General features: G+C 34.6%; 1 protein-coding gene across 3 annotated transcripts; it reads right to left on the reverse strand.

Moving 5' to 3' along the window:
- Nucleotides 1–3,180: 3,180 nt before the first annotated feature.
- Nucleotides 3,181–59,460, reverse strand: LOC148939683 (major facilitator superfamily domain-containing protein 6-B-like). Of its 3 annotated transcripts, none has more exons than XM_089106758.1 (9): nt 59,315–59,460; nt 50,917–51,104; nt 41,322–41,458; nt 35,668–35,789; nt 33,636–33,763; nt 29,488–29,602; nt 17,843–18,007; nt 14,473–14,568; nt 3,181–3,459 (listed from the first exon to the last, which is right to left on the reverse strand). In XM_089106758.1, coding segments are annotated over exons 1-9 (1,098 nt in total). In that variant the 5' UTR covers nt 59,460; the 3' UTR covers nt 3,181–3,457. The 3 variants fall into 3 exon arrangements, with proteins under 3 accessions (XP_088962884.1, XP_088962883.1, XP_088962885.1); XM_089106757.1 differs by having other exon boundaries at nt 3,184–3,459; nt 14,533–14,568; XM_089106759.1 differs by lacking the exon at nt 14,473–14,568 and having other exon boundaries at nt 3,185–3,459.
- Between the last annotated feature and the right edge of the window lie 12,629 nt (nt 59,461–72,089).

A 72,089-nucleotide genomic window follows, 5' to 3' on the forward strand; every position in this document is an offset into this window, starting at 1 on the left:
AATTGTAGGAAATATAATTATTCCCAATATCCATTAAATGTATTTTTCTTTTCATTTGTAGAAATAAAAACTATATTTTTTTCTAACATTCATTAAATCACTTTTTCGCAATTTCAAAAATAGTTGAAAATAAGATATTATTTTTCTACAATTAATTATGCCTCCTATCTTAACTTGCAGAAAAATTTGAAAAATATTTTTTAGCTGTAACGATAGCAAGGTCACAGTCATGATTTCTGTTCGGGGAGGGGGGGGGGGCTACAAAAACAAGTTGAAAACATATCCAAAATTTGTTTATGTGCATTTTCGTTACGTTTTTACGAGTCAGACAACATTTTCGGGGGTGAGAGGGGGTTCCAAACCCCTACCCCTCCTGGATACGGCTTTGAACGATAGGATAATAGATCATTAAAAAATCCAATTTCCGCTTTTCTAAGCAACGTTTCGATTTAGCACCTGAAAGCGATTTACACAAAATGGGCCAATCATATTTTGCAGGTCACCCAGTCAACACCAGGTTTCATGCCAGCATGACACCAGGTCAACATCAGATTAGGTTATCAGGTCAAAGAAAGGACAGCTAAGGGTTTATTACAGAATTTAATTATCATTAATTATTGTTATTACCATTTGCCTAAAGTGGTAGACAATAACAAATTTAACTAATGAAATGCTTTCATTATAATCAAGACAACTAAAATTTCAGTCCGTTCTTCATGGACTTAATATATTCTTCACTTCAAATATAATTCTTATTTATCGTTCATTTATAGACAAGCAATAGTGATTAATACATTTCCAAAGAGTATTGAATGAGGAATTGCATTGCATTTCTCTTTTTTTATTAAATTGTTGAGTTCAAATTAAATAAAAAAAAAAAAAAAAATTAAGTGTATGTTGTTAAAGCAACTTGTTTTATAAGCGTATGTTTCATTTCATTGTTTGTTGATGTTGGCTGATACAAGTTCATTATATTTGTGCTTTTATGATGATCGCCGATATAAGTTTATTATATTTGTGCTCTTTTTGTGTTCATGGCCGTATTTTTTGGCTTTAATACACTGATTTTTCTATCTATCTATATATTTGCTTATAGTTTTATGCTATTCGTCGTCTTGGAACGTTAATAACAATTAACTAACTTAAAATTAATTTACAGTCTAGAACAGAATTAATAATAGAAGTCTAGAACAGAACTCTATTAATATGAGTTCTACCAGACTGGTAGAACCTCTTGGAATTAGATTCTTTATGTTTTTTTTTCATTTACTTTTTTCAGAAATGAAATGATAGTGTTTATTTTATTTTGCTTAAAATATTTAAATTTAGTGTCGTACCTACAATATGTCGAACAATGAACCATTTCAAGTTAGTATTTACGAAATAATTGGATTGTGTTTTTATATTATAATTAATGTGTATTAGCCTTGGCTAGCCAGGAGGGGGACTGAACATTGGCTCCCCTTCTAGGAATATAATAAGACGTATAGAAACGGCAAGGTTCTACAATATTCGAGAAAAATATGGGGGTTCTAGCAAAACTACTCTGAAATTTTTGCCATCCCTTTCGGGAAAAGGGCGATTTATCCCCTCCTCCTGTAGAGCCAATCATCTGGGTGTCCTTTGTCATTACTGTATTTTAATCAAAGAAAAAGGCACGGTTTTATTCCAGTTTTTTCTTTTGAATTCAAGGAACGATTAGTTTTGACGAAACTAGAAAAAATATTTGATTTATTTAAACATACAGCACAAGCAGGTGTAAAAACAAATATTTCAAGTTATTCATAGAACAGAGGCCACTTTTGAATGTTGCTATCTAATAATTTCTGAATAAAAATAAGGTAAATTTTGGATATAATTTTGGATATTCAAAATTATGACATCGTCATAGATTTGGCCTGTCATCACCATAATGCCTAAACGTGCCTGACACTTTCATGCTTATCGAGAGAATGACCATAAACCGTTTGCTAAGCCGTTCTCAACGGGATGATCACCAGGGCAATTAATGAAACAAAGAAATAAATCTGGGAACGACAAACAGGTCTATGACCAGTATAAAAAAACAATAAAAAAAAATCGCCTGAATCCAACAAGGCGTCTCCAGCGTAAAAAAAAACGAGAGAAAAAAGAAACAACTAAAATCTAAATGAATATAAATAAAAAAATATAAAACTAAAACAACCTTACTAATTTATATATGCAATACTTACATATACAGATAGCTACTGATGGAAGTATCTGGCTAATTGTACTTCTGAATTGATTGTATATATATTAGTTAGGTTGTTTTATATCTATTTTTATTTATATTATTTTAGTTTTAGATTCTAGCTGCTTTTCACTTTTTTCCTTTTTCTCTCATTTTTTTAACGCTGAATACATCTTTTTGTATACGGGTGAAATATTCGTTTGATTGTTTCTCTTTTTTTCTTCATACTGGTCATAGAACCGTTTGTCGTTTTCAGAATTATTAGTCTTGCTACAGCTGACCAGTTCGGCTTTAGATCTATTATTTGGCAATTAATATTCAATCATATTTTGATCCCCTTGATCTATTGCTCTGATTGTCCTCTCTTTGAGAACAGCTTAGCAAGCAGTTTTCGAAAAATATCTCAAGAGTACGAAAAGTTTAGCAACGACCTTTTAGGTGTGGCAACTATGGTGCAGTCTGTGCGATGCGAGAAGCCACTTGGGTCATTCTTGGCTTTTTTTTGTCCTCAAAATTTTCTCCTCAACCTGGTTGCTTGGTTTAAGCGTTTAAAAATCATAAAATTTTAAAATTTAAAATTCAAAATTAAATTTTAAATTAAATAAAATTTTAAAATAAAATTTTAAATTTAAATTTAAAAATTTTAAATTTATTGTGCCACATAAAATTCTTTAGTTTTAAATTAAATGCACAAATTTCCTTGATTTATATGTTCAAAAATATTTGACTAAAACATTGATCTTGAACAAAAGTAATATTTATGATTTTTCTAAAAATGGAACCGGTTGTTTGGGCAGAATAAATTGACCCTTTTAATGTTGTATATACTTATACATTTAATAATATATATATATATATATATATATATATATATATATATATATATATATATAGTATATATATATATATATATATATGTATATATAAGGATTTATATAAATAAAACACAATAGAAAAACTTTAAAGATATTACAAGTAGACCATAGAAAACGACTATTGAAAGGCCTGTAGCTGGAGGAGGGAGTTTTTGGTTCTCGAATCCAAAAAAAAAGAACTTCCCTTCCCCTAAAAATTCATGAATAAACGCCAAACCGCAGACAATTATAAAATAAAAAAAATACACAATAAAATAAAGTTATGGAAGTCTAATAGGATTCAATAGCTCCAGAAGTAATATCAATCTTGAGCCAAGTCTCTCAGTTTAACTGCGTCTTGTGGTGTCTTGTACTGAACTTGTGAAAAGGCTTCTGAAATAAGATAAAATAATAATTAATTATGAGAAATTGCTCATTGAAGACTCATTTACAATGATATTTTATTAACACTGGGATTCAGTTAAAATACTAGTTCCTGGCAGTGTCGTTACTAGCCAAAATGTTTGGGGGAGGGGGGAGCTAGAGATTTTACCAACTGGCTGGTCATTTTTACCGACTGTTTTTTGTCAATAATTAGCATAATGTCCGTTTCATAAACAATATGTAAAATCACTGCACAAGTTGGTAAAACGCGACATTTACCAACCGAGATTTAGATTTTGGTACATATCATGTCACTATTTTGATGCTGTTTATTTAACCAAATGGAAAATCGTGGCACCATCCCTAAAATCATGGCAGGAGTCGGTAAAACATCTGCCATTACTAACCAAGTTCAAGATTTCTGTAGATTACATGTCAGTGTTTTTATTGAAATGAAATTTTTTTTTTAGCGGCGACAGAAAAATCGTGGCGCTTCGCGCCACGATTTTACCAACTTATTTTTTTTTACCGAGTGACCACCAGGGGGGCGTCCCCCCTCCCCCCTCATACGTGACGGCTCTGGTTCCTGGAATCGGATGGATACAAAGAAACTCACAATAAAGGCTGAGCTAGCATTCGGAACTGGATTTAGCTAAAGCACGGATTAAAGGATACTCTAATCATTAACGGCTTTAGCAACAATTTTGAGGATATATAAGATCAAAATAATGTTTTTTTCAGACAATAGACAATTTATTGTCTATCAGTATTATTATTCTGTTTAGTTTTTGTTTCGTTTGTTTTTGAAGCGGTAACAAAAGAAAAAGGTTTACGTTTAATTTTGCTATTTATTATTATTCTGTGGGCGTGTGGGACTCCACTTGTTTTGTTCTAAGAACTTGTTTCCTCTTTCCAATGTCTTCCTAGGGCTTTTATCATATATATCAATTATGCACATGTCAATTCCCCTAGGACAGATACGATTTTGTGGCTCGATTGCGTGATTGTTTTTGTGCTTGTGGCTCGATTGTGCGATGTTTGTGCTCGATTGTGCGATGTTTGTGCTCGATTGTCTGTTACTCTTGCAACAAACGAAAAACAGGTCATCCCCGAGTTGAGTAGGAAGAAGTCATAAAGAAAAATTTAAACAAATAGGAACTTTATCTTTTTTTTGGTTTGGTGGATTGATGATGGGAGGTACCAAATGGTTTTTATTTGATTTTTTGTCGTTTCTTTTTTTTTTTTTTGGCGTTTAATTGTCGTCACCTTTCCCAAATTAATTTATTTATAGACCTAGTGGGGTGATTATTTACCTAAACAAGCTTTGCTTCAGGTTTTGTTATGTTTATTATTAATGAATAAACCCTTTCTTTCTTGAAAGAAAAAAAAACAAAAAAAAAGAAGGGGCAAAAAAGGGAGGCCTTGGAAAGATTAGGCTGGAGGAGGAGCATATGCAGTTGTGTTGTCCTCTAGCGGCTCGGTCCTGCAGTGAGTTGTTAATAGCACCATATGTAAAACTAAAAGATATAAAACTAAAACAACCTTACTAATATATATACAATACTCGCATTTACAATTAGCTACTGATGAAAGTAGCTGGCTAATTGTATTTGAGAATTAACTTTTTTTTATTTTCTTTATATTCTATTTGTATTTATATTCTAAAAAGTATTAATTTTACATACAGGCCTACTAGCAAATTTTTATTTACCTTTATCGTATTCATTTTTTGTTTGTTTAGAAATAAATACTTCTCCGATGGAACAAAAAACAAAAAAATAAATGCCCTGCAATGGGGTAAGAAAAAGCAGCATTCTTAAGTTGAGCTATGAAACCGTTTTACAATATTTGTTGAATTTTTCAGAGGTAACTGAAAAACGAGTTTTCCCGTAAAACAGAGTAGACTGGAGAAGGAGGCTTCGCTATACTTATCATTTAATGGTTTCATGCTATGACAACTGTGTGCTGGTCTTAAGGTAATTTAAGTTACTCTGGGTAGGGTATCAGTTTTCGGCCACATTTGGACTGGGCACAAGTAAATTTTAAACACCAAAGGCATCTGTGTTTGTCTGAATATTAGCAGCAAAACTTCAGAGGGAATTAGAGGTTAAAATTTCTGAGCATTAGAAGTGACATTCATATGCTGAATTATAAGTCCGGCAGTTTAAAATTCTGCTGAAGCTTATTTCTACGCTTTAAAAAAGAATTTCAGCTGAACTTTTACTCTGGTATATTCCTGATTATAACTGCATAAAAGAGTAAGCACAAGCATGCTCTGTTTTATAGAAACATAGTTATAAATCATAATTTTAGAATTCTACTGAAGCTTAAGCCTATACTTTCAAAAGAATTAGCAGAACTTTTTACTATGGAAGAACCCTAATCGCATCTACACACAAGAGTAACCACAAACATGCTCGGATTTATATACTGACATATTTATAATTTTAAAATTCTATTGAAGCTTAATTCCCTGCTTTCAAAAAGAAGTTTAGTTGAACTTTTACTCTGGAATAGCTCTAATCACAGCTACACACAAGGGCAATCACAAGCATGTTTTTTTTAGTACAACAAAGGACACTTCAACGAATAAAAATGTATTTAATCATACTAGGAATGCTAATTTGGGGATAGAGAGAGGTGAAAAGAAATATGAAGTATATACATAGAAATAAAAACCAAAAATATGAAAGATCTGGATATAAACTAACCAACCATGACAAAAAAAAAACAAATCAATTAGAATGCTTGGGACTTAAATTGAAAAAAAATAAACCTCAGCAAATTGAAAAAAGGTATCCTCAGCAAAAGCAAAATAGAAAAAAAAATGTGAAAACCTAAAATCAATGAGGGCCTTAAACTAAACACATGAAAAGCCAAAAACTCAAAAGAACCGAAAATTTGAAAGGTACTACACATTAACAGAAGAACAAAGAGAAAATCTAATTATACAGTTCCGGTATTTTAGTGATTGAAGTTTTTGTTTTTTTCTCTTAAAGTCTAGATTATCTTTAAATTTTTCCCATTCTTTACTTTTTAATTGTTCTGAGGACACCTTGCTGTTTATATAGGCAATGCGTTCGTGAAATAATGATTTTATCTGAATGTACCTGGCCAATATTCCCGTCTAGCTATTTTTTTTATTCGCATTTCGTCAACGAAAATTACAGTAAAACAGCAAGACTAGAGGTTATGGAGACAAGAGGACAAGGGCATGAATGCCTCCCTCTTTGCACTGGAAAACAGAAGTTTGACATGATGTTCATTGTTCGACAGATGTTCGTTGCAAAACTATTTTTCTGCAAAAATATAATTCATGTTTTCGGAAATTCTCTGACAAGACGGCTGAAAACAAGTCACAAGCCGTCAAAACTCGTATTTGTGTAGCGTCAATAGATTTCAATTTATATTTTAAAATAAATTCCAATTTTAACGTCAATCATAGCTATTCATTTAGTCATCGCAACGGTACGAAATACCCGTTTTGAGGGTACGTTCGTTCCTGCTACCAACAGATATAATTTTAGGGTGTGGAGGAGTGCAAAAAAAATTTGTAGAGGATCTGGACGGCGGTGTTCAAAGGAAGTTTCCTTAAAGCCTGGCTCCCATGAAATCCCATAATGATTAAATTGTTCCTTAGAATTACGGAATTTCTTAGAATCAAATTAGAATTTCTTATAAATTAGAATTTCTTTAATTCTAAATTAGAATTAAATTAAAATTAAATTAGAATTTTTTAGAATTAAATTGTTTCTTAGAATTCTTAGAATTAGAATTGAACAATCCATACGTCAAAACACGTTTTTGGAATTTATAATCCTCCAGCCCTTGTTAAAGCCTTCTCTTTGCAAACAAGGATTTTCCAAGGAAATAGCTAGTGTCTACCTATTTTCCAAAATGTAGGTGGAATATATGGCGTAGAATACTTATTTTTCAAGTAAGTATACTAGTAATAAGTTAGATTAATTAAACACAAATTATATATATATTTCTTTTAATTCTTTTTTTTTGCGTTTTTCGTAGCAGGTATCACAACAGGGTAAGAGAAAGGTTACTGAAAATAATTTGCTTGCTTATTTGAGATAATGAATTCTGTCAATCTTAAATTTTCTTAGTTCTGACTGTGAACTTTATTCTAAACCATATATTCTACCTGTATTTTGGAATAAAGGTACAATATTCCACAACCCCTCTTATTCATTCTTTGTATTTGTCTAAATTTTGCCTCCCCCCTCTAATAAGATATATTGAAAATACTTTGTAATATTAGTGTCATTATGTATGTTAATAGCACGAATAGTATGGCGTACTTGTTTAAAATTCAAGTGTTATAAAGAGGTCCCTCGAAATGGGCTAAAATAATCCCTCTCCGATAAAATTAGAAGTGACCTAAAATTCACGGTTTTCTGATTATTGGGCCCCACCCCTTGAATACTGTATATATAGGCATCAGTCCTACAGTAGAAGAGATAGGGAGTTTCCTACACATAGACCTTGAATATTAATCATGAACTCTATCGAAAAGCTTGAATATTTCATAATCTCTTTAGTCTTATCTGTACATGGGCGCCCATATGGGGGGGCAGGGGGGGGGGCTCCCGCCCTCCCTGGCTGAATGATGCTGCCTTATTTTTATATTTTTGTTCTGAGATTTCTCTTATATAGAATTAAAAGTGCCAATTAGACGAGGTTTGCCTCCCCCTGGAATTCAGCTTATGGGCGCCCATGTATCTGTATGTTATTTAATGTATTTATTTAACTCAAAATTGCGAAATAATTACAGTAGTGCTCAGGATTGACTAACATAGCGAGTGTATTTAACTTGCAAGCTAAATGTAATAGGAGGGGGGATAGGGATTAAAACTAATGTTTTCGAAGAATACAGTGGAGTAAATGTCAATTTGCACAACACCATGGTCTAGAAACATTCAAAACTTCTAATAATTCCCAACAATCCTCAGGAGATGGTCGGGCAAAACCTTGATGTTGTTTTCCATGAATAAGTATAGAATAATCAGATTAGCTTGGAGTCGGTCGCTATCGAATTACTCTTTATGAAATCGCTAAGAATGAGATATGTCATGTTCTTTTTTTTGTGAAACTTGTATACTCATTTCTTTTAAATATTCATTACTGAAGAAAGACATAAAAAGGCAAAAAAATCTAGCACAAAAAAGTTTTGCAAGATCCGTTGAAAACACTTTGCTCCATTCCACCAAACACAAAATAACATGCCCCCCCCCCATGAGATGGCCCACAAGCAACTGACACTGATCAGTAAAAGTGCTTCATAATAATGATATTAGCTACTCGTTGCATAACTTAGCATGATTGGCTAGGTGTTACGGGCACTTACTAATTTGTATGAAGTAAGATCTACATTATTAAACCCAACTTTATTTTCAGGCCATTTTATTGAATATTTTAACTGCCTCTAATAGCTTAATATAACATTTCTAAAATGATAAAACATAATTAAAGTCAAGGAAACTAGATACTGCTGAAAAATTAAAGACCCCTAGAAATTTTACCAAAAACATTTCACCGACAGGACCAATCCTGCGTCAGAAGATAGAGGGTTAACAGATTTATTTAAAAAAATTTGTATAGATAATTTATTTAACAAAAATTAGCTAGACATATGGTATCAAGGCCCAATGGAGTGTTGTTGCAACTGTCATCCATGGGTCGCACGTTCAAATGCATATATCGCACGTTCAAATGCAAGTATATCTCACGGTAATAAAAGTGTATGCTCCCGTATCGCGTATGCTGCTTAATTATGATATCGTAAGTTATAATTTGTAAGGTCAACACGTAATTAGAGAACTTCTGAAATAAGTTCTATGTGTCATCAAAGTCTGTATCTAAATTTTTTTTTGTTATTATTTATAGTAAGATAAAATTTTATCTATATTACATAGATAATCACTATTTTACCTATATCTATATATATTTTCTATATTACATAATATATTTATCAATATTTTATCTATATTAGGACTGTGTGCTATTTACTGCAGTTAAATGAAAATCCATCGGTCAATTGCGTGAGCTTTTATTTCTTACTGTGAAGTTCATTTTTGGATATATAAAACTGCCTATTTTCTTGCTTACGTTCTATGGAATTATACATCTAAAATATAATCAACATCAAAATAAACAAATTTGAAAAAAATTGCAATTTGTGTCAGGATTTACTGTATTGTTTGCAAAAAGTTTACGATTTGTACATAAATTTTGCTTATGTTTTCGAGCAGACAGCATGAAGTTCTATCTAAAGTTGTCTCTCTCTATTTAAAAAAAAAGTTGTCTCTATTTTCTCTCTCTCTCTAAAGTTGTCTAAAGTTCTATTTCAAAGTTGTCTCTAAAAAGTTTGGCTTCGAAGCTAGGAAATTTTATTTAGATAGATATAGGAAATTCTCAAAGTCAAAACCTCAAAATAGAAAAATTAAGAGAAGGAATCTTATTTTTGGAAAACCCATGTCAGCTTCAGTTCTATGAAGATCAAGATCTGTCAATACGCTTTAGCAAGAAAATTTTACCGAAATTTTTTCTAAAAAAATTGTCTAAAAAAATTGCCTCTAGAATATCAAAATAAAGAAATTGTCAGGATAACTTGGAAATTATCTTTAGGAATGAAACAATTTTCTATATACGAACATTCATGTCATCTATGCGTATTTTTTTAGTATTGCTCGATAAAATACAAATGGGCACCATTGCCCAATACAATGGGCAATGGGCAAATTTCAGAATATAACCTCAAAAATCGGAGTTATGCATTCAAAATTGACTTTTCTAGAATTATTAAAAAAAGAGATATATAGAATATTGTTCTTCGGTTCTCAGAGAGATAATTTGATGCTCTGTAAGAGTACGTCGTAAAATTGTTCTGAAACAATTCAGAACAAAATAAGAAAAACTTGTCTTTTTTTCCTGGAACAATACTAGAATTTTTACAAACTTTCATTTAAACTTTTTCTGCCCGGTTTCACGATTTAAATACTTTCTAAGACCTCACTGGCTATACATGACGTATGAAGCTAAGAGAGGAAGGGAAATAATAAATGATAAATAAAACCAAAAAAGGGTGAGAAAACGAGGATTTTTGCTGGTTTTTCGTCTTCATATTTTACCACTGGCTGACATAATCCTCGTTTTCTCACCCTTTTTTGGTTTTATTTATCATTTATTATTTCCTTTCCTCTCTTAGCTTCATACGTTTCACGATTACCGGGTATTCTGTCCGGTTTCCATGCCCGAGAAAATTTCAAGATTGCATATCTTACCACTTCGGAGCTGCAGAGGTCTGATAACAAAAAGAAAGCTGCGAGAGCAGTACTGTCGCTCCGCGACAAAACTAAAGCAAAGTCGGTGCATAACTTTAACTACCTTGTCAGGGAAATTAAATTGTTCTGCCTAGAGAGATTGAGCAGATTTTTACCTAATTCAAGGAAAACTAAGCTACAAGCATCTTTTTTTTTAAATATAAACCATCAGATTTCACAGAAAAGAACAGGAAGATGAAATATATAAACGAAATAAGTACAAGCCGTCGGTTTTTACTGGAAAACCAGATGATGGAAGCTAACGTTTTGTAGTAGGAAAAAAGGGAAGAAAATGTGCATAAATGGATGCATCTTTTTGGTCTGGGTTAGTAAGCACAACTTTACAACAATTACGACTACATAAGCACTTTCACTAGAACAATCATCACACCATTAACATTAACGCTATGGAAGACAACTAAGGGCGAAAATTTCAGACAGAAGAAGTAAGGGACCTGAGCACAAATGCATTTCGATGGGGGCAGAAGAAAATTTATAAGAACAGCACAAAAGAGACTGATTACTCAGAAATGGTAAGGTATTTACGATAGGATGAGACTTCACTGAGAATGGGGGTGGGGCGGGACTCCTAAATACGTATCTGCAATAAAAGAAAAAATCTGACTCATTCACAATTTAAATAAGACAGATTTTTTTTTTAGGACAGACATTATTATGTATAAAACAAATCCGAAATATACTGCTTGAGAAAGGCAGTATTGACACTGTAAATCATGCTTATTTATTTTTATTCTAGGCTTCACAGCTCCATCATAAGTAATGATATGCCACAAGTCCTGGTAATTAGCTCACTTTTATTATGACCTCCCTTGAACGCCTTGAGAGAAGAATTTCGGGGATTACATCTACTGGGAGTCTATTCCACGCGGCGACAGATCGTTGCACGTAACGCAACTGCGGCGTCAAGTGACACACAGTTGACCTTGAACGATGAGGTCTGATAGGTACCTTTAAGGCCATACAACTGCTACTAATGCTCATCGTAGCAGGAATACAGTTACGTACACTCCTTCTCTCCCATGCATAGTTCAGAACTACACCATGTTCTCTCCCAAATGATATTCTGATTTCTTTTAAGCATCCCTAATGATCCTTTGAAGACACTTTCAAGGAAGGCTTGTTTTGTGTAGGGCCTCAGCAGGATTACCAAAAAACACAGCACGTGATGACTCATAATCCTTCATTGGTAAAATGTGACCATTTTAATCATTTAATCCTCATAGCACTGCGCGTTTCCGAACACCTTACCGTCTGCTTCACTCTCTACTCTCCCCAATTTGATTCTAACTTCTTTTAAACCCTTCCTTATGATCCCACACATCTCAAGGAAGTACTTCTTTGTACATAGCCTGAGCAGGTTTTCCAGAAAGCACAGCATTCATTTGTAAAACGCGACCTAGCCATCTTAATCATTTAATCCTCATAGCCCTGGGTGTTTCCAAACACCTTACCGTCTGCTTCACCCTCTGCTCTCCCCAATGAGATTCCAACTTCTTTTAAATCCTCCCTTATGATGCCTTCAAAAAACTCAAGGAAGTGCTTCTTTGTACATGGCCAGAGCTGGATTACCAAAAAAGCACAGCATTCATTTGTAAAATGTGACCTGACCATCTTAATCTTTTAATTCTCATAGACCTATGAGTTTCCGAACACCTTACCGTCTGCTTCATCCTGCTTACACAGGACGGTGCTTACCGTCCTTAACGTCTGAATCAAAGGGGTACCTAAACCATGCTTAGGAAGAATTTCGAAGCACCCGTCTCTCAGATTTATGGTTATTAATTTTCATTATTAGAGCTTTTAGTAACATAGTCTTAGTTCTAAGACTTGTCTTCTTATTCTCACGAACCTATTTAACACCTTTTCTATTCTACATCTAATCTTCATTGCAGTCACTCTCCTTTCTAATAACACAACCTAGTTAGATGAAGCAATTCACTTAGTTTCGGTACATAAAATCACCCCTAGACCCTTGTTTATTCTCAGTTTTAGCCTTTTAGTCTAATAAATACTAGTTTTAAATCCTTCTTTCACATCATTAACACTCAAAAGATCCCAAAATTTATTCATAATATCAACACTTCTTTCTTTGAATATGATATATATATATATATATATATATATATATATATATATATATATATATATATATATATATATATATATATATATATATATATATTATATATATATATATATAATGTATATACTTTGCTGCTTATACTTATGTCTTCGTACATTGAAACATATGTAACGAGGAAACTTTCACTTAGTTAACGCAAGACCTTTAGACTTAAACCGAACGAGTGGCCCTCTAAACTAAAGAATAATGGCCTATTCCACCGGTAGTGGTGCTCTCTCTCCTAAAAATGGCCTAGGCATAGGACATCGCAGGAGGTTACACCCTTAAGTAGCGGTATCTCCCTTTTTCTTTGATGGGTTAGGATATCTTTTGGATCAAGCTGCACCTCAGAGAGAAAAGTTCACTTAACTTAGGCATGAGATTAGGTCTTCAGCCAAATGGTAACTACTCAAGGGGTGAACGTTCTTGTACGTTTGAAGTAGCTCTTCCGATCGGCAACCACAAATTGCATCCCGTCTTGGAGGTTCTCTCTTACGTAAAAGCAGTAATATGAAGACCATGTTCTCCCAAAATCTTGAGAACTTACAGGTTTCTACACCCGTTTCTGATAGTTCTCATATAATTCGTCTGTTATCAAGTTTTCAAATGTGTATAAGTTTTTCAAATGTGTTTCTCTCTTGCCCCAAAATAAATTTCAGGGACAAAAATTGCATAGTGAAACGGTATTCATACAGTTATCAATTATATTGAGTATCATACGACCGAACGTTTCCTTGACCGTAAGGTGGCTGAGAAAATAGGAAGGAGATTCCAAGCTAATCTACAACCACTGTGGATCTCTTTATGCTGTACACACTACAGCTTCCATATTCTTTTCTGGAGAATCCAGCAGGGGCGGATCCAGGATTTTTTAGGGGGGGGGGCAAAAATGGGTTGATCCGATAAAAAATTTTAGGGGGGGGGGAATAGGTTGATCCGATAAACTTGCGTTAGGAGCAAGTTTAATTAACGCAAACTTGAGTTAATTAACTAAATTACACTACTTTAGACTACGCAAGGGGGGGGGGCGCAAGCCCAACTCGTTCCCCCTGGATCCGCCACTGGAATCCAGTCAGCCAAAATATCTTGAAACTTTTCCGGTACTCGGTAAAGTAGTCCTTTTTTAAGACTGGTTTCTCGAAAACAAGGGAAAACAATGGCCTATTCTTAAACAAGTACTACTTTCGAAATACAAAAACTATTCCCAACCTTGACATGAAATATGCATAAAACGGGGAAAAATTCGGGAGATTTCCAAATCCTGAATTGTAAAGCAACCATGAAATATATTTAAAAACAAATGAGATCTAGTCAAAATTTTTTCTACGAGGTCAACTAAGTGCGACAAGATATACATTTAAAAAAATTATGTGAGAACCTTATGCCCGACATTTACTAATTAAATCAAACAGAAGTAGAACAAGAAAAGGCTGGGAGCTCATCCGATATAGATGTACAAGAAAAAGAAGAAATTAAGCAAGTGTAATTAATGTTAAAGCTACCTACGAGGCATATACAATGCACAAAAAAACATTACGGGGGACTCACAAAATGTTTGATAAGCTGGGGCATCAACAGAACTGATCAACCCACTAATAACAGATTTACCTTCACTTGATAGGTCGTCAACGATCTCCATATCAGCTAGAGAAAAATATATTACTATATAAAAATAATTTCTTAGATCCCATTATCTGTCCATTTACAATTGAAAGAAAAATATATTAATGATGGATAATTTTTTTTAACTCATAAATAACATTTTTAATACAAAATCAACAATAAAAGTCCGTATATTTCAACTTTAAACCAGAAATATTCAGATTTTCATAACTAATTTAGCTTTTGATTTATTATTAAACATTCTTAACCGTTATTAATAGAATTTCGTTATTTTTTTAGGTCTTTTGGTTAAAAGTATAAAATATAATTATAATGATCCCTATATCACATAGAGAAAAATATATTAACACATATAAATAATAAAAAAGAGAAATCACTAAAGCAATTCTGTTTTGAAAAAAAAATAAGGAAATAGGCCTAAATATACAAAATATACATAAAATAAAATTGAAAACACGATTCCAAAGTTACACGGCGAAATTGGACGAATTCTAGCTTAAAGAAATAGTAAATCCCAGAAAATCATATTTACAAGCAATAACATTCGAATTAGTAATCGTGCATTGCTTCAGTACTTATGACAAGGCGAAATACTTATGATGGTGTTCTGCTTTAGGGTTATTAAAGCTATTCACCTTATTCACGTTATACAAATAAGAAAGAACCCTATTGCTGCTGTTAACCAATTAAGATAATCCACAGCATCAATTAAGACGATGCTTTACATTTACTTTTACGTCATCTGGAATTCCAAAGATAATATTAAAAGAGAAAAATTAAGAAGCCCCTTAGGGAATTATTTTATAAAAATGAACCAAAAGTAATATAGACATTTGCCCAAGGAAATTCTTTACACGAAAAATTATATACCTAGCAATGTTAATGGCACAATTTTAAAATATAATGTAATCCACTTATATAACACTACACAAAAAAAAAAGACAAAACACATATATTCTCAATTTAAAAAAAAAGTCTAAATGCTAAAAAAAATAAATCGAAATCAAATTTTCTGAATCAGTTTTATTACCCATGCATCACCACCAGGTCTCACCCCAAAAGTCAAACCTCCAGAGCCTTTCAAACCCAACAAATGTTGAAAATATTCACTGATGTAGTCAAACGAAAGGTTAGGAGGTTGAGCCCGCCCTCCCAAAAATTTCACAGCATGTTCTAGCCATCTCATCCTTTCTCTCAAAACAGCCATATAAAGCGATAATGAACCATATTTTTCGTTCAGCTCACTGTCTGAGATATGGTCAGAAAATCGAGTACCCAAAACCAAGGCCAAACCAGTGGGGGTTAGGGTGGTTTGGCCCCCCTCCCCCAAGGAAATGTTTTTCTGACTCGTAAAAACGTAACAAAAATGGATATAAACAATTTTTTATGCGTTTTTTTTTAGTTTTTAGTTTTTTTTTGTAACCCCCCCCCCCCCAGAAAAAAATTCCTGGGTACGACCTAGCCCAAAGCCAATATGTCCAACCAAAACCAAGGCCGTTCCCAGGGGGGGGAGGTCTCAAACCAATATGGACAACTTCGGTGGTTAAAATTGGTAGCCAAACCGAGTAACGTTTTATATGTAAGAAGAGCTTAGATTCCATATACTTATTAACTTAGTCTGGTCTGGCATTTTAGTTCCCAAAATTTTTACCCTCGTAATTGTAGTTTAGGATATGTAAATTTTTAGCTATGGTTTACAGGTGGTTCCTTAATTTTAAAGATAACTCAAGGAAAGGGTGATTAAATCAAACTTTCTCCTCTCTAGGCGAGTGTGCATAGTTTATTTCATGTGGAAGGGGCTGGGAGGTAAAATACGACTCAAATTTTTGCTGGAAATGGTAAAAAATTTCAACTCATTTTTTTGTTGGAAACAACATAAATTACATGGAAATTGTTAACATTTGTAGGACAAAACTAAAGATTCTGAATATAATCAATTCGTTCATAATGATGGTTCATATAAAATATACATTTTAATTACTTCTTATAAAGTAAAATAGCTGATAGCATAAGGAAAACAAAATCGGAAAGTTGAATCATTGCATTACATTTACATTAGAAAGTAAAGAAAGATGCAAGAGAAAAGAGTAAAAGAAAGAGATTATTTATGGTGATTTGTGGTAGGTTTACGCTTGGAAGATTATTTAACTTTATTTTTGCTCATTTTTGGTTCATTAGGGATCTTTACTTTTGTTAGAAAAACTTATTTTGTAGAATTTTTTTTGAAATTAAGTTTTATTAGTTTTTTATTGACATAATCTTTTTAATTGAAGAAGGAAACGTGGAAAAAGAGACTTGAAAAAGGAAACGTGGAAGAGAGAGAATTTTTAAAATCAAATATAAAAAGGAGCTAGTGGAAACACTGAATGCAGCATAATTAAAAAAGTTTTTGGGACATTTTAGAGGTCCTGATACATTGTAGCACATTTGGAAGTTTTTTTGTTCAATTCTATTGTTTGGTGTTTTTCGCTTTTGTTGACTTCTTTCAGACTCGGAGTAAATAAGTAATCGGATTAACGACGCTTCTTGACTACTAATGTCCCTGCGCCGGCCCTGAAGTTTGTCACTACAGCCGGGTAAGAGCTCTGGGTCCCTTGTTGCCAAGAAGGGATCAAACTCACTGCGCCACCACAGGACAAACAAACAAGATTGCCTTAACAAGGATTCTAGCTTAAAAGGGTCATCAACAACATTAACATCGGCACTACAGCCGAGGTTATCTTAGCACATCGACAGTCAGTTAAAAGTGTGAAAATTGTGCCATTTTAAAGGATGTTGGAGGCTATAGTACGAACAAGTGTGTGAATATTTACCCAAATTAAAAATTAAAGCAGTGTCTAAAAAGCGATGGTTTACCCATGACGAGGAAGTACTTCTCTGAAAACTCTTCGAATGGAACACAGACCCAATTTTTTTCTTCTACATCTTACAACTCTGATTTTACATCTTACTGCTCAGAATTTTCGTTTTTGCTCAATCAAAACGGTAGGATCTTAAAAACTCCTAATCTCAGTCACAGCTTCTAAATTTAAATTTTTCTGCGTAATAGGACATTGAACGCGTTGATGATATTTTCACCAAAGTTCTTAGACCACTGATCAGAGATGAATGAACGATGATTTTCTGGAAACGCAGCCTGAGAAGTAAGATAAGTCCTTGGACTCTCTTAAAAAACGTTTCCTGTCAAAAGATGCAAGATCTTACCAGATTGATTAACAAAAATAAGACTACTTTAATGTCTTGTATGGCTTACAAACTATCAATTAGGAAGGAAAAATGCAATTGAAAGTCTTACCTAATCCTGATCTGGGCTTCATTGGACACATTCTTGATATAAGCAAATTTGAAACACAGTGAAGAATGCTACCAATAAGGGCGGAAATGCCAAAGATAAAATATGTCATTTGTCCTCCATATCTATTATATAAAATTCCTCCAAGAAAGCTACCCAGTGCTGTACCTAAAATATTATTGAATAAATTAACGATTGAAATAATTAAATAATAAATAATTTAAGTACGTATAAAACAATAACAATTTTGTCAAAATGATAAGTATATCTAATTTAATAGCAATTTAATACTCAAAACCTATTGAAATGTATGCACCTTCAATAGGGCATCATATAAAGAATCAATAGGTAGTTGCACAGACGTCGAAAGGGCATAGGTGCCACACACTTCCTCTAGTATTTGCAGACCAATTATCATAATAGTATTTTATTTCAAAGCTTTTCAGCCATATTTAAAAACTTATAAATACAACACTAAAACAGGTAGCAAAACATTAACTTATGCCGAAGCCCAGGGTTGCCACTAGGCCAAGAATAAAATCATTAAAATCTTGAGGGAAAAAACCCTAAATGAAGATAAAAATCCCTAAGTTTAAAATATCAATGCAGTTTTAATGAAACCATTAGAAAAGATGTAATTTTTGAACATCTATGTCTTTAGAATGAGTTTGAGGCAGCTTTCCTTAGGAAAAAAGGATGTAGTTTACATAGAGACAGAAACACTTGGCTGTTGACAATGATGGTGATGTCAGAGGCAAAGAATATAGTCATTGAACTGGGACAAAGATTACCGTGGTAAGAAATATATTGATGATGTGCCAGCTCCACTTACGGTAATAACGTTTGTGGGTTTATGCAATAGATTTTACTAACTTCCTGGTCAATTTCATCAGCTGATTTTATTCAATCAAAAATTCTCCTCATATTGTCAGCTTAAAATTTCAATACCGACACTAATTTTATTCTGAATCAAGGGTTTTTGAGCCTTTTCTATTGAATTTTACCATATTCTTATGATTGTAAAGCATATCACTAATAAAATAAAAATCACTGAATTTTCAATAGTTACCCAAATGAAACCACTAGGTAAAAAAAATGACCAGAACAAGCAAAAATCAATAGGGTTGGCAACCCTACCCAGGCTATATTATAACTACAGTCGTCAATGAAAAAGCCAAGATTAATTACTGAAATGTCGTTTTTTTTGATTTTAACGTCACAGTCCTACTACAGAAGTGTAAAAATGAAATATGCCACGAAATTGGTTTGAAAATCCTGTGCCTGCACTAATTTGCTCCTTGTCTACTATATTATGTCTTTGTATCTTACACCTGATTTATCTTAGAGATAGAAAAACTTGTGTTTCAAACTTACCTTTTTTCCTAATTCCAAAAACTGTCATTTTTGAGTTGGTAAAAACCAACCCAAAAATGATGGTAAAAACCAACCCAAATTTATTTAGTTCTTACCAAATAAATTTGGTAAAAACCAAATTTATTATCGATACTGATTCCCCTCTATTAATGAAAGCAACAGCAACTGAACGTTGGTCAGGACGTTAATAAAAACAACCTCTTGCTTCGTACATTAGCATAACGACTAACGACATCTTAATTTTTATCAGGTTGAGTGTCTAAAAATTTTTTGTGCCAACGCAAAACTGGGCCTAACTAGTTATGTTGCATAATTACAATAGGACTCTATCTCAATGACCGATCAAAACAAACAAATTAGTACGATCCAAGGCCGTATCCCAAACTGTTGTTCGAGAAAGGGGATAGTTTACAAAAATAATTCTCATTTGGGGGCGGGCCTTACCAAAAGGATTGAAGAAGAAGGGGTTTAACCCACTGTGATTCTTCTAATGGTCTACAATACAGATGTTTTACCGTACTTTTAAGACCACTGGAAAATATCTCTTTTTTAAGACATAGTTTTTTTTAACTGGATTTTTAAGACCAATTCACTGGTTGGATCAATATTTCAGGGGAGGAGAGAAGAGGTCAAACTGGGTACCTCCAGCTTGACCTGGTCTTACTGGACCTGCTCTTTATCTACTAATACTGTATCTTAACTTTTGCCAAGTCTATCTTAGAGTAAGGATAACTGCTGTTCCAGTCTTTCATCTTTTTCAATTTCAAAAATTTTGCCTAAAACCATGAGAAATCAATCACTATTTTATTATTTAAAATTTAACATTGTTACTTCAAAAAATAATAAACTGGAATAACAATTGACTCTGTAGCCATCCACACTTTTTATTTTACCGGAAAGTGTGACTATTATATGGCCTGGATGACTATTATATGGCATGGACGACTATTATGTGGCCTGTAGGACTTCTATGAGGCCTGGATGACTATTATGTTGCCAGAATGACTATTATGTGGCCAGCATGACTATTATGTGGCCTGAAATAACGCTATTAATGCTTGTTATTGAATAGCTTCCCCAAATTACAAAAAGAATAATCTACTGCTTGAAAGCTACTAAAAGTTTTAGTTAAGTTTGAGTATCAGATTGGAGAAAAGACTGACTCGGGACTTCTTGGCATTTAGGAAAAGGTAGAAACCCTATGATAAATTGCCAATTTGGTCTTTTTAAAGATTTTTTTGAAATAGCAATCAGGACTTTCATGACCAATTTACAAGCTTAAGAAATATTTAAAAGCCTGAAAAGCCCGAATCGAGTTTTTTTTTCCAACCTGAAATTCAAACTTTATTAAAAACTTTATGTTGTTTTCAGGTAGTTTTTTTTTGTTTTGTTAAAAAATTTACTAAACACTTTATGTTCTTTCATAAAAAAAACGCACAAAAAAGTATGTCCCGAGCAGATAATCCCTACTGATCTTTGATGTTGCTTAAAGATTGAGTTACAATTCAAGTTCTAGAAAACACACTCCGCGTGATCGATCAATCACAAATTCTACTATTTAAAATTGAACTCTATTAACTCGACAAAGTATAAACGGGACGCATAACTGGCGCTGTAATCGTCCATACTTTTGATTTTACCAAAAAATGTTGACTATTATGTGGCTTGGTCTACAAAAATACTAAATTTAAATATACCATTGAGAGTCAGTGATTTGAAGTAGAAACAGAATTAACTTACTGTAGTCTTTTTATAGCCTGGATTGTAGTATATTCATAAAGGTAGTGAATGCTACTACACAACCAGGTAATATTTATAGACAGCATGGATGTTCAATTTACATAGATGGCAGCACCATATTCCCATATACAGATTATATATAACCCAGAATCTTTGTTTATATAAACTTATTTATTCATGTTTTAGCGCGGGCACGTATATTTACAAGCAGAGCCGCCGAGAGGGAGCCAGGGGAGAGAAAAACAGGGCTCTTGGTACAAAGAGGCCCTGGTTGAAACCTGACGATTTTTTTTTTTTTTTTGAGGATTTGTGGGCTATTTTCACATGATATGCCAGAGAGAAATTTAGTGGAAACTGCACCTAAATCAAGATTGGTAATTACACCCCTAAATCAAAAATATTGTAAAATGGCACTTTTACTGTAGCTTTCCTTTGTAAAAGTGTGCTATTATTAGAAAAACAATTTAAACAATAGATATGGAAATGGACCGGGCTTTTAGATCTCATACCCCCCCCCCTCTTTAAATCCCTCCCCTGTCTCACACATCAATACTTAAGACAAACAGAAATTCATTCCGTATTCGAGGTGGCTGTCCCTTCCTCAAACCTTGCTCTTCACAGTAAGTCTTGAAGCTCTTTAAAAATACTTCTCATTGAAATTCAACAGGCATTGTGTTTGAGCAGCCTTTCTTAAACAATTGTAACAAAACCTCGAACTTTAGCGTAAATATCCAGGGTTGAGGAACGGACAGCCCCATCTCCATATACGAAATAATTTCAGTTCGTTTTAAGTTTTAATGTTGCTCCTTACTTGTCCCCCCCCCCCCCATATAAGGAATAATTTCTATTCGTTTTAAGTTTTGATATTGCTAATTACTTTCAGCAAAAAAATCAATTTAATTTCTGACAGTTTTTTCAAAAAATGCCAGGAAATCCTCTACGCTACCACCCCGGTGTAAAATTTCCCTTCGAGACATTTTTTCCCACAAAAGATTCTCCCTGTGGACTATTCGCATCCCCCCCCTCCCCACAGAAAATACCCCCTAAGAAATTTCTGTCTATTTTCCAATAACAAATACAATATGCAAACGATAGAAAAATTGTACAACTTACAGCCCTTTCCCCAGGGACTATGGGGGTCATGTAATACCCAAAGGCATTGTTATTGGATGTTTCAGTATCCTGAATCAAAGGGCTATCTCAAAATTTTGATCAGATATCTCTCCTGCTCTTCTTGGATCATGGGTTCAACACGATCACCAAAGAAAAAAAAAACAAAATAAAACCAAATCTGTAATGTATCTTCTGGCAAAATTCCACACTTTTGTATATAGGGGCTCGAAACCTCTTCGAAAGGGTTCGCTAATATGCTCAATCTGATTGTTTGATTTTAATTAAAATTGCTCGACTTTTTGGGGGTGTTTGACCTATTTTTACAAAAATCGGGAAAGTCTCTTTTCTCAGTCTCCTAAGAAAGAGAGAGAGAGAGAGAGAGAGAGAGAGAGAGAGAGAGAGAGAGAGAGAGAGAGAGAGAGAGAGAGAGAGAGAGAGAGAGATAGAGAGAGAGAGAGAGAGAGAGAGAGAGAGAGAGAGAGAGAGAGAGAGAGAGAGAGAGAGATAGAAATAATTTATTAACCAAAATAACGCTTATATAATCTTAATAGTTATATAATTAAATATAATTAATTAAAGAAAATTATATAATTAAAGAAATAATTTATTAACCAAAATAACGCTTATATAATCTTAATCAGTCATATCATCAGGGATAACCCATTGGAGAAAATTGTATAATCTAAGGAAATAGTTTACCATCCAATATAATGCTTACTAACATATATTCGACAGTCATTGGGCGGGAAACCTATTAAGTTATAAAAAAAAAAAAAAAAAAAAAAAAAAAAAAAAAAAAAAAAAAAAAAACAAGTAGTGACAATAACAACTTTTAACTATTAGCACACACTATTAAAAAATATCGTCGATAAACCATAAACGACGTGGAATCAAATTACTAGCGAGACATACTTAAATCATTAACAACTTCCAAGAAGGTAACGTTTCAACCCACTCTTGAACTGGCTAACATTATCTGTCACCTTTATACTCTCATGAAGTAAATTCTATAGCTGTGGTCCTTCAAAACCCGGAAATAATGATCCGCGTTGAGTACTCCGAGCCTCAGACACTTTCCCTGAAGAATGCCTAGTTTCATCAAACAGTTCGTGGTAACGAACTGTAAGTAAGGAGCGACCCGGCTCAATGGTAACCGAAACTCTAGAAAACGGGTTTTTGATACCAATAGATACATCAAAAGAATCAGATTTCAATGCTAATTTCAAATATCTTTGAACAATCATTGGGGAAACCCATTGGGTTGTACATGATGGTCGTTTCCATCCTTATAATCTACTAACATATATTCACGCTTCACCTATAAAGCAAAAAAAAAAAAAAAAAAACAAGTAGTGACAATAACAACTTTTAACTATTAGCACACACTATTAAAAAATATCGTCGATAAACTATAAACGACGTGGAATCAAATTACTAGCGAGACATACTTAAATCATTAACAACTTCCCAGAAGGTAACGTTTCAACCGACTCTTGAACTGGCTAACATTATCTGTCACCTTTATACCCTCATGAAGTAAATTCCATAGCAGTGGTCATGCAAAACCCGGAAATAATGATCCGCGTTGAGTATTCCGAGCCTCAGACACTTTCCCTGAAGAATGCCTAGTTTCATCAAACAGTTCGTGGTAACGAACTGTAAGTAAGGAGCGACCCGGCTCAATGGTAACCGAAACTCTAGAAAACGGGTTTTTGATACCAATAGATACATCAAAAGAATCAGATTTCAATGCTGATTTCAAATATCTTTGAACAATCATCGGGGAAACCCATTGGGTTGTACATGATGGTCGCTTCCATCCTTATAATCTACTAACATATATTCACGCTTCACCTATAAATCAAAATCACAAAAAAAAAAAAAAGCAGTGACAATAACAACTTTTAACTATTAGCATACACTATTAAAAAATATCGTCTATAAACCATAAACGACGTGGAATCAAATTACTAGCGAGACATGCTTAAATCATTAACAACTTCCCAGAAGGTAACGTTTCAACCCACTCTTGAACTGGCTAACATTATCTGTCACCTTTATACCCTCATGAAGTAAATTCTATAGCTGTGGTACTGCAAAACCCGGAAATAATGATCCACGTTGAGTACTCCGAGCCTTAGACACTTACCCTGAAGAATGCCTAGTTTCACCAAACAGTTCGTGGTAACGAACTGTAAGTAAGGAGCGACCCGGCTCAATGGTAACCGAAACTCTAGAAAACGGGTTTTTGATACCAATAGATACATCAAAAGAATCAGATTTCAATGCTGATTTCAAATATGTAACTTTCATTAAGTTTAGACCTACCCATCAAAAGTTACGTGCCTGAAAAAATTTGGCTGATTTTCGAAAAAAGGGGGAAAGACCCCCTAAAAGTAATATAACCTTGATGAAAAGCACACTATCAGATTCAGAGTATCAGAGAACCCTACTGTAGAGGTTTCAAGCTCCTATCTACAAAAATGTGGAATTTTGTATTTTTTTTTGCCATAAGAAAGATCACGGATGCGTGTTTATTTTATTTTATTTTTCCAGGGGTGATCGTATCGACCCAGTGGTCCTAGAATATCGTGGGAGGACTCATTGGATCGTAAATTAAAAGTTCTAGTGCGGTTTTTAAGTCACCAAAAAAATGGAGGGCAACTAGGCCCCCTTCCACGCTCATTTTTTTCCCAAAGTCACCTGATCAAAATATCAGTTATGTGGGAGGATCTTTCCACGAAGGAAGTTTTCATGGGGGAAGGGACATTGCTATGAAGGGGGTGCCGGATTTCCCAGCATTATTTAAAAAACGATCAGAAATTAAATATAAAAAAAAAACAAGTTTTCCAACTGAAAATAAGGAGTAACACCAAAACTTAAAACGAACAGAAAATGTTACGTGTATGATTGGATTCAACCCCTAGTCAGTACCTCGCTCTTTAAGCCAAAGACTTTTTAGTACTTTCATAAGAGCTATTTATTCTAAATACCGGCCTTTGTGATTAAGGGGTCATTTTTAAAGAATTGGAACAAAATTCGAACTTTAGCTTAAAGAGCGAGGTATTGAATAGTAGGCGAGCCCCTAATATACGTATTAAAAATATATGAATATAGAAGTTCGTAACGCAAGTTAGTTCGTAAGTTACGTATATTTATTACTAATAAAAACGTTCGTAAATAAAATTAAACAAGTTTCGAGAAAGCCATTTAACCAATTAAAAGTAAAATTAATATGCAATTTTTTTTTTATTATTCATGTACGGTGAGCCAAAATCAAAACCTGCATTAATTCAAAAACGTTCAAAAATGAAATAAAAATCTTTCCACGAAGGAAGTTTTCATGGGGGAAGGGACATTGCTATGAAGGGGGTGCCGGATTTCCCAGCATTATTTAAAAAATGATCATAAATTAAATATAAAAAAAAAACAAGTTTTCCAACTGAAAATAAGGAGTAACACCAAAACTTAAAACGAACAGAAAATGTTACGTGTATGATTGGGTTCAACCCCTAGTCAGTACCTCGCTCTTTAAGCCAAAGACTTTTTAGTACTTTCATAAGAGCTATTTATTCTAAATACCGGCCTTTGTGATTAAGGGGTCATTTTTAAAGAATTGGAACAAAATTCGAACTTTAGCTTAAAGAGCGAGGTATTGACTAGTAGGCGAGCCCCTAATATACGTATTAAAAATATATGAATATAGAAGTTCGTAACGCAAGTTAGTTCGTAAGTTACGTATATTTATTACTAATAAAAACGTTCGTAAATAAAATTAAACAAGTTTCGAGAAAGCCATTTAACCAAATAAAAGTAAAATTAATATGCAATTTTTTTCTAATTATTCATGTACGGTGACCGAAAATCAAAACCTGCATCAATTCAAAAACGTTTAAAAATTAAATAAAAAAAAACAAGTTTTTTTAACTGAAAGTAAGGAACGACGTTAAAACTTAAAACGAACAGGAATTATTCCGTATATGAAAGGGGCTGTCCCCTCCTCAGCACCTCGCTCTTTACGCTAAAGTTTGACTTTCTCATAACTCTTATTTTTTTTTAACAATAAAAAACTTTAGCGTAAAGAGCGAGGCGTTGAGGAGGGGACAGCCCCTTTCATATACGGATAATTTCTGTTCGTTTTAAGTTTTAACGTCGTTCCTTACTTTCAGTTAAAAAAACTTGTTTTTTTTTATTTAATAACAATTATAAAACGAGTGAGACTTAAAAATTTCCCAAAAGCACTCCGGTGAATAACGATTCAAACATTGATAAACAAAAATAGCTAGTTGATAATCTCTTAACTTATAAACATTTAGAATTTTTCATTTTAGTGAAGCAACTCAAAGTACTATTTTCAAATCTCACATAATCTCCTAAGACACGAACAACTTTACTTTGTAAAATTTGAACTCTTTTAAAACTTGACCCAGAAACTAGTCCACAGCAAACAGCCAAAAGATAGATACGGACTGATAAGAGAATGAAAGAGAATCATTTTCTTGGTGGGAGTTCATTCCTTAGCCTTAACTTTGATAGGAGACATTAAACTTGATGGACTTTATATATTTGGAACCAGCCTAAAAATTCGATTCTTTTGATGTATCTGTTGTTATTAAAAAGCCAAGTCGCTCTTTACTTACAGTTCGTTACAACGAACTGTTTGATAGACATTTAATGACATATTTGTGCTGACATTTTTGATAAAAAAATATGTTCTTGTTCAGCCAATATGACCAAAAAAGCGCAAAACAATACTTGTGGTCAACGATTCAAAATTAAAGAGCTTTCAGATTCTTATACTTTCTTTTTTGTACCTCTTTCGGTAACAGTGCTGCTTATACCCTCTTCTGAACCAAACAGTTACAAAACAATAACAATAACAAATAACAAAATTCTTACTTAATACCTTATTACTTTAAAAATTTACTTGGAAACAATAACATTTTACTTAAAAGCAATAACAAAATTCTTAACCCATTACATTCAAAAAATTTCTATCCGTTGAATTTTCGGAGTTGCTTCTAGTTTGACTGGTCCCAGAACTTTCCACTGCCTTTCCCCTTCAATACCCGAAAGTGACCCCAAGCTACGCACAAACATTAGTTGATTGTGATACATTTTTTTTCTGGACTTGTTTCTTATCAACACTTCTTTTTTTGGACTTGTTTCTTATCAACACTTCTTTTTTTGGACTTGTTTTTCATCCACAAAATGAGCAAAGTTTTCAGCAATCAAAAAAGGGTATCCAGGCATTAGGGGGTGGGGGAGATGGAATACAGCTAAATTGTAAGCAACTCTGTAAATGTAATAAGTATACATTTTCTAAATGAAGTAAGAATTTTATAATTGTAATTTTTATTTCTACTTCAGAAGAGAGGATGAATTACACTGTTTACTCGAGAAATAACAAACAAAGAATGTTAATGAAGCGTTTTTTCTTTTTTTTCGACGTGAGGATACCCCTCAGGGCAGGGGGGGAGGAATGAAAGGAGTGTTTTTTCACGGACCAGGTCATAGCTGCTTTCGATCCGGTTTAAAAGAATATTTTTTATAATAAATAAACCCAATATTTTCGCAGGTAGCTGGTGTTAACGGGCAATCTTATTACAGTCAGACCCGGCAGATTAATTATTATTAAATTTTGTTTCCCTCACAGTCATCACCTGATATGAAATGTTCGTTAAACATTAAAACAACAAATATAACTTTTCATTTAATTGAAATGAATTTTATGTTAATTATTCGCTATTTACCATTATTCAAATTTGTTAAATATTAAATCATTTACCAATTTATTATTTTTATCACCTTACAAATACTGGATGTTATAAAACAGCTGAGAGAACCAAACTGAATTTCTCAAAGCGCCTTTTTCTACTTCTTAAAAATAAAAAGAATCAGGGTTAATCACAATTAAAGTTTTTTAAATATTTGATAAATAAATATTATTTATTCTCAAAATAATTATTAAACAATTATTAAAAGTTAAATAATTATTACAAGATAATGATTTTTAATTAAATAAATTTATCGAAATAATTATTTTAGATTTTGTAGGTTTTCTTACTAGATAATTTCTTGTTCCTGATATTACAGTTAAACTTGGATTACTGCACAGAAAGCTCTCAAAAAGAGCTTGCGCCCGTATTTACCCAAATTTCCGCTTAATTAGATTCGTTCAGTTGTGATTTGTTTTCTTTTCTCTATCACCCTTCTTTTATGTTTGTTTTTCCTCTTTCTTCTCCTTTTTTTATGTGTTATTCTCGAAGTGTTTTCTATTACAATCTATACTAGAAATTCTGTTGTGTTTTTTCTAAGTGTACTACAGTACAGTGTGGGCGAAAAATAAATAATAATAAATATTGCACGCAAATCAATAACCTCGACTTCAATGTAATAATGAAATTTACCCAATTATTTCCTCCTTTTAAGTTTTTTGAGGATGTTCAAGAATTATAAGTGAAGATTGGTAAGTGAAGTCTTTCCTTAAAGTTCTAACTTTGACAACGAGGAAACAGAAGTTCTCGACTTCTCCTGTCGTAAGATCATTTATTACCAAACGAATTACTCCAACAATAAATCTTGCTTATTTTGCGGAGCCCTAATGTCACCAAATACTCGGGTCCAGAAAACATTACCATCACTATCCAATAATCAAAAGCACTGAGCTTTATCATCTATCACTATCCAATCACTATCACTATCACTATCACTATCCAATCACTATCACTATCATCACCATCACTATCCAATAATCAAAAGCACTGAGCTTTATCATCTATCACTATCCAATCACTATCCTATCACTATCACTATCACTATCACTATCACTATCCAATCACTATCACTATCATCACCATCACTATCCAATAATCAAAAGCACTGAGCTTTATCATCTTTTTTCCGACTAGGGTATCAAATAATTTTGGGAGTCAATGTGACACAAGTAATAAATCAAGTAAATTACAGGGTATCAAGTAAAATTTTTTTCGTATTTTGTAGAGCCCAGTTGAACCAAATACTCTGGCTCAGATAACATCACCATCATTACCCTAATACTCTAAAACACTGAGCTTTATCCTTTTTTCGACTATGCTTTAACCCGGATAATTTGTTCGAACATGAAAAACTGCCTGTGTTGGCACTATCATCAAACAAAAGAGTTTTCACAAAGGTAAGAGTACTTAAATTTAAAAGAACATTACTTTATTTTTCTGGGTGTCCAGTAATTTTTCAAAGGAGGGAAGTAGACCTTTTATCCCAAACATAAGTAATTTAGGCCCATATACCCCCATTCCTGTCGTATATCCTTGAATTCTTTCGGAGAGAGGATCCGGACGATTCAAACGGGAGGGTATAATCTAAATCGCTAATGTTTATTTAAGAAACAAATAAAATAAGATAAGAAAAAACTGACTTACCAACACCTTCGAAAACAGCTCCAACGACTCCTTGCATAGTGGCAGCAACTCCTGGAGGGGCTACGACATAAGCATAAGACGCCATTGTAGACCAAAACAACCCAAGAGTAAGACCCTTAAATAACTTTTCTTTTATATATATATAAGGCACATTTTTTAGCGTACTATTTGAAAATGATTTGGATATCAGCAACAAGATAAATGGCTAATTGAACAAAAACACATATGAGCACAGAGTTTTGAGTACCATGTCTAACTATATCCTGACGATCAAGTCTGGCGCTATTTTACGCTATTACTGTGGCGTAACTAGCATGTGTGTAACTAGCATAAGTGACACCCCCTTTCTAAGTTTAATCAATAACCACCCCCTTCCATGCCTTAAAACGGAATATTTTAGAAAATTATGGGGATATACTGACGATATTTAACCGTACAGTTTTTTTTGTGAACATGATACTTACATCAGAGTGGAACAATTATTTACACAAATAATGAAACAATAAATGAGTGGATTACATCCATGATGCTCTGAGAAGAAAGTAAATTAATACTGTGCACTCATGGTTTGTGACATATTGTTTAAGGGATCGTGGTTTCGGAGGCGTGTCCTCCATCGACATTCTTGACTGCTACTGGCGTCTCCTTCTTTCTTGACATTTGGATTGAAGGGATCAATACGGGATGGAATAGGAGTGATCGACATTTGAGCGGGTTGTATAGGATGGGGGAAAGCGGGTATTTTTAGTCGAGTTGGGGTTGCGTGAATTAGTGTGTCGAATAGAGCGTGGGATTTGAACTCTAGGTGGTCGTTAAGTATGTGGTTAGGAGCTGTGGTTAGGTGTTTGTAAAGTTAAAGTTCTTCCAGTGTATTTAGCTTACTAGCACAAAGCCCTTTCAGTAATAGCTAAGGTTAACGATGGGGAATACGCTGTCGACGGTCCCACAAACAGTGAGTCACAGACTTGGAGTTCAAAGCATTAATTTGAAAAATAATATTACAAATAAAAATAACAATAATAATAGTGAACATGGCATCGGACTTTACAGTCCCTACCAGAGGTACTGATCCTATCTGTTTACCTTCCCCAGAATTATCCAGGTACCCATTTAGATCTGGGTCGACTCTGACTGAGCTTACAAAGTCACGCAACTGACCCCCGTTCCAAAAAAGTCAACTGTTTTTTTGAAACTACAATGATGTTCAGCTGCAAATAGTCTAAAACCTCCCTTTCCTAGCTTTATGGGACACCAATTCCTTAAGGTTCTTTTCTGTAAACTTTTAAATTAGCAAAAGAACGATTTTTTTTTTAGTAAAAACATTTTTTCAACCAAAATCTCTGTTTTTCTATGCTCTAGCTGGCTCATACACAGAACCACAAAGGCTTTTTTTCTACTAGATGACTATTTCACGTGCTATAACAGCACAGACTACAGAGAATGTATTGGCTCTTTTCAATGAAGTTTAAAGCGATTAGAAGAGTGAAAAGTTATTCAATCGTAATATTGTGAACACGTCAACTTTCTATTGTTTTTATGCTTGCTGTTTAATGCATAGACTCAAGACCGTATCCAAGGAGCTAGGGGGTTTTATCCCCCCCCCTCCCTAATTTTGTTTAGTCCGACTGGCAAAAATGTAAAAAAATTAATATGAGAACTTTTTTATTCGTTTTTTAAAGTTTTTTTGTAACCCCCCTCACCCAAAAAACTCCTTTTGCAAGCCCCCTCCACCCGACAAAATCCTGGATACAGCCCTGTTGGACTCCCCATTTTTTTCATTTGAAGATTAGTTGAGGTTTTATAAACGCACAGGTCTTTTCCTGGAGTCCTTTTGACTATGGTCACGCCATTTCACCTCTCAGTTCAATGGCCGCGCCGTCCAAATAAGGATCTTAAAACAAAGACTATCATTTAATAAAAAATATAAATTCATGATGTTATTTTATAACGTATTCAGGTGACTGTAAGATCGCTACCCTTAGTGATTTCCATACTTAATTTCATCAGTAGAGTTGAGACAAAGATTCAAAATTTAACACAAAGAGCTTCTTATTCTAATTAAACGACTCTTATATTTCAAGAGTCGTTCTTAAGGAATAGGGACAAAAGGTCAAACTTCAGCGTAAAGAGTGAGGTATTGGAGGGGGGCAACCCCCTAATACAAGAAATAGTTTCTCTTCGTCGAAAACTTTGATGTTGCTCCTTACTTTTGAGTTGAAAAACTTATTTTTTTATTTCATTTTGATTGTTTTTCAAATAATTCCGGAAATCAAGCTTCCCTTCATGGAAGACTTACTCACCCACAGAAAACTCCTTGCGCAAAGCAATCCTTTGAACATGCTTGTGAAACTTTTCATATTTTTCGAATGATTTGGCAGTTGAGCATGGTCTGATTCCTGTCACTATATTTTGGCATGCTTATAAAGCTTTTGATTCATTCTTCCACCAAGTTCTACATTTTAAATTATCTCATTATGGTAAAAGAGGGAATGCAAGTGCTTGGTTTTAACAACTTTAACAACTGTTTTTTTTTTTTAATATGATGAAAATATAATAACAAAATTAAGGAAACTACAGAAGAAAATTATGAAAAGCAATGGAATTTTACTGTTAGCAAACCACGTGTTGAGACACGTGGTCTCAACACGACTTTTTTCCTACATAGCCCAGTTGTACACTCCAAAAAAGGGCCTTTATCGAAAGAGTATAAAGTTATGTTGCGTCCAATGAAGCGACCAGAATATAATTTGCACTTGGCTGAAAAAATACAAATGAATGTGCATTGTCTGTTTAATGTACATTGACTGATATTTATTCCTTAAAGTCTTGCCAACGCAGTCAGGATGAAAGTGATTTACATGAGGGTCATTCAATAAGTGACGAGACAATTCGTTGTAACTCATAACGATTCATCAAGGCCGTACCCAGGATCTTTTTCGGAGGGGTTTTTACTCAACTTTTTTTTGAAGGGGGGGGGGACACTAAAAAACTAAAAAAACGCATAAAAAATTTGTTTATGTCCATGTTTAAGTTTCCCTGACAAAATCAAGTATTCAAATATTTATTGCTCCTATTTTTATATTTATAATAAATTCAATGTCTTGGAAATAATTGATGTTTATTTGCCATGATTGCGATTTTTTTTTCGACATTCAAATCTTTTCGGACATTCAAAAACAAACATTGCGAAAAAAATTCGCAATCATGGCAAATAAACATCAATTATTTCCAAGACATTGAATTTATTATAAATATAAAAATAGGAGCAATAAATATTTGAATACTTGATTTTGTCAGGGAAACTTAAATACAAAGGGAAGATAATAGCAGAACTAAGAATACAACCACAAAATATTTGAAGAGTTGATGTCATCTGAAACGTTTATGTCTATGTTGAACCTTTAAAAGAATTTTATGCAAGAGACATGCATAAATTAGAACAACGATGGGTTTGGCGCATAAATATTGCCGGAAACTACGTTGGAAAGTTTCGAAAGTTTTGAATTGATTAAATAAATCGCAAGACCGTATCCAGTGGGGTTAGGGAGTTTGACCCCCCCCCGAAATGTTTGTCCGACTCGTAAAAACGTAACAAACATGGACATAAACAAATTTTGTATGCGTTTTTTTAGTTTTTTAGTGTACCCCCCCCCCTTCAAAAAAAAGTTGAGTAAAAACCCCTCCGAAAAAGATCCTGGGTACGGCCTTGATGAATCGTTATGAGTTACAACGAATTGTCTCGTTTTAGGATAACTACATACAATAATATGATTTGATAAATGAAATGGAGAATAGGGTCTTTGTTTCTTCACAATCATAGCATTAATGAAACAAAACTGTAAATAAAGCAGAAAATAAGAGGGAAAAAGACACAAAAAGATACAGGAAATAGAGGATCATGAGGAGCTTTTCATTAATAAGAAAAAAGGAAGAATCTTAAACCTAAGAGTGTTAAACCCAAATATGCCGATTGTTTCATGTGTTCATGGAAAGACCCTCAGATGGTTATAGGATAACTACATACGCTCGTATGGTCCAATAAATCAAATACAGAATAAGTTCTTTCGTTCGTTCGCAAGCATAGTAGTCTTAATAAAACGAAACGGCGAGTCTAAAAAAGCAGAAATCCGTGATTATCAAAACTATACCTGGAGAAGTTCAACGGGTAAGAAATACCAAGGGTTGCTAATCACAGAATAAAGAACAAGACGCAGTCCCATCGCCAGTAGCACAAGTGTCATGCAATGAACATGTCCCAATTTTTTGACAATCCAACCTAAAATAAATTATATAAAAGTACAAAAATCGAACATCAGTACAATTATGTGAAGTTAAATGCACTGTGCATTATATAATACTACCCAAGAACTCAGCTGCAGGCTAAGATTTTTAGCTCTTGTGCTGAATTGTGCTCTTGTGCTTGTGCTTTATTGTAAAATCCATGGGCCCCTTAAAAACGACACAAAAGCAGGACACATAATCACTTTCACTAGTCAGGTTCGGAAATACGCTTTTTGGGTGGGGGGGGAGGAGGAAATTGAATTCATTTTAAACAAATGTGCGACAATTCAGGTTTAAAAATGAAGGCCCCTGGGCCCTTCAAAAAGACAGAAACTTTTAGAAGGCCGAAAAATATAGGCCTTTATCAGCCTATTTTTACTTTGTGCAGTCCCATTACTGTGATGCAAAATGCCTGTAACTATATCAGAAAAAGAAATAAATAAAAGAATATTTAATCGTACGAATTACCCGATAACCATCGACACCCCTTCTCTCTGGCCTACAGGTCAAGCCCACTTCCCAAGATGTGAAAACTGACATCTTTCCCATTTTCAGCAGACTCTTTAGAAATGACAACTGAATAATAAAGAGTGTAGCACAAAGAAACTAAATTATAGATAGCGGTTATTGTGTTGAGTTCGATGAACTTAATAGCTTTTTAGACCCCCCTGCCTTTCCATAAAAAAAAACATTAAAAAACGGTAAATTTTTTAACACGAAAGAAAAAATTAAACTTTTTAATACAAAAGTAATTATAAAAATCCGGATATTTCGTCTTTATGTCCAGAAGTCTTTATGAACGAAAAAAAAAACACAAGCCCAAACAAAATTTATAAAGAAAAAAGACGCTACACAAAATACAAAAAGAAAAAACGAAAGGAAAATCCACATTTAAACAGAATCCACTTTGGCAAAGAACCGAAATAATAGAATGTTAGGCCGAAATATTTAAACTTTTACAATTATTTTGCATTTAAAAGTCTTCGTATTTGTAGTCACCTTTTTAAAAATATTTTTACCGATTTTAAATATATTTGTTTCACCTATCCGATGAACCATTCTGGCACTCCATGCCAACCAGTTAAAAATACTGATCACAATAATTTTTATTCAAGCATGATTTTTGGCACCACTACTACTACTACTCACGGCGAACACTGAGGCTTACCCAAGCGATATCTTTAACCTTGACCCTGCAGATACTGACGTCCGCTTTAAACACGAAAAAGATTCAAGTGAAAAGGACTAAACTGTCCTGTAATTCTATCTTAAAAGTGAACATTAATTCCATTGGCCCATTTCTCTGACGTAAGCCAATCACACTGTACATTATTTCTGGAGAGACAAATATCTCTGCGTTCTATAAAAACAATGATTACACGCATAAAAGAGCCTGACGGTTAGTTCTGAAAATTTTTAAGACAGCAAAATTAACATAAAACCGATTTTTTTTTTCAAAATTTTAAAGCCTAGTAAATTATTCTGGAATGCTTACCAGAAAAAAAATCAAAAAAAATGAAAACAGAAAATACAAATGCAATAAATGATAGGCTACATTAAGAACGAATAATAGAAAAGAAAATATAAAACTGGACATGCTTACCAGATTAAAAAAGTAGGAAACATGACAGACATAAAAAATAAATAAATAAAATACAGAAAAAATGAAAAATAACAACGTAAAAATGAGCCTGCTTACCAGATAGAAAGAAGTACCAAAATTGAAATACAGAAAAAAATAAATTAAATGGTGCAATAAAAAATTAAACAGAGAGAGAAAAAATTAAAAAATATGAAAATAGGTATGATTTCCAATAGGTTTGAATAAAAAATTGAATACAGAAAAAGTAAATAAAACAAATGACACAACAATATTAATAAAAAAATGTGTATACTTACCAGAAAGAAAAAAGAATGGCAGCTCTCCCAGAAGACACTGAAAACCTCCAACAAGTCCTTGGAGTAATTTAATGGATGAGATTGAACCACACCCTTGGACTTTCATTAAATCTTCAATATACCTATAATGTCAGGAGTTACTTAACAAATGGGTTTACTAACTTCTTTGACTAAATTTTTCATTTGTAAATGAAATTGGAAAATATTAAAAAACAAAAGAATGGATAAAACTTTGAAATAAGATAGTGCACAAAATAAAGCACGAATATTTCGGCTTGACGCCCAGAAACCTATTCTCTACAAAATAATAACCAAAACCTACAAGAAAACAATATAAAATGACCAAACACTCTACATTTAAAGGAAAAGAAAGAAAGACAATCTAAGAGACTCACTTTTAAAAACCTTTGGCAAAATAACCAAAATAAACTTTAACCAAAATACGCAGGAATTCAGAATGCAAGTTTAATAAAATAAAGCCTAAATGTTTCGGCTTTGCACCCAGAAACCTTTATATATCAATATGAAGGACAATGAACAAATGAATGTGCATTATCAGTTTAATATACATATACAGATATTTAGTAATCAAAATTTTAATATTATTTGATTTATTAAAATTATAAAAGTAAAAACATCTACATTTTTTCAGTTAAGTGCAAATTATGTTCTGACCTTGGGATTGCGTAGAGGTTTTGAGTCCTACTCGTGTTAATTTCTGCTCGTTTTGAGTTTGACTCGGTTATTTATTGTAATTTCTGTTCGTTTTGGCTTTCATTTATTTATCGATGCTGATTTGTGGTAGTTTCGTACTTGGTAGATTGTTTGATTTTATTTTTGCTCATTTTTGGTTTAATGTTTTTTTTTTTAAATTAATATAATGGAAGGTCTAACGCCGAACTGGCCAGCCATGACAATAAACAACAAAGAGAGAAATCTGAACGATGAAGAAACAAACAGGAATACGGCCAATATTGCCTTGGGTCTCAGAAATACCTATACAAGTTTGTCATAAAACTATGGTCTATGCCCGCCACCAGGCACGTACGCAGGAATTTGTTTCGGGGGGGGGGCCCAATTTGTTGCGGGGGGAGGGCAAATCCTTCAAACCCATTATTCTGAGAGAAAAATCAGAAAATTATGGGAAAATGAACAAATCGTGAGATTTCGGGGGGGGGGGAGCCGGGCCCGGAGGCCCCCTGCGTACGTCCTGCCCGCCACCAATGTCTTTCCTGAGAGTGAATTCCAAGTCTGATTAGCTAATCCAATAGTTCGTGGTAACACACTGTATTACGTCGAAAATACGAGTTATGCATGGTTTTTTCTTCGACTTTGACAGGTTTTTCCATAGGGATTGAAAAGAATTCCAGATATCGAGGATTTCAAGTTGTCGAGAGTTGACTATATTTTGCATATTCAGAATCAGCATGACAAATGGATTTTTCTGTTTCACACGGCAACAACATTTGTTGCTAAAAAATTAACTTAAAAATTAATATATTTTGCTACTACTCCCTTGGCCGGTTGCTACTACGCTACTACTACTACGTTGCTAGCACTTTTCTGCTACTATAGCCAGTAGAAAGAAAAGATAAAAACGACGCGGATGTTTCGCCTGTATGAAATGAGGCGTAATAAATTGACGTTATTACCCTATTGAGGGTAATAAAGTTTTACAAAATCGCCAGGGGACTATTAAATACAAGACCTGGGAGAATTGCAGTAGCAGTAGCAAATAATAGGATTATTCCGTCAGAAAAACATCAAAGTAAAATTTTAGCGGTTCCACTGTCCAGAAGGAAACTTGTTAATAAAACAACTCTTACTTCATAATATGGACAAAAATTGTAGTCCGCAGGTTTTCTATGGACTTTCACTTTCATTCACTATTTTTCTCAACTTTTTTAGAGTAAATATATTTATTTCCTCTGTTTCTGAAATTTCGCGCCTTCATATTTTAAATATTCGCGATAATAACACCATGTATTTTTTCCCTTTAGGCAACACCGAAAGATGACCTTTAAACCACTTTCAATCCTATTCTTAAAAAATTACGCGCCACATGTAAATAAAATAAAATTGGCACACCGATGTCCGGTATCCCCTCCCCCCCCCCAAGAAAATTCTCCTCCTGAAAAATTTTCCCCAAATGTAAAATTGGGCAGCCAAAAAGAAACTAAGACAAATAAAGATAACGTCAAAAAGAGTACAGATATTATAAAGGAGGGATGGCGGAACAAAGAAAGAGGTATGGGGGAAGGGTAGGAATTAATCTCCCATCTCGCTTCATTGCACTAAGCCTGAATAAGAATGGCAACCTCCCTTCTTATTACAGAAAAAAATGCAACTAAAATTTATTTTAAAGCTTCATTTAAAAAAACTATTTTGTTTTATTTTTCACAAAATTAAATATAATGATGTGTTTGTGCATCAGCTGTTATGAAGGAGAGAAGCAGAGAAGTCGTGGATCATTTTGTAGACAGGTGGGGAGGGTAGATACCCCAGAGAGTGCATTTATGCCAAAACATCCTAATTCTCATTGAGCTATCGGATAAATATAGAATGAATTCTAGGGAAGGGGGGAGGGGGAGTTGAAACTGATATCTATTCCGTGTATTTGCAGGAATATTTGTGGGTAATGAGGGGAGGAGGGTAAAGAACCCCCACTATTACGATAAACTCTTTCTATAGTGGAATATAATATTACATTCACAGGTTTAACGGCAAAGGTATAGAAAAGCCAAGATGGTGCATCCTCAGCACACAAAAAAGTTTCTTGGGGGAGGGAAGAGTTGGCAAATTCTACCAGGAGCTTTGTTTTCAGCAATTTTAATTGGTGACATTTCTCTTTTCTATTCATATACAATGTTTCAATGTGTTTAAACATATATATACAATGTATTTAAGCAGGGAGTACCTATGAAGAGGTTGTGCCTGGTTCAGCTGCGTAGAAGATCAAGTCCTGCAGAATTCTCGTCCATATGAACAATAATACCCCTTTCCGTCCAACCAGAAAAGTAAAGTAATTATTCAGGACTTAATGAACAAATCACTTTTCAATGAAAGTCTTAGCTAAATATTAAAATTTTGTCCAAAATAAAGACGTCTGCTGAAACACAAGGGCCGTTGAATTGGAATAACAAACTTTTGAAATCTAGTTAATATCTTTAGCGTAGCGGCTCAGCTGTTCAAACGGGGATGGTCTCCCTCAAATACGGATCAATTTCTGTCCATTTTAAGGGTTAATGCCGGCCCTTACTTTTACTCGAAAAAACTTGTTTTTTTTTTAATTTATCCAATAAGAATTATTTTTTATATCTTATTTCTTTCAATTTGTTCTTTTCGTTATTTGGCTAGTCAAGTTTTACAAATAAGTTATTTGGCCCTTATGATTTCGATGACTGGATACACATGGTCTTTCGGTTTAACTCTGCTCCTTCGCTCAATTCAAAAGTTGAGGTCCAATCAACATTAAAAACTCCTTGGAAGTTTCAACTCAATCTCCCAAGTAATTTATGGGAAATGGTGGACATGCATAGGGTCTTTTGATTTGTTCAGCTTCGCATGTCGTTCCAGAGAGTACCCTGTGCAAAATATGGTATTTTAGCCTAGCGAACAATCCTATAAGCTCCTAGTTGATATGACGACCAAAACCAAACATGATTGCCTTTTCTGCTATTAAATTGAAAGTAACAAGTACTATCACATGGAAGTAAAGAGCAACATTAAACACAAAAAAGAGCAGAATTTATTCCGTAAATGGGGGGGGGGGGCTGCCTCCCCTCACCTCGTGGTCATAAAAACTTTTGAGGATGCTCGATCAATTTGAAATTGATAGTTCTAGTGGCTTTTTTTGAAAGTCAAAAGTGATTGGAGAACAGCCAGCCCCCGTCCTAGACCCCTTTTTGATATCCGATCCTTCTGTATCCCATGAGGACATCTGATCAGCCTTTCCAGGTACCGATTTTGTTCAAAACAATTGAAAATATTAATAAACATGCATCAAAGGATGATATAACCCCCCGAGCCCCTGGGATTAGGGCCGCAAATTACGCAAACTGTCAATCCTATACAGCTAGATCTTACAGTAGAAAAAAGGGGGGGGGGTATGTTTGATCTTAAGAGTCCAGTGGCGTGATACTTTTAAGGATCATTTTTTGGCTAAAAAGAGAATCGACATTTTGCTACGGGAAAGGGGATGGCTTAGGGGCCAGGAAATGTGCCACAAAAACTTTTTCCCTGATCAATTTGAAACCCACAGCCGTAAAATCCTTGGACCAGGTGGACTAATGTACAAAAATTATTCAAACAATTAATCCATTTGAAATAAGTCCCTCCTCTAACAAAGGGGGCTAATAAAAAAGGGTCCGATTTTTTCGACTGGCCTAAAACTTATACAAAAGCTTGGGTTAAGAGGATCTCAATACCGGAGGGGAAAAACTTCCCTTCAAAATGCAGCTAAAAGAAGTTACAAAAAAACTTTTTTCCCAGCCCCTTCAAATGGAAAGGGCTATCTTAGATTCTTAAGAGGGGACTCACTGAGTTGGAAATTTCAAGTTCTAGAGTCCTTTTTGAAGTCCAGCAGCTACTGGAGGGCAATCCTCCAGTAGCCCTTTTAAGTTCCAGAGTCCTTTTTGAAGTCAAGGAGTTACTGGAGGGCAATCCTCTAGCAGTCCTTTTGCAAGTCCATACAGCTACTGGAGGGCAATCCTATAGCAGTCCTTTTAAGTTCTAGAGTTCTTTTTGAAGTCCAAGAGCTACTGGAAGGAATCTCCAGTGGTCCTTTTTAGTTCTAGAGTCCTTTTGAAGTCAAAGAGCTACTGAAGGACAATCCTCAAGCAGTTCTTTTAAGTCAGAATCCCTTTTGAGGTCCAGCAGTTACTGGAGGGAATCTTCCAGTGGCTTTCTTGAGTTCCAGAATCCTTTTTGAAGTCAAGGAGTTACTGAACGGCAATCAGCCTCCCTCTCGATTTCTGCTATCCGGTTCTCCTCTAACCCCTATGATATTGAATCAAAATTTTGAGATATCTGTTTTGTTAAAAAACTTCTAAATTCCTAATAAGTTTGTCTTCGGAGTTGACATCACCCCCAAGAGCCCCGATGTTAACCTTTATTTTACCCAGCTACGATAGTTCAAGCCTCAGAAATACGAAAATAAGAATTGAAACAAAATCAAAATAGAATAATAAATACTATAGAATATTCTACACAACGTCTTCTGCCTATATTTTGAAATATTGGTAAAATATTCCAAAATTCTTTCTTTCTCCATTATTTTTATTTGTCATGTTTAATGTGTGGCTGCTCAATAGTACATGTGAGGAAAATTTTCCACGGGGGGGGGGGGGGCGGGGGGGATAAACCTATCACTGAGCTGACCGCGTATGACGAAAATGTAGATGGGATTGTTATCAGAATATTTCAAATACGAAGTCATGCGATTTCAGAAACAAAGGAAACTAAAATATTTATAAGAGAAAATTAAAAACAGTAAATGAAAGTGGAGGCTTAAAGAAAATCTGTTGACAACAATTTTTGAGCATAACATAAGGTGAGAATTGTTTTATTAACAATTTTCCTTCAGGAGAGTGATCTCTTTTTGTTCTCTTATCCTCGCCTAATTGCAGGTCAGCAATTTGAAAAAAAAATCTTACCAGAACAAAAATTGCCAGAGGAAGCCTGTGCACATTCCAACAAGCATAATGCTTAGCAAGAAAACAATAATGCTTGGGTTGGCCAGCAATGAGAAAGCTTCAGAGAAAGCCGCATTCGTAGCAGGTGGGATAACAGCCTGTAATCGAGAGGAAACACAAAATAAATAAAATAAAGGACCAATGATGATTCACATTACAACTAGACCGATTGCTGTCTAAAACAAAATAAAAATATAACTTATGAGGGAATGAGGTTTATAAAACGTAGTATTGAAGTACATCAACAGGGGCCAACCTCTAGGGGTACAGCCTCTAGGGGTACAATTACAAAAATCTAGAATTATTCTTAAAGAAGTGTTTCCATTGAAACAGATTCTGGAACGATAATTTATATTCAAATTAAAAAGATACAATAAATTATAATTATGAGTAAACATAATTAGAAATATGTAACAATTGTAGTATGTTACAATAACTATAATAAATATAATTAGTAAATATGTCATTTCTTAGCTCAGTAATTTCACAGAATATGGGTGTTAACTTTTAGTTGTCAACACACAGAGATCAAGGCCAAGTCTAAGATTAGAAATAGTGCTTGTATGGTCCTAGCAGGGGAGGCAAGAAGTAAGTCAGGAGAGGTAAGTAGGAGAGGAAAACCAACGATTGCTTGTAGCTACACAAAAACTGATTAAAACATTAACATCAAAATCCTTCCGAAGAGTAACTTCCATAAATTAACAGATAAATTCACTGGTCCTTATTTATTTATTCATTCAATTATATTATTATATTGAAACAGTTACATTATTGTATCAATTAATTATCTTAATATTATTATACCAAAACAGATTAATTATGATAGGAAGAGTTAAAACAGCCGAAGCTTGATTGACACCCGTCGACAAGTCACTATATTTGATATGGACCTTATTTATTTAAGGTCCTTATTTATATTAAATAAAAAAAAACAAGTTTTTTTTAACTGAAAGTAAGGAGCGACGTTAAAACTTAAAACGAACAGAAATTATTCCATATATGAAAGGGGCTGTTCCCTCCTCAACGCCTCGCTCTTTACGCTAAAGTTTTTTATTGTTTAAAAAAATAGAGTTGTGGGAAAGTCAAACTTTAGCGTAAAGAGCGTGGCGTTGAGGAGGGGGCAGCCCCTTTCATATACGGAATAATTTCTGTTCGTTTTAAGTTTTAACGTCGCTCCTTACTTTCAGTTAAAAAAACTTGTTTTTTTTTATTTAATTTTTGAACGTTTTCGAATAAATACAGGTTTTGATTTTGGCTCACCGTACATGAATAATCAACACCAAATTTGCATATTAATTTTACTTTTATTTTGTTAAATGGCTTTCTCGAACGTTGTTTAATCTTATTTACAAACGTTTTTATTAGTAATAAATATACGTAACTTACGAATGAAGTTCTATATTCATATATTTTTAATACGTATCTTAAGGGGTTCGCCCCCTAGTCAATACCTCGCTCTTTACGCTAAAGTTCAAATTTTGTTCCAATTCTTTAAAATGACCCCTTAATCATAAAGGCCATTAGTTAGAAAAAATAGCTCTTATGAAAGTACTAAAAAATCTTTGGCTTAAAGAGCGAGGTATTGACTAGGGGGAACCCAATCATAAACGTAATATTTTTATTCGTTTTAAATTTTGATGTAGCTCCTTACTTTCAGTTGAAAAACTTCTTTTTTTAAATTTAATTTCTGATCTTTTTTTAAATAATGCTGGGAAATCCGGCGCCCCCTTCATAGCAATGTCCCTTCCCACATGAAAACTTCCTCCGTGTAAAGATTCTCCCACATAAACCCAGACCCATCCCCCCTCCCCAATACCAGAAAAAATCCCCCTGAAAACGTTAGTATACTTCCCAATAACCAATACTATATGTCAACATTGGGTAAAGTTCATAACTTTCAGCCCTCCCCCGGGGGACTTTGAGGGATTAAGTCATTCTAAAAGACATAGTTATTCTATTTTCGACAATGCTGAACAAAATGGCTATCTCAAAATTTTTATCTAGTGGCTTTGAAAAAAAAATGAGCGCGGGAGGGGGCCTAGGTGCCCTCCATTGATTTGGTCACTTAAAAAAGGCACTAGAACTTTTAATTTCCATTCCAATGAGCCTTCCCACGATATTCCCGGACAAATGGGTCGATACGATCGCCCCTGGAAAAAAAAACAAAAAAAACAAATAAACACGCATCCGTGATCTTTCTTCTGGCAAAAAATACAAAATTCCACATTTTTGCAGATAGGAGCTTGAAACCTCTACAGTAGGGTTCTCTGAGACGCTGAATCTGATGGTGTGATTTTAATTAAGGTTCTATAGCTTTTAGGGGGTCTTTCCCCTTTTTTTCGAAAATCAGCCAAATTTTCTCAGGCGCGTAACTTTTGATGGGTAGGACTAAACTTATACATTTGAAATCAGCATTAAAATCTGATTCTTTAGATGTATCTATTGGTGTCAAAATTCCGTTTTGTAGAGTTTCGGTTACTATTTAGCCGGGTCGCTCCTTACTTACAGTGCGTTACCACGAACTATTTGATATTTCCTTATTTATTTGTTAAATTCACTAGTCCTTATTTATCTATTTAATCAATTATATTGTTACATTGAAACAGTTAAATTATTGTATTAAATTATTATATTAATATTATTATATTAAAACAGATTAATTAAAATAGGAAGAATTAACACCGCCGAAGCTTGATTGACACCCCTCGATATTGATCCAGTAAAAAAGTCTTAGGAATCAATAGAAATGAAGCTTTTGAAGATATAGAAGAATAATAACAAACTTTCAATTAATTAGGAAACAAATGATTAGTCACGCTTCATTAGATTAAAGTACGTATTCTTAATATATCTATTATCAAACCATCAACAAAGGTACGAAAAATTACAAGAAATAGCACAAAGACAAATAGAATACCACTGAAATAATATTTGATTAAATAAAGAATAGATACTATATAAAAAAAATCAAATGACCTTGAAGTATGATGGTGATATATAGCTTGTATACAAAAAACTTGTTCCTGGTAAAGTTTCAGGTTATAAAACCTAAAAGCTCTATCAACAACAACAGCAGCATCAACAACAGCAACTCAATAATTTATTCCCTTGCATGATAAATCCGCAATTTATGTATTTCAAATTTTTGCTCTGTTTTTCTGTTTTGTTTACATTGACCTTAACTTCAACTGTTAACTATTTGAACTACCAATTAACATACAGTATTCAATCCCATTTGAAGCCATCCCCATGGACAGATTTCAAATTTCTTGGCCTTTTTTTTATTTTGTTTACTTTGAGCTATATTTGTCAAACAAAATACAGATAAAGATATATAAGTATCGGCAAATATTGTTTGTAAACTTTAGAATTACAAATATTGAACTATCCATTAACAGATTTGTCCAAACAACGGATTGCATTCGGCTTCTTGCAGTAAAAAGTGAATTTATCTAAAAATTAAAGTGATAAAACTAAAAGCGTCAACTAAAAGGCATCGTATGTTGTTTTGAATCACATTCAATTATAAAAAAACAAGTTTTTCATTCCCATAAAGGCAAGATAAAACCCTAAAATAAACAATTTACCCTATACGTACAGAGGGGGAGGGGGTCGTTCATCACCCCTCTATCTTTATGAGAACTTGGGGGTCTTTCATCACCACTCTTTATAAAATAGAATAATTTCAGTTCCTTTTAGGTCTTTACGTCATTCTTTCCAAATGAAAAAAAACTTGTTCCGTTAACAGAATTATGTTTCTTTCGTAGGCAAATCAAATAAAATCTATGGGACTATAGTTCCATAGGTGCCCTCAATTTTTTTTTTTGGTCACTGAAAAAGGGCACTAGAACTTTTAATTTCAGTTCCAATGAGCCCTCCCACGATATTCTAGGACAACTGGGTCGATACGATCACCCCTAGAAAAAAAAACAAAAAAAAACAAATAAACACGCATCCGCGATCTTTCTTCTGGCAAAAAATGCAAAATTCCACAATTTTGTAAATAGGAGCTTGAAATCCCTACAGTAAGGTTCTCTGATATGCTGAATCTGATGCTGTGATTTTCATTAAGGTTCTATAACTTTTAGGGGGTCTTCCCCCCTTTTTCGAAAATCAGCCAAATTTTCTCAGGCGCGTAACTTTTGATGGGTAGGACTAAACTTGGTGAATATATTTGAAATCAGCATTAAAATCTGATTCTTTTGATGTATCTATTGGTATCAAAATCTATCAAATCTATGGGACTATAATCAAATAAAATCTGATATATACTAATCGTATACATCATGAAATATACATTTTGGGTGCCCCACTATCTACAAATATATATATATATAAAAAAAGATATCGCTAATCTGTGAATGAAAAAATAAACATGCAATATAATTCAAAAATTTTAATCCCCATATATAAATGTTTAGGTGTGAAATGAACCAACATGTGGTAGAATATCCCTGGAAATCACGAGGTTTTATATGGAGGTTTTACATAACCTTCAGATCCTTGGATATTTTAGAATTTTCATCCAACTTGGTCATAGTTGGCCGAATATCGGTGGTTCACGCCAAAAATAACCGAAAATGGCTTTGATATAATGCAATACCTCTGAAAAGAAACTTGGCACAACCACAGTACGAAGGAACTAATTACGGTAATATAAATCAAAACTTCCCTTTAAAAGACCTCTTCTAATTTCCTGTAACCATTGACCCAATACAACCTTCCCATAGATCCATGAATTTATAACAGTTGTAGACAAAAGTTATTTTGGCAAAGGTGTTTGAAGCAGAAAAAACCAATCATTTTGGTCTAATTTTGCATTACCACTGGTTGCCAGCGTTTATTTTAATTTTTCTATGCTTTTTATAAATTATCTGGCGTCTACAGAGGTAGTAAACCCCGGTGGAAGACAATAAAAATACAATTTTTTTTGGGAAATAGAGGACTCAAACCTCCGTTTGCTAGTAAAAGTTAATGGTTAAATTTTTACCAAAATCATGCTTCTCTTGGAAGTTTCCCTACTTTCAAGTTATATGAATTTAATTTTTCTAATAACGTCTGAAAGGTAAAGCTTTTCTGAAGACAACTTGAGAGTATTGTTAGAACTTTAAAGAGCAAAAACTAATAATAAAGAGCTTTAAAGAACTTTAATAATAAAGAACTAATAATAAAGAACTAATAATAAAGAACTAATAATAAAGAACTTTAAAGAGCAAAAACTAATATGACTAATAAGTCAGACTAAAACTTGGCCCTGATTTATCAATAGGCCTACTAGACTCAGGCCTAGGGGCGCATAATCCCAGAGGGGGGGGGCATAAATTATAACTGTGATTTCTTCTTAATTAAGACTGGACTAATGCGATTCATCGTGCAGACACGCTGCCTATTGTGCACTGTGCAGACACGCTGCCTATTGACAAGCAAGTAATTTTAAAACAATATAGGAATTCCGTGATCACTTATAAACTGTCAGAGGTCTCCCAGGAATGGCAGCTAAGAGTTCGGTATTAACTCTCTCTTTAGTCTGTTTTATTACATTTGGATCATCAGTTGTGTTCTGTTCGGTGCTTACATTATCCCCAAATTTCCGAGGATATCCTTGAAAATTTTGGAAAAAAAGGCAAAACTGCTTAGGCCTAGAAGCGTCAAAGCTTTAAATCCGGCCCTGACTAAAACCAGATAGATTGTCCAGAATAAAATAATCAATTCTAAAAGCTAAAATTTGAAAAATGTTTTTTCTTATTATAAAATTTATAAGAAAAACCAAAATAAAAATAAAAAAAACATAATAAATGATGTCTATTTCATTTTGACAATGCTAAATATGTTAATTTTTTCTTCTGGGTGGGATGGACGGGGGGTTCAGAGACAGAGAACTAAAGGTTTAAGGTCTAGGGAAGACCGCTTCCCTGGGCGGGGAACCATTTGAAATGGTTGCCCATACATAGATAGTTGAGTGCATTCAAAGCCCACATAAAATAAAATACACTAAAAATTCAAGCATAAAAACACTAAATAGATGTTTTTATTCGAATTAACACTGTATTGACTTTCATATTTGCATAACTATATGTGGAGACTTTTCTATTGAAAATTTTAAGATTCTAAGCTTAAAAAAGCTAAATCTTGTGTTCTTAAATGTGTTAGTTTATTTTTGTTGTGTTTTCACCACCATTTTTCTTATTATCTACTCCAATTTTCTCCAATGTTTTAGCTTATTTTTGCTGTATTTTCACCACCGTTCTTGTTATTAGCTACTACTGAAAATTTTACAACTCCACGCTAAGACATTTCTATTGAAAATTGAATTTTTGGTTTTTGCCTCTTTTCGAAGATTTAAATAAATTTGTTAAGTTCTCACTAAACAAATTCAAAGGAACCACATTTCAACTTTACTCTCTTTATTTCTCTAAGGACTGTAGTTCCTGACATATGTATCGAAAAAATATATATCCTCATTTATGTCACAACATATATATAGGATAAACCTACATCTCAAAGCTTATCCTTTCTTCTAACAAACCTTTTCAGCCAATGAATTGGAAAGCAGTTTGCGAAATTACTTAATTTTTAACTATTGACAGCCTAAACTAAGACATTAAGGAAAATTGCTAAATTATATGTCTTTAAGACAATGCCTTTTTGCTACTTCACAATTCAGTCTTTTTTTTAACGCGTTGTTTGGAAATTTTTCCCCTAAAACTGGGAATAATGTTACAAACTGATGATTTTCCAGTTTTGAATTGTCTTTTCCTGATTTTAGGACCATAATTGCTTGCCCCCTTTTCCATACACCTGGAAAATATTCATCATTCCAAGCTAAATTGATAATAATTAGCAGCACAGTAACCCACTTTGGCGAAGCTTTAACAAACTTTGGACAAATAATATCTTGCCCTGGTGAGGTTATAAGGAGATTCAGGGGCGGATCTAGGATTTTTTAGGGGGGGCAGGGGAGGCGCAAAATAGGTTGATCCAATAAAAAAAATTAGGGGGGGGGGCGCAAAATAGGTTGATCCGATAAACTTGAGTTAATTAAGTAAATTACACTACTTTAAACTACGCTAGGGGGGGCCCTCGTCCCCCTGGATCCACCACTGGGGAGATTACTTATCACACTATCAAGATGTTTTCCAGAGAAATTACTTAAGGATTGTTCTGGGTACCTGGCTGACTGGCTATATTTGAAACAATAGGCTATACGAAAAATGTGGTTCAATACCGCTCTCTAGGGCTATTATGAAAGAAAGGTTGGGGTGGCTAGGGCACGTTGTGCGGATGAAGGATGACAGATTGCCGAAGATTGTTCTTTTCGGCCAACCGTCTAGTGCTAAACGGAAAGCAGATCGTCCTTGTCTTGGGTGGGAGGACGTCATAAAGGAAAATTTAAAGGAAATGGGAACTTCCTGGGAGAGTGTAAAAAGAGGCTTTGAACAGATTGGGACGGAGGAGGATCGTGCGCAGCTCTGTTGGCGTCAGGCAGCTTGGTGCTGCAGTGAGTCGTTAGTAGTAGTAGTAGCAATTTCAGCATTGGTAAATGGCTGATTGTATAGACTTCATAAATTTTGCATTGTCATTCATTTAACTTTGGCTCCTATTCTGGCATCTATCACATTTGGATCATTATTTCCTATGATCTTGTTTAGATAGTAGATAATTGCAGTAGACTTATCTTGATCTATCCCTAGTACTTGATTAGTGTACGTCACAGGAAGGATGCAGTTCTTGGGTGGAGATTTATTTTGCATTCATTTAATGAAACTGTAAGGCCTACTCATGGGCGCCCATAAGCTGAATCCCAGGGGGGGGGGGCAAACCTCGTCGAATTGGTACTTTTAATGCTATATAAAAGAAAGCTCAGAACAAAAATATAAAAAGAAGGCAGCATCATTCAGCCAGGGGGGCGGGAGATCCCCCCTGCCCCCCCCCCCATATGGGCGCCCATGGGCCTACTCACTGGTTTACAGTAGTCTAAACTTCTTAGCGGCCTTCTAAACTTCTTAGCAGCCTAAACTTCTAAAATTCTTCGTTAAAGTTTTTAAAGTTCTTCGTTAAAGTTCTTCGTTAAAATTCTTCGTTAAAATTATTACCCGGAGCACAACAGATCCAGTATGGACCTTAATTTGCTCCGAAGTGCGAATTAAGGTAATTAAGGTAAAGTAGTTTTTAAATACTCCATAGCAATGCAGCGTCTCGGAACTTCCAAGGACACTAAATCAACTCTCGATTTTCCAGTCGTTTTTCATTATTTTAAAATTTCTAAAAAAAATATTCCTACCTTCTTCTGGGTCTAGTTTCTCACTCCAAACGCCTAAGAAAATTTTTATAATTGGGTTCTCCGTGTTGACAAAGACAAATTTTGCCTGAAAACTTTTTGTTGTGATAAATATTTTTCAGTTCCGCACTTATTTTCATTTATTTATGATCGTTTAAGTTTGAATTGAAGCCCTTTTAAGCTTATTAGATAGCTTAAGTTTGAATTATAATTTCGACTTAGGTCTGATTTCTAGATTTATTTTAGTTCCTAATCGTTTTTAAGTGTGGTTCCTTATGTGAGTAAGTTTATAATTCTTTTACAGTTTTAACATAGCTTTTCACTTTTCGCAGAAAACAGCTTCTTTGTTTATTTCTGCTTGTTTAGAATTTTTAGCTTGAATAATAAGCAGTAATCTTTGAAACAGAAGTACGATTTTATTTAATTACGATTTATATTACGATTTGATTACGATTATATTATATTAATTACGATTATAATTACGATTAAGTACGATTTTATAGAAGCACGATTGAATTGGCAGGCTTAGTATCCCCATATTTAGCCTCAAATTTCAAAATTTAAAGCACCCAAACGTCGGAAAAAATTTGAAAATATTATTAATAAAATTTTCAATTGGTTTTACAGTAAGCTGGAAATTGCAAACGGGTGAAAGCAAAATTACATGTCTTAATTCCTCACCCCGAGAATCTGTTCAATTTATTCCTCACTATAATAACAACTAAAAAAACTCAATCCTGGAAGCTTTTATAATGTCAAACTCATTATAAATCTATAAAAAGTCCAAACAAAATCAAATTTTATAATTCCTCAGTCCCCAAAAAACAATTCAAATTTAGTCTTCACCGTAATTAGAATTAAATAAAACTTAATCGTCGAAGCCATTACGAGGTCAAGGACCATTAATAGTTTATAAAAAGCCCGAGCAAAGACAAATTTTAGAATTCTTCAGGTCTCAAGAAAAATTTTGATTGGATTTACGACTGAAGTTCAGCAAAAATTGCAAAACACGCAATTAAGAGTGCCTAAAAATCTAAGCAAAATAACACATCTTAATTCCTCACTCCCCAAGAAAGAGTTCAATTTTATTCCTCACTGTAATAAGAACCTAAAAATAGAAAATAAAACTTATTCCTGGAAGCCATTATAAATATTTTGTTCCCCAGCGAAATAAGATTTTAATTTCTCAGTGTCATATATTAAATGACTCAGTTCAATGTAAAGAATTTAGAATAAAATATTATAGATTTTAGAAAGAATTAGAATAAAGAATAAAACCTTGATTCTTGAAGCCACTACAATGTCGAGGCCCATGAGAACAATAAGGATAATGAAACATGGAGTGTAGTTTGTGTAGGTGAGGCCACTTGACGCCACTTCAATTATCAAACCAGTAAGTGTTATAAGAACTCCCCAGCCAACAGCTCCCCAAAGCCTCTGCGCTCCGTACTTTGAAGAGTCAGCTCCTGAAAATAAACTTTCACTGTAAACAATAGGATTATTTTTCATATACCCTAATAAACCCCAACCCTAATAAGAAGAATCCCTAATGAGAGTGTAGAAAGCTAAAGAAAACTGAATCTCTGCCACTTCAAAAGAAATCACACTTATTTACTTACAACCCAAAATTGAATATTATAGATGACACTTCGGATTAATAGAAAATATATAAAAAATCATTACGAAATATTCAATTCAATTAAATTCAATAATTTATTACCCACACTACAAGAGAACAAGTAGTATAAGTGGAGCACAAACATAATAATAATAGTAATAAAAAAAAAGAGCATCAACAAAACACTAGTAATTAATTTCTACTAAGAAAAAACTGAAAAAGACCATGGTCAGGGCCAATTTTACAAAATGCATCTGCAGAAAGCTTTTGTGTAGGTCACCAAGCTTTTGAGTTACATCCGTAACATAGAATTTTTTAACTAGATACCGATTTCTAGTCCATGGCGGCAGAGAAAGAAGAAATTTGCAAAATTTGAAGTATGTAACTTGAATCTTTTTCAAATCCTTTAGCTTGAGAACAGAATGAACACCCGAAAAATAAAGTACAGAATGATCCGAAAAAGTCAAGAATAAGTGCCCAATATCACTGCGATCGATAATCATCGTTATTAATAAACAACACAAGAATCAATAAACAAACAAATAAAGCAAAACCCTGGGGTGGCCATCAGTATTATCGGCTTAAATGAGTTATTATTTCTTAATAAATAACTGGAGCTCATAATCAATTATCTTCCTTATTAACATAATCTCTGGTTAAAATCAAAATCAAGGAGGCACACTTGTGCCTCTATAAAGAGGCGACCCACCACAATGTTAAGCGATTTCAGGTCCTAGAGGTCGCAGAGAGACGGCGGTAATCGCATTTTGTAGCCCAAGCTCAAACTAAGAAACTTGCAAAATTTCATCCTCCTCCGACTTTATCTTCATGGGGTAAACTGGGCCGGAAGTTTGGACCCTCCCACCACAGCCCCCCTTTAACTTTGTCTGATTGGGCTGAAATATAGGGGTTAAGCTTTCCTAGGGCCCGGGAGCATATCCTCGAAATTTCAGCTCAATCCGATCACTCCTTCCCTGTTTTCAAAAAACCAAATATAGCCACTTAAAATTCATCATCATCATTTCTTTTTTTTTCTTAGCCACGCCTACAGGCCACAGTTGGCACCGGATCCGGTTGAATGAGGACTCATTCGAAGCAGAATTCGACCTGTTAGGGCCTTTTGATATTTTCAGACCGAAAAAATTATCCCCCGAATTTACATTTACGAAAAACCTCGTTTTCCTATATTAGCCCATGTTAATTTTTCCCACCACAACCCCCCTTTAACGTTGTCTGATCGGGCTGAAACTTAGAGGATAAGCTTTCCTGGGGCTTGGAATCTTATCCTCGAAATTTCAGCTCAATCTGATCACTCCGTCCCTGTTTTCCAAAAACCGCATATCAAGATTTTTGGGAATTTGCTTGCGTCAAAAATAGCTTCCATATGCTAAACAACAATTACTATTGTGTTCGTATAGTCCAGCGCTTGATAGTCCAGACTATCAGGCGGAAAACCTGGGTTCCATTCACCATTAGAGCAACTTTTTTATATACTGAATTTAAACTTTAAAAATAAACTCAGTTTCTTTTTTAAATTATTTGAAAAAAATTACGTTTTCCAAAGAGTTAAAGAGGCTGAGTTACAAGGTCGACCCTTAAAACGTACAGGGATTGGGAGGCACAGTTGGGGGGCTGTTAAAGAGGCTGAGTCACAAGTTCGAACCTTAAAACGTACAGGGATTAGGAGGCACCCTGTACGACGTGATTTGAGTATTCAGGAATTAAAAGCCTTAACACAAGAATGTTCAAGAGCAGGGGGTTTGGGGGGCGGCAGCCTCCAACTTTAACTCCTGACACGATCAGCTAACAGTTAGTCAAGCAATAATAAGTAATAAACTGTACAAAAACGTGCAGAAATTATTTGAAAAAAAACTACGTTTTCTAAAGAGTTAAAGAGGCTGAGTTACAAGGTCAAACCTTAGAACGTACAGGGATTAGGAGGCATAGTTGGGGGCTACCGCCCCCAAACCCCCGCTTTCGCAGCCTTTGAATATAAAAAAATTTCTTTAAACTGAAAGTAAGGAGCGACATTAAAACTTAAAACGAACAGAAATTATTCCGTATATGAAAGAGGCTGTGCCCTCCTCAACGCCTCGCTCTTTACGCTAAAGTTTTTATTGTTTAAAAAAAAGAGTTGTGAGAAAGTTAAACTTTAGCGTAAAGAGCGAGGCGTTGAGGAGGGCACAGCCTCTTTCATATACGGAATAATTTCTGTTCGTTTTAAGTTTTAATGTCGCTCCTTACTTTCAGTTTAAAGAATTTTTTTTTTATATTTAAAGGCTGCAAAAGCGGGGGTTTGGGGGCGGTAGCCCCCCAACTATGCCTCCTAATCCCTGTACGTTTTAAGGTTCGACCTTGTAACTCAGCCTCTTTAACTCTTTAGAAAACGTAGTTTTTTTCAAATATAATGAAAAGGCTTAATAACTAAGAATTATTATAACGAAGAATAATATGTAAGTATTTATATGCAACCCTCAAATGAACAACAGACATAACACTATGGAGTACGCAAAGTATGAACAAAAAAGAACCATTTAAAGGAGCACTAAATGACTCCCACTGAAATGGTGACATTTCATACTTGAAAAAAAACACATTTAAATGGTGAAATGGTGATATTTCATACTTGGAAATAACCATTTAAAGGAGCACTAAATGACTCCCACTGAAATGGTGACATTTCATACTTGGAAAGAACCATTTAAAGGAGAACTAAATAACTCCCACTGAAGTGGTGACATTTCATACTTGGAAAGAACCATTTAAAGGAGCAGTAAATGACTCCCACTGAAATGGTGACATTTCATACTTGGAAAAAACATTCAAAGAAGCACTAAATGACTCCCACTGAAATGGTGACATTTCATACTTGGAAAGAACCATTTAAAGGAGAACTTCCCCCTAGAAAATACCTCGTTCTTTACGCTAAAGTTCGAAATTTTGTTCCAATCCTTTAAAAAGAGCCCCTTAATCACAAAGGCCGTTAATTAGAATAAATAGCTCTTATGAAAGTACTGAAAAATCTTTAGCGTGAAGAGCGAGGTATTGACTAGGGGAAGAAACCAATCATATACGTAATAATTTCTGTTCGTGTTAAGTTTTGATGTTGCTCCTTACTTTCAGTTGAAAAACTTGTTGTTTTTTTTTATTTAATTTCTGATCGTTTATTTAAATAATGCTGGGAAATCCGGCACCCCCTTCATAGCAATATCCCTTCTCCCATGAAAACTTCCTCCATGGAGAGATCCTCCCACGTAACCCCCGACGCACGATGTGACATTTCATACTTGGAAAGAACCATTTCAAGGAGCACTAAATGACTCCCACTGAAATGGTGACATTTCATACTTGGAAAGAACCATTTAAAGGAGCAGTGAATGACTCCCATTGAAAAGGTGACATTTCATACTTGGAAAGAACCATGTAAAGGAGCAGTGAATGACTCCCACTGAAATGGTGACATTTCATACTTAGAAAAAAACCATTTACAGGAGCACTAAATGACTCCCACTGAAATGGTGGCATTTCATACTTGGAAAGAACCATTTAAAGGAGCACTAAAGGACTCCCACTGAAAAGGTGATATTTCATGCTTGGAAAGAACCATGTCCAGGAGCAGTGAATGACTCCCATTGCAAAGGTGAAATTTCATGCTTGGAAAGAACCCTGTACAGGAGAAGTGAATAACGCCCATTGCAGAGGTGGCATTTCATACTTGGAAAAAACCATTTACAGGAGCACTAAATGACTCCCACTGAAATGGTGACATTTAATACTTAGAAAGAACCATTTAAAGGAGCACTAAATGACTCCCGCTGAAATGGTGACAATAATTGACGTTCCAAAACCTGATTTTTGTTTTTATCCATTTATCTTGGGTGTATCAAAAATTTCGCTCATCCAACATGGTTCCACATGCTAAATAGCATATGTCAGGAGCTACAAGTGGTTTCAAAGACAAGATGTGAGCATCCCTAACAAGGAATAACACCCGACTGGAAAATCTTTTTCATGGAGCAATGTGGAGCCACTTTAAAGGAGCAATGTGAAAGGACTTTCCCCACTGGAATGCAAGGAAATGATTCATTTAAACGTACTTGCAAGCAATACACGCATTCAGATTTATTTTAGTGTGTTCTTGTTCAAGTTATTTCAGGTTTATATATAACAAACAATATATTATAATCAATAAATAGTTACAAAGGTCTTGTAGAGCGTCAAGCTTGTCGAATAGTTCTTAAAGAAGGGAAGAATATGGACAGAAAAAACTGATAATTTTTTAAAAAGGAACAAAAATATCAATCACAGAGCAGGCCATCCTCTAAGGGGGCCAAGGGTCCCAGAAATTCCCCAATATGCCATGCACGGATATGTTATACGTTAAGTTCGAGCGTTTTCTTAAGCAATACACACTTCATATTTAATTTAGTGCCCTTTACAAGGACCGACGATACAATGTGGCAGAAGGGCAAGTTGTGTGGAGAATCAATATCCAAAATCAAATAAAGTGTTATTGAATTTATGGTCTCAAAATTAGCAAAATCTGACGTCGTCAAGCCTTCCCGGTAAATATTTAGGATCTTGTGTTAGGAATACTTCCATCAGAAGTACTCATCCCCTTCCTCGACTACCGGGCGTAAATATCTACATAATTTTCTGTTAAAAATAAACCTTCATAGCAGGCCTTTTCTTTGAACCTTGTTGTACCTTTGAACCTTTGTTGTAGCTTTGTTGTACCTTTGAACCTTTGTTGTAGCTAATGACAGTAGCTTGTCTTAAAAAATTAACTCAGGACATTATTTAACAAGTAATTTCGAGATAAATTACTTAATTGACATTTATCCAGGGTGTGAGTTCTTCACTTGAAGCAATAACAAACCGTAGGCTAAAGAACATATGAAGAAGAAGAGGATAAAATCAATGGCTCCTCCTAAATAGACCACATAGGATCTAGATACCAGGATTAAAGAGTTAGAGTCAGTACAAATTTCTTACGGGAGGAGACAGTTTAAGGAGTGAGCTGGAGCTAGTTTTCACAATATAATTTTCTCTTAATTCATTCTAATTAACTATATATCATTACAGATTAATACAGCCTTCTATTTATTCAATCATTAAGCGTAATGATCTTTACAAAAGTAAATAAAAAAAACAAGTTTTTTTACTGAAAATAAGGAGCGACATTAAGACTTAAAACGAACAGAAATTATTCCGTATATGAAAGGAGCTGTCCCCTTCTCAACGTCTCGCTCTTTACGCTAAAGTTTTTTATTGTTTAAAAAAAAATAGAATTTTGAGAAAGAGTCAAACTTTAGCGTAAAGAGCGAGACGTTGAGGAGGGGACAGCCCCTTTCATATACGGAATAATTTCTGTTTGTTTTAGGTTTTGATGTCGCTCCTTACTTTCACTTAAAATAACTTGTTTTTTAATTTAATTTTTGAACGTTTTTGAATTAAGGCAGGTTTTGATTTTGGCTCATCGTACATGAATAATTAAAACAAAATTTGCATATTAATTTTACTTTTATTTGGTTAAATGGCTTTCTCGAGAGTTGTTTAATTTTATTTACGAACGTTTTTATTAGTAATAAATATACATAACTTACGAATTAACTTACATAACGAACTTCTATATTCATATATTTTTAATACGTATACTATGGGGTTCACCCCCTAGTCAAAACCTCACTCTCTACGCTAAAGTTCGAATTTTGTTCCAATTCTTTAAAAATGACCCTTAATCACAATGGCTGTTAATTAGAATAAATAGCTCTTATGAAAGTACTAAAAATCTTTGGCTTAAAGAGTGAGGTATTGACTAGGGGGCAAACCAAATCATATACGTAATAATTTCTGTTCGTTTTAAGTTTTGATGTTGTTCCTTACTTTCAGCTGAAAAACTTTTTTTTATTTAATTTCTGACCGTTTTTTACATAGTGCTGGGAAATCCGGCGCCCCCTTCATAGCAATGTCCCTTCCCCCATGAAAAAATCCTCCCAAATAAAGATTTTAAATCAGCATTAAAATCTGATTTTTTTTATGTATTTATTGGTATCAAAATTCCGTTTTTTAGAGTTTCGGTTACTATTGAGCCGGGTCACTACTTACGTACAGTTCGTTACCACAAACTGTTTGATAAACTGATCTGACTTCCAAACAGGCTGCATCTGCTAATTAGTTTTTAAATCAGCACGATAACACTTCATTTACTTTTCAAGTTGGATTTTCAACTGTAATAAAATAGGAAAATTCCCGGTCTTGTGACACTAGGGCTATACGATTGTATTTACTTTCAAATCAGGGCAGCAACACTAGAACAGTTCAAAAATTCATCTGGGACAAGATGAAAAGTAGAATGTTAAGACCTGAGAACAAAATTATCTTGTTCCTAAAAAAAAATTGGTGATTTTCTACCGTTTGAATAATTTTTTCTGCTGTTTCGTATGGCTTTTCAGGGACTCTGTACAAATCTCTGTTGCTTTAACTGAAACAGCTCCATTGTTTCAGCTAAAAAAAAAGAAAAGAAAAAAAGGCGAACAAAAAAGAGTGTTTTCTCGAAATAGATTGTCGAGGAGTAGGATAACTCCGATCTCAGGTGCCGATGCACTCAAATGAGGCGGAGATAAAGTAAAGTAAGTATGACGGCACTAGACACTTTATGTCCAAACCGGAGGGGCTGATCTCCGTTTCGTGGCCCTTCAGCCAGGAGGTGCAATGGGGGTTTGGGGGCCAGCCAACCTGTGCTTTCACACACCCTTCCTGTTTACCTTACCCAGATTTCTCCAGATACCCATGTAGAGGTGGGTCGACTCTGGCTGAGCTTACAGAGTCATGCCACTGACCCCCATCCCAAACCAAATAACTGGCCACGTCAGGGATCGAATGAGGCGGATATAGGTCATAATCATATATTTAGAGGAAATAGGAATTTCGTTAGAAAGGAGTAAAGATTCAAAATCGGAAGAGACTGGAGTAGAAGAAGAGCGCATGAGTTTGGGGTGGCCTATGACAGCTTGATGCTGTGCTGAGTTTTCAGTGCTAGCAGAAATTTTAACAATAAAAAACCAGAAAAGACTATTTAAGCCTAGGTTTTGGGGTATTATAGTCAAAGGTTTCTTTTACTTTTTATATGAACACGGTAATGTCTCACTGATATTTCAAGATTTTTAACCAAGAAGGAACATGAAAACCAAAGACTTTCCGGTGCTAGGTCATAAGGCATAAAAGTTTTAATTATTTTTACTCTGTATTCAGCGCCATAAAGTTACACTGATTATCATAAACTTTTAGCCACGAAGAGAACGAAGATTATACAATCCTGAAAAAGGCTTATGCCAGCCTTGCCTCTCACTCAGACTATCTGTCCTGGCCTTTTCTCCAATTCACCATGGCTTGATGTCAACGTGATTTTAATTCAAAAATCAACGGATTTGCTTAGATTTTCTAAACCTAACATTTGTGGCCCCAAACATTTGTGGCCCTCTTTTCTAAATTTTTTTCAAGATATTGACGTAAAACGAATTTTTCAAGACGTTTATTCAATAAGTAACATGAAAAACTGAACGAAACCTAACCTTGTATCTTTCGAAAGTATAGCTCAAAGCTTTTTTGCACGTCGATTACGGGGAAAACTCTTCACTGGAGTTTCAAGTCTGCTTAAGCATAAACATGAAAGAATTTATATTTCTAGGCTTATACTGTGGCACTAGACTTATAGATTTTTTTTTATTTTTTGATTCAAAGCGGCAAAGCTGCACTGATATTCCAATATTTTAAAAGCAGGAAAAGACACAAAAAAGGCAATGGCTTTTTAAATTCTGGTCTTGAGGTACTAGAGTTATAAGCGTTTTATTTTAACCTGCATCCAACACGAAAACACTATACTGATTTTTCAAAACCATTTTATCACTCAACTTAGACTTTAGAACCCTCATCCTTCCGCCGCAAGAGTTATATGCCTATTTTTTTTATTTTCTTTCAAACACTTTAACATTGTAACAGTACACTGGCTAAATTTCAGTAAAATTAGCTTATTCATATTAGTTTGAATATACTTACCTAATACAGCGAAAGTCAAGCTGTCTGACATACTAACACTAACAGAGAAAAATGACCAAGCAATAAAAGTTAGGGAAAATAAAGCAATGAATTGATCTGTGCCGTATGGGCTTTCCACTGGTACCGGAGTTCGAACATGAGTCATCAAGTACTGAAAAACAAGAAGTAACTTAAATATAATAATTTAATTAATATTGATATATCGCTCATTTTAGTTTAACCATAGAATAAAAATCGTGAACAGAACACAGATTGATTAAACAATAGCAACATAATTGTCAGGAAAATATTACGCAGCAACCATAAAACTCACTACTATTGGTAGCAAAGCAGATACAAATAATAGAAAAAAAGAATACTAATAAAAAATAATAAGAGAAATATATAATAATGTAAATAATCAGAAAAATATCCGGTCCTCGCCTCACTTGGAAGGAACAAAGATCTTTGAAGTTGATATAAAGTTGGAAATAAGATAAATTTGCAGTAATTTCAATAGAAATTATTTAATGAAAATTCATCAGTAACAATTTGAGCGTGTAAAAACAATGCTTACCCTTACGCATGGTGATAAAGTTCAACAAAGCAAAACAAATTAAAGAAGATAATGTTGTACTTTCATGGTCAAATTAACCTTCTTTTTTTTAGCGTTCTTTAAGGATTGAACAGACTTAACGCTTTCAGACTTATACTTTAAAGTATACGATTGATGGCTGGCTTTTCTTTCTTTTTTTTTTTACAGAAAGCAGAACATTTTTTGACAAATATTTTGAATATGCTAAGCATGGGTGGTGAAACCAGGGTTGCCACCCCGTAAGAAACAAAATCACCAGATTCTAGTGATTTTCTGGTTGACTTAGTGATTTCCTTCAATAATCTAGTGATTTATGTGCTAATTTAGTGATTTCTGTATCTAGGCAACTTAAAAAACACTAGAAATAGTGATGAACCAATAGGGGTGGCAACCCTGGCCAAAACACCAAAATTCGTCTGGGCAAGTCATTGAGCAGAAGTGAGATTAAGCTTAAACCTAAATAAGAAATAATTTCACAAGTTCAATAGACCTATCAATTGAGACAAATACTCATGTCAAAGCAAGCCAGTATCCCAACGCACAAGCGAGCGGTAACCTAACGAGAATTCCAAGTTTGAAAGCACAGGGTATAGACGTAATGAATAAATTTAGCCTTTATTGACTTGAAAACGCAATATCCGTCCAGCCCTTTTGGTAAGCTCAGGCATTGTAGCATGAAAAGGCTTTTCAGTGTTATCAAACTGTTCTTTTACACTAATTACTTTCGTTATCTATTTTGAACAGTTCATGGTAGCGAACTCAAGTAAGGAGCGGCTCTAACCTGAATTAAATAAAAAGTAAGTTTTTTTTAACTGAAAGTAAGGAGCGACACTAAAACGAGCAGAAACTATTCCGTATATGAAAGGGGCTGTCCACTCCTAAACGCCCCGCTCTTTACGCTAAAGTTTGACTCTTTCTCACAACTCTACTTTTTAAAACAATAAAAAACTTTAGCATAAAGAACGGGGTGTTGAGGAGAAGACAGCCCTTTTCATATACGGAATCATTTCTATTCATTTTAAGTTTTAATGCCGCTCCTTACTTTCAGTTAAAAAGAACTTGTTTTTTTGTTTTTTTTTATTTAATTTCTGAACGTTTTTGAAGTAATGCAGGTTTTGAAGATTGCTTACTGTACGGGAATAATTAAAACGAAATTTGCATATTAATGCAACTAATATTAATTTTTTTATAATATTATAATATAGTTTTTTATAATTGACCTATGTTTGATTTTTGCTCCAGTTATTTAAGAATGACTCCTGAATCACAAAGGCTGTTTAATTAGAATAATAGCCTCTTTTAAAAGGAAAAAAATTTTTAGCGTAAAAACGAGCTAATGAGGAGAAGCAACCCCCCTCATATACGTAATATTTTCTGTTCGTTTTAATGTTGCTCCTTACTTTCAGTTGAAAAAACTTGTTTTTATTTATTTAACTTCTGATCGTTTTTTAAATAATGCTGGGAAATCTGATACCCCCTTCATAGGAAATTCCCTTCCCCCATGAAAGATTCCTCAATGAAGAATCCTCCCACGTAACCATCTTCCCCGACCCCCTCAACAGAAAAAATCCCCCTGAAAACATCTGTATACTTCCCAATCACCAATGCTATACGTGAACAATGGACAAAGTTCACAACTTGCAGCCCTTCCCTCGGGGGACTGTTAAGTCATCTACAAAAACATAGCTATTAGATTTTTCGACTATCCTGAATAAAATGGCTATCTCAAAATTTTGATTGGGTGATTATGGGAAAAAATGAGTGTGGGAGGGGGCCTAGTTACCCTCCGATCAATTTCGGTTCGAATGAGCCCTCTCGCGATATTCTAGGATCACTGGGTCGATGCACTCCTGGGAAGAAAAAAACAAAAAACACGCATCCGTCATCTTTCTTCTGGCAAAAAAAAAAAAAATCCGCATTTTTGCAGATAGGAGCTTGAAACCTCTACAATAGGGTTCTCTACAATAAGGTGATGTGATTCCCATTAAGATTCTATTACTTTTAGGGGATGTTTCCTCCTTTTTCGAAAATAAGGCAAATATTCCCAGCATAAAAGTCCGATTCTTTTGATGTATCTATTGGTATCAAAATTCTGTCTTTTAGAGTTTCGGTTACTATTGAGCTGGGTCGTTAATTACTTACAGTTTGTTACCACGAACTGTTTGAAAACAAAATTTTGAAAACAATGGATACATAAAAAGAATTGGCTTTTCATGCTGTTCCAAATGTATAAAATTAATTAAGTTTGGTTATACCCATCAAAAGCTACGAGCCTGGAGAAATTTGCCTAATTGTCGAGAAAGGAGGGAACACTCCACCCCCCCCCCCAAATTCAAGTGATCTTAATGAAAATACCCCCATTAGATTCAGAACACTTATAGCTATATATATTTTAACTCCTATCTACTAAAATATAAACTTTTTTTTTCCAGAAGACAGATCAATAAATGTGTGTTTATTTGTTTTTTTATTTTTATTTCCCTAGAGGCGATCTTATCGAACCAATGGTCCTACAAGATCAGATGAGGGCTCATTCAAAGGAAAATCAAAAGTTCCAGTCCCCTTTTTAAGTGACCGAAAAAATTGGAGGGCATCTAGCCCCCCCCCCCCCCTCCCACACCCATTTTCTCGAAGATATCCGATAACAATTTTGATACAGCCATATAATTCAACATAGTTGAGAGGTCCAATAGCTATACCTCTGGGAATGACATTGCCCCCATAGCCCCTGAGGAAAGGGTTGTAAGTTTTGCAATTTGCCCATTGTTTACATACAGCATTTGTTATTGGTAACTATACGAATTTTCTGAGGGGAGGCGGGGACGGGAGGTTTTCTACGGCGAGAATTTTCAGTGGGAAGGAAAGTTTCTGGAGGGGGGGGGGGTTCCAGAACGAATTTAGACGAGGTGGAGGGGATTTCTGGTATGATCTGAAAAGCGGTCAGAAATAAAAAAAAAACACTTTTTTTTACATGAAAATAAGAAGCAACATAGGACTTCAAATGAACAGAAGTTATTCCTGTTTATGAGGGGGACTACCTCCTACCCAACCCTAGCTCTTTACGCAAAAGTTTGATTTTTTGTCACAATTCTTGAAGAAAGACTGCTCCAATGCGAGGGTCGTCGATTTTGAATGAAAAGTACTTTTGAAGATTTTTAAAGACTTTAACGTAAAGAGCGAGGGTCGAGGATGGGGCAGCCCTCCTCATATGTAGAATTATTTATCTTCATTTCAAGCTTTAATTTTATTCCTTACTTCCAGTTGAAAAAAACTTGTTTTTTATTTAATTTTAGAAAAGATTGATTGGACTAGTTAAAAAAAAAGAAAAAACAGGAAAAGCCTTTTAAGCGCGGTCGGAAGTCTTCCAAAGAATTTTAGTTGTATATATTGATAAGACTTCTTGTTAGGATAAATTTCCAGCCGTATCGCGTAAAAGTTTGTTTTTCTAGCCATTGATCTTTTCATCGACTTTTTTGTTCTATTTCGTCATATAGCCTACTATTATTAGATTCTATCATATATCAATTCTAGTAATTACAGAATAGACACTAATTTAACAGAAAAAAATGGTTGGCAGCTAATAAATATCTAAAAAGTATTTTAAGATGATATATTAATTCTAAAAAAACGACTATCATAAGGCTATCTCGAAATTAGTTTGTATTTTTTTCTTTTTTTTAAGTGTAGGTGTTACATAAACATAGTTAACATAGTTATTAGTTTGGGATAGTTGAGAAGTTAGTTTCACTAAGAAGATTGGAAATCAGATAAAAAAGAGATTGAAAACTTAGACTAACGAGTCTTAAACAAATAAGTAGAACAACAGGGATTTATTTTTTTATGCAAGACAGTGGAACGCAACTTTAAATGAATATTTCGACCCTATATCCAAGGGCCTTCCTCAGCAAAACAGACGAAGAGAATAAAAATAATATAAAAGAAACTTACATTAAAATTCAATCATTAAAACTGTTAAAGTTTTTTTTTTTAATGTTTTAAAACAGCCCTAATATCATTACTTCAAGGAACTTCCTTGAAGTAATGATATTAGGGCTGATTTAAAACATTTTTTTTTTTTAACCTTTCAGTTTTAATGATTGAATTTTAATGTAAGTTTCTTTTATATTGTTTTTATTCTCTTCGTCTGTTTTGCTGAGGACGGCCCTTGGATATAGGGTTGAAATATTCATTTAAAGTTGCGTTCCACTGTCTTGTATAAAAATTTCCCTGTTGTTCTACTTGTTTATGATGGAAAGGCAGTGTGGTCTTCGTCGCTATTTGACTAACGAGTCTTATTCTCAAGATATTTGTAGTGATATCGACAAAGCTGTAAAGCTTGCCTACCACTCTGGTAAGATATTTACAACCAAGCAGCCTCACCCAGTGCTTTTCTTATTTGCTTTTATTTTTGACAAAATACAAATCGCTGACTAGTTTTTATTTTATAATTATTACTTTTTCTTAGATATGCCTCGAAAAGACAGGAACCCGTAGAAAGTGGACTCAGATTCTCGACGTACATGCCAGGTTCCAATTTTGCACTCTGATAAAAAAAAATGGATAACATTTGACAAATTACAGCAAACTATCCAGTTCAAGAACAGCGCTGCCAAACATACAATGGCATAGCCATAAAAGCAAAAACGTTCCAAGCATCGAAAGTTTCATTTTTTCCCACAAGTGTTTAAAAATGTATTGATTTAAAGAACTTAACACGCATCCACCTCAGAAAAGAACCAGCGTGGCAGAAATCTGGGGATAGTGCCCTAGAGTCTAGAACCAAAAATAACAAGAGATATTACTTTTTAGCAATTTCAGGGCAAAGGGTTGTCCTCCACTACAAGCCAAGCTTCATGGGATCAGTAACCTTTTTTATATTTGTAATTGTTCTTTGTCTTTTTAGTATTAATAAATGGTTGATTGATTATGATCATTGGTTTACACCTGAGTGCATTTCCTTAAGCCATTCGCATAATTCCTTTACCGTGATTTGAATGATTTTGTTACCTTAACTAATACTGAGTGACGAATCTAGGCTTAAAGGCTGGGCACCTGTAGCTGATTTCGGGAGCCGATTTCAGCATCAGTGGACAAACGATAGCGGTAAGAAAAATTTTTTGAAAGAAAAATCTATTGCGCGAGATTTTCAAAACCAAAAATAAACATGGACACAAATAGTCAACTGGAGTTTATTAACAGTTACATGATTGAGATATCAGCTTAGTTCACAGCTCAGTAGCGGGGTCTTTCACAACAGACATCTCTGGCTGACTATTATTTTCTATTTATTTGTATCCCTATTTTTTGTGATGATCACAATGAAAATCGGTGCTGATTTTGTAAATCGGCGCCGAAAACTAGAAAATGTTTCAAGCTCAATTCGACGCGGATTTCTTTTAAAATCGGCGCTGATTTTGAAATCGGCGCCGAAAACTAGAAAATGTTTCAAGCTCAATTCGACGCGGATTTCTTTCAAAATCGGCGCTGATTTTGAAATCGGCGCCGAAAACAAGAAAATGTTTCAAGCTCAATTCGACGCGGATTTCTTTTGAAATCGGCGCTGATTTTGTAAATCGGCGCCGAAAACTAGAAAATGTTTCAAGCTCAATTTGACGCGGATCTCTTTTGAAATCGGCGCTGATTTTGTAAATCGGCGCCGAAAACTAGAAAATGTTTCAAGCTCAATTCAACGCGGATTTCTTTTGAAATCGGCGCTGATTTTTGTAAATCGGCGCCGAAAACTAGAAAATGTTTCAAGCTCAATTCGACGCAGATTTCTTTTGAAATCGGCGCTGATTTTGTAAATCGGCACCGAAAACTAGAAAATGTTTCAAGCTCAATTCGACGCGGATTTCTTTTAAAATCGGCGCTGATTTTGAAATCGGCGCCGAAAACTAGAAAATGTTTCAAGCTCAATTCGACGCGGATTTCTTTTGAAATCGGCGCTGATTTTGTAAATCGGCACCGAAAACTAGAAAATGTTTCAAGCTCAATTCGACGCGGATTTCTTTTAAAATCGGCGCTGATTTTGAAATCGGCGCCGAAAACTAGAAAATGTTTCAAGCTCAATTCGACGCGGATTTCTTTTAAAATCGGCGCTGATTTGGAAATCGGTTCCCGAAACCAGCTACGTGTGCCCAGCCCTTTACAAAGAAAAAATCGTTTTGAAGAGAAGTGGCACTTCCTTTTTAAACTTAATTAGTCCGTGTGTGTGAAATTCAGTAAAATTCTAGTTTATGGGTCTCACGCTATCTTGAAAGGTAGCCGAGTTAGGTGAATGAACTTGCAGGCATGAATCAAGGGCAACAAATATACACCGGGAAGGTATTGCCAAGCTAGCATGTCTCCCTTTTCTGATATCAAGGGCTTAGAAGATTGTATACATGACAGGTATAGGCCTATATTGAATTCTGACATGAATTCTAACAATAAACATTAAACCTTTATTTTCAGGTTTCAATCTCTTTTTAAAGGTTGAAACGCCTTATCAAGGGATTTTTCCTGAGTTTAAGGAATATATTCACAGGTCTTAAAACCTTGAAAATTGGGATTGAGCCAAAGTATGAGGCTCAAAACAATTTCCTTGCGCCTTATTTGAGCAGAAGATCTATTTTGCAATGTTTCATTTTTATAAAACGAAGATTGTTAAAAGCCAGAACCCTCTGGAGGGAGAAGTAGTATAGATAGGTGCTCCAAAACATCTTCCCAGGAAATCACTAAGGCTCTGGGTATATACCTGAAAGTCTCATTCACCAAACGCAACTACTTTCCAAGACAGCAAAAAGCCCCTAAACTAGAATTTTACCTGAACTCCGAACTCAGCAAAAAGAACAAAAAGCTTTTTAGTCGCAACAGTTTTTACAAATGATTCTTCTGTTTCAAGCATTGAAAACCTACAAATCAGACAATTTCTGTAATAGAAGGTGCTTATGTATTCTTGGCGACATATGCATTGCATGTCTAAATACATATCTGGGCTGAAATCTGGAGAAATAACTGGTTAAGCATGACAAAACGACAAAATACAGCGAAGAAAATCAATCAATGAAAAAAAATGGAACGATTCAAATATTTCGGTAGAAACCTCTGTTCTCAGCGCATAATTAAGAAAAAAATATGCACATTACAGTCAAAATGATAATTTAAAAACAGAAACTTAAAAAAAAAAACACTAAATAAAAGAGCTTTCTCAAGCTTCTGTTTTTTTTTTTAGATTGTCTTATGGACTTCTCTTTTATAATATTTTTCATTTGGTAAAATAAAATGTTTCCACCCAGGACCGAACTGGGGACCTTCTACGTGTTAGGCAGACGTGATAACCGCTAGACCATGGAAACTTGATAACACAAATGTTCAAACATGAATATGTGAGAAAGAGTCAAGGAGGCACACTTGTGCCTCTATAAAGCGGCGACCCACCACATCTATAAAGAGGCGACCCACCACAATGTAAAGCGATTTCCGGTCCTAGCAGTCGCAGAGAGACAGCGGTAATCGCATTTTATAGCCCGAGCTTAAACTAAGAAACGTGCAAAATTTCACCCCCCTCCGACTTTGTCTTCATGGGTAAAAGTGGGCCGGAAGTTTCGACCCTCCGACCACAGCCCCCCTTTAACGTTGTCCGATTGGGTTGAAATTTAGAGGTTAAGCTTTACTAGGGCCCGGGAGCTCATCCTCAAAAATTCAGCTCAATCCGATCACTCCTTCTCTGTTTTCCAAAAACCAAATATAGCCACTTAAAGTTCATTTCTCTTTTTTTTGTTATCCACGCCTACAGGCCACAGTTGGCAACTGATCCGGGTGAATGAGGACTCATTCGAAGCAGAATTTGACCTGTTAGGGCCTTTTGATATTTTCAGACCGAAAAAATTATCCCCCGAATGTACATTTACGAAAAACCTCGTTTTCCTATAAGAGCCCATGTTAATTTTTCCCATTACAGCCCCCCTTAAACGTTGTCTGATCGGGCTGAAATTTAGAGGAAAAGCTCTCCTGGGGCCTGGAAACTTATCCTCGAAATTTCAGCTCAATCTGATCACTTCTTCCCTGTTTTCCAAAAACCAAATATCAAGTTTTGTGGGGATTTGCTTGCGTCAAAAATAGATTCCACTTACTAAAAAACAATTACAATTATGTCTCTTTAGTACAGCGGTCGATACTCCTGACTGTCAGGCGGAAGACCCGGGTTCGATTCACCGTCAGAGGAAATCTTTTATATACTGAATTTAAAGTTTAAAAAAGAAACTCAATTTCTTTTTTAAATTATTTGAAAAAAATTACGTTCTCTAAAGAGTTAAAGAGGCTGAGTTACAAGGTCGACCCTTAAAACGTACAGAGATTAGGAGGCACAGTTGGGGGGCTGTTAAAGAGGCGGAGTCACAAGTTCGAACCTTAAAACGTACAGGGATTAGGAGGCACCCTGTACGACGTGATTTGAGTATTCAGGAATTAAAAGCCTTAACACAAGAATGTTCAAGAGCGGGGGGGGGTGGGGGGGGCAGGCCCCCAACGGAAAATCCAGACACGAACAGCTAACAGTTAGTCAAGCAATAATAAGTAATAAACTGTACAAAAACGTGCAGAAATTATTTGAAAAAAACTACGTTTTCTAAAGAGTTAAAGAGGCTGAGTTACAAGGTCGAACCTTAAAATGTACAGGGATTAGGAGGCAAAGTTGGGGGGGCTGCCGCCCCCAAACCCCCGCTTTCGCAGCCTTTAAATAAAAAAAAGTTTTTAAAACTGAAAGTAAGGAGCGACATTAAAACTTAAAACGAACAGAAATTATTCCGTATATGAAAGGGGCTGTGCCCTCCTCAACGCCTCGCTCGTTACACTAAAGTTTTTATTGTTTAAAAAAAAGAGTTGTGAGAAAGTCAAACTTTAGCGTAAAGAGCGAGGCGTTGAGGAGGGCACAGCCCCTTTCATATACGGAATAATTTCTGTTCGTTTTAAGTTTTAATGCGCCAATTTTTGTCATTGTCTCACCTACTGAAGTGAGACAATTATCACTACGTAAGCTACCCCGCAGTAGCTTACTCCAGGTTAGTCAGTAAGATTAGCTCCCTAGACCGAGCCCTTAAACAGATAAACGAAAAAGTGACATCTTATGATATGAATTTTCCCTCCTTGCCCAGTGCCTCGTTTAAGCCAAATGTAAACACATCCACTACAACTGTAGTAATCTCTAAAATTTCTCCCGAGCTTAACAATCCTGTGAGACGTCTCGATGCCATTGAAAAAATCAAGGGACACCAAGCCATTCATTCTATCAAGCCGTCGGGCAATAAACTTTTTGTGCAGATTGACCCAGTTGCTGCAAAGGACTTTTGTGATGCGGTACCTAATGTTCTGAAGTGCGATGCAAAACTTCAAGAGCAAAAACTCGTTGGACTAGTTAAAGACATACCGCTAGATTATGACGTCATTTTGTTCGTGGGGAGTGAAGGAGTTGTAGACGCTAAGCACCTTTGGCAGTCCTTGACTGTTAAGATGTTCTTTTATGATGTTGTTTGACTTTCAATGGCACTTCATGTTGGCCTTAAGGTAGAGCAGAAAATTTTCCCAGTATTTGGGTGCCCCAGTCTTCTCTGTTGCTGTTTTAATTGTCAATTACCTGATCATGTGAAGGCCAATTGCACCAGCCCTCCCCGCTGCAGCGATTTGCATTTATCGACAAAAGATGTACCATGTTTGGCTGAACCGAAGTGTGCGCTATGTGGTGAAGGCCATGTTGCATTCAGTCTAAAGTGCAACGTAATCCGCAGTCCCATAGCTAAGCGTGCCTCGAACAAGGTTTGCCTGGAACAGTAACGTTTTCTTTGTGTTCTTTCAACATAAATGGCACCAAAGACAAAGATTATTCAATAAATCAGAAAATGAACGATTTTGACATCGTGTTGCTACAGGAACATCTTTTGCCGGCTGTAAGTGTCAGCTCACTAAACAGAAGTAGTATTGATACAATATCTCCGAGCGGACAGTCCCCCCATATTGATATAATGATAAGTAGCGGAAAGTCCCACCATATATCTATAATGATAAGTAGCGGACAGTACTCCCGCCAATACAAGCACAGTGTAATGACCGGAATTCAACCACCGTGAAAATTCGTGATGTTTCTGTTAAAGGTGCGTGATGATTCCTTAATACTATATTAACTTCCTATCTGTCTGCTACCTTTAATTGTTAGGTGTGGTTGACTTATGTTTGACCTTGAATACGGATATAAAAACTCTGACAATTTGTTATCTTCTCAGTTCAGAATTGACATTTGAAATATAATGATGCATTCAAATAAAAGGAATATTGACGAAAGCTACACGTAAGAAGTAAATTATTCTTTTATATTCATAGTGGGTAAAGAAATTAATTCTACTAAAATTTATACAGACCTTATTATAACACAAACATTAATAACAATAAAGATCCCGGATGGGTCCGATTGTTAAATATTTTTGAACCTGGATCTCCAGAGGTCGGTAAAGGGCAATATCAAAACAGAAAAAAAAGTATGTAAACACTGTATTTAAATGGCATGCGAGCTTAGCACATGAGTTAAATCATATCTATTTTTTATTCCGGACCAAAGTTCCCCACATTCGTTCCCCACCGGCCCCACATTCGTTCCCCACCGGCCCAAAAAGCCAAAATCGTCCACCGCCCCCTCCCTCCAATTTTTTTTTAACTTTTTTTTGCTTTTTTAAACTTTTTTTTACATCTCTTAGAATGTCATGAAACACACTTAAAACATAAAAATTTCATATTTGATATTTTCCAACTTCAAAATGGGAATGATATAGATATGTGTGTCACGACTTTTACTATTAAAAAAATAATGTTTGTAGTGACCATTTTTTTTGACAGTTTTTTTTAATTTTTTTTTTCTGACAATTTTTTTTTCTGACAGTTTTTTTTAAGTTTTTTTTTACATCTCTAAATCATATCAGAAAAATAGAATGATACTTTTAATTTAAATTTTAAAAGCTTATTCTTGTGCATACTATTGATGAGGACTGATGGTTCTCTTTCAAGTTTTTTTCATGAAAAACAAACTTTTTTTAGGATTTTCCAGAGCTCCCCCTACCAATTAAGAAGACAAGAAGGGGTGAAGCGACGCCAGTGGGCAGCAGACCGACGGTTATACAACATGGTCGTAGGTCGAATCCACTAATACAATCAACATTAGCCGTAAACCACTCAATAGCCAACTATCCAGCTGTCACAGCCAGCATCCACAGCAATATGACACAACCATCCGGACCCATCATACACCAACCAACTGTCAACTGGACAATTCCCGAATCTAACACTCACAACAAGATGACACAACCACCCGGACCCATCATACACAAACCAACTGTCAACTGGACAACTGCCGCACTCAACATGCAAACCATACTCCCATTCCATGAAGCTGATGTAATTCATGGAACCAGTCACCTCTCTCCATGATTACGTAAGAAAAATTATATCTTCTCTCTCTCCCTCTCTCTATCTTATCTCTGTATTTATCTATCTCAGTGTGCGTGTTATAAAAAAAAAAAAAAAAACCTCAATGTCAATGTTAGGATCTAGCATGAATTAAGAATTTAAAAAAAGTAATAAAAGGGTAGCGGTTCTACAGATTTAGATCATTAAACACTGAAAATATTTTTCAGCTTAATTGAAGTGTTACATCACCATATAAAAAAAATTACATAATTTCTCTTTCTTATACCAGGTTACACTCTAAGAATCATATTAAACACACACACACACACCCATACATACATACGGTCAAAAACCCTTATTAGCTTAGATTTTTCACTAGCAACTTGCCCTCCACTATAACTTCGCTAATACATCCTTCTGCCAATCAACCCATCTCCCCAAAAACACTTTTCAGACATTTCTTGTTAAAATTTTTTATTTCAACTCATCCACACGGGTTTTTCGCTAGCAACTCGGCCTCCACTATAACTACGCTAATACATCCTTCTGCCAATTAACACATCTCCTCCAAAACACTTTTCAGTCATTTCTTGTTAAAAAAATTTCTATTTTAACTCATTCACACGGGTTTTTCCACATTTGAACCAGAGAATGGATCTAAGTTTCACATTTGAACGAGAGAATTGTATTTTGCATAATTTTCTTACAGGAAACTAGAGTTTATGATCAAAAACCTTTATTAGCTCAGATTCTACAGAAATAGTTTATTTT

This window comes from Artemia sp. Qi Xiang Cuo, chromosome 21 (genome assembly GCF_049724085.1).
Source record: "Artemia sp. Qi Xiang Cuo chromosome 21, ASM4972408v1, whole genome shotgun sequence".
Classification (NCBI taxonomy): domain Eukaryota; kingdom Metazoa; phylum Arthropoda; class Branchiopoda; order Anostraca; family Artemiidae; genus Artemia; species Artemia sp. Qi Xiang Cuo.

Coding starts and splice junctions, on each gene's coding strand:
- LOC148939683 (XM_089106757.1), bottom strand. CDS start 59,459: ATGACTCATGTTCGAACTCCGGTACCAGTGGAAAGCCCATACGGCACA. Junction 51,105..59,314: donor CTTGACTTTCGCTGTATTAG/GTAAGTATATTC, acceptor GTTTATTTTCAG/GAGCTGACTCTTCAAAGTAC. Junction 41,459..50,916: donor TAGTGGCTTCAAGAATCAAG/GTTTTATTCTTT, acceptor TCTCGATTACAG/GCTGTTATCCCACCTGCTAC.